Here is a 63,963-nt window from a genome sequence, read left to right as displayed (position 1 = left end):
TTCAATAAGTGGCTTGATATTTATTTTAGATACATTTTATTATATTTTTCAACATTAAAAACGATCTCATTAAAAATCAAGTTTTTTGATATTTGACGTTGTCGAAAGGAGTGAGCGATGTATGTGATTGTAATCCAGGATTCGGACCTCATATACAAATAAACGGGGTTCTGCTTAATAAAAAGCTTGCCTCGTCTCATCATAGATGTCTCTCGAGTTCAAGAACTATGTAGGTATCGAGATAATTCAATATATATAATTTCCAAGAATTTGAAAAGCGTGGTTGTCAATCATCGGTAGAATTGGTGAATGTTACACGCGTGTAAAGTGATCGTTTAAACCAGCTTATGACGGTCGTAAACCTTGTAAAAATGCCCAGACTTCCATATTCTTCTTCATCCATGTCATAAATAATGTAAAAAATAACTCCTAACTATAAATAATCCAGATTTGTGAACAAGTATCTTGACACACTCGAAATGTTAGTCAGTCTAGTAAGTCAGCTGGATCCGATTCCACCGACGTCGGGCGGTACACAGGCGCCTCCACAGACGCGACCAGCGCAGCAGATAGACACGGACCAGCGGTAATGGGTTCGAGTAATGGTCCACGTGCCGAGCCGCGGTCGGCCCTCGCCTAGCGAGCCGGCGCGGGGGCAAAAAATGATGTACCGCTCCTTCGGCCAGACGTCGCGCTCCGCCGGTCCCCATCAATAATACATGAGGCTCCGCCCTCCGCGCGCCCAATTAGCGCAGCCGGCGGACCTGCCCAACTGCACAGCTGGACTAATTCTTCTCTTCCTTTTTCCCAATCAATTTAAGATATAACACTCTCCTTATCGTTAGATTTAAGTTTTGCACTGACATTTCTTGGTGGAACTGCATTTTACAGAATAAAATAACAACTAGGTATGTATTTATTGTAACTGCAGACAGTTGGTAGAATTCCATATTGAATTGTTGGGTAATATATCCAAAATTAAACAAGGTTTATTGGATTGAATTCTACATTTATTTATGTATATAAATCAATATGTGACGTGTTTCGTCTTATTAAGACATTATCAAACACTACTAGCAGTGTTTGATAATGTCTTAATAAGACGAAAGGCGTCACATATTGACATATACATAAATAAATGTAGAATTCAATCCAATAAACCTTGTTTAATTTTGGATATATTACCCGACAACTAGGTATGTAATTTTATTCTACTCTCCTTATCATTCATCGTTCACTTTGTGTAAAAGTGGTATTACACAAAGTGAACGATAAATGATAAGGATAGTGTTAAAAACATTACTATTTTTAATATGAAATTATTTACTATCCGGTCTTCAGGAATCGAAAAAAAGGAAATAAATAGAAGAAAATATATGATCAAACTACTAAAAAACAATACTATAGGTTAGAACCTATTTTTTTAGCACGCAATAACCTTATACTTAGTTGATGTAAAGTCTAGCCATACGCAACGTGATATAAATCTTGAATCGATCAATAGAAAACCAAGTACCAAAATTTAAGTGTGTCCAAATACTTGTTCACAAAAGGATTATCGCCGATTACAGGAGTTATTTTCATATTATTTTTGACATCTCATCAAAGATGAAGAAGAATATACATACTAATAAAAGAGTTTCTGCTCAATAAAAAGCTTTTGATCTCACCAATAGATGTCTCTAGTGAAGTTCTAGTGATTCAAGAATAATGTTTCAAAATTGGTTCATATATATAGAACTTCCAAGAATTTGAGTAGTGTGGTTGTCAATAATGGGTAGAATTGGTGAATGTTACACGTGTGTAAAGTGATCACTTAAACCAGCCTATGACGGTCGCCAGCCCCGTAAATGCCCACACTTCCATATTCTTCTACATCTTTGATGAGATGTCAAAAAATTATATAAATTTTCGTTTAAAATCTCGGCGTCTGCGTTGGCTTCGAATATTTTGACACATTGCTCTAGAGCGGCAGTAATTTATTAGAGAATATTATTTTTATAACTGGATGTGGGATATGATACAGGGTGGTAGGAATCGCCCTAATATTTTTTGCAAGGATTTTTTATACCATGGTCAAATTTTAAAAGCAATCGTGAATACGCGCAATAGTATGATGTATTCTGTCATGACTAACACATTTTTTGTCGTACGAGAGACGCACGAGCCGCGCGTGTTAATTTCAAATCACAGGGCAGACGATATGCAGAAGAAGAAAAAAAAACTACCTCGCTTTAGGATGACAGTCATTTCCGGCGAGCACTCGAACGTACTATAGTGCACTCCCGATTTTCCGGGATGGACGGTGAAAAAAATCGAGTAAACAAAGAGTCGCAGAATTCTATAATGTTTGACTCAAGTGTCCCGGATAATCCGCTCTCCGTTTAACCCGACCCCGGAAAATTGAGAGCGTATTGCACTAGAACAATTACTAAATGCCCGCAAATTGGTAGACGCAGCCTGCGGCGGAGAAGACGGTTACTTGCGTACCTGTCTGGTGGAAGAGGTAAAAAGGCAACATCTGCCCCAGTCGAGACATAATGAACGATATCGATGAGCGGCTGTGCAAAGGTCGACGATCTGCGCGAGATATTGCGACTACTACATTAGAAATACACGTGGGTCGTTCCGGACCTTATGGGCGTTTGTGCACTACACGGAATTTCACCGTCCGGCACTTCAATCAGCGTTTTAAAACGATGATTGGCTTGTGCTTTTGTCCATCTTTCTTCGGATCGGAGCTCTTGATCGGTGCGTGAACACGTTGCGCGCTAAACTGTCGTAGTCGCTTTCATTTTTCAAAACCGGACTGCCGGACGGTGAAATTCTGATAAGTGGACAAGCGCCCTATGGGCGTTTGTGCACTACACGGAATTTTACCGTCCGGCACTTCAGTTAGCGTGATAAAACGATGATTCGTTTGGATTGACTTGTGCTTTTGTCCATATTTCTTCGGATCGGTGCTCTTGATCGATGCGTGAACACGCTGCGCTTAAATTCGATCACGCTAAACTGTCGTAGTCGCTTTCATTTTTCAAAACCGGACTGCCGGACGGTAAAATTCCGTGTAGTACACAAGCGCTCTATGACCGTTTCAAATGCATTGATCGAGTGACCGGATCCCAATTTCGAGTGGATCGCGTTCACTCACACCGTTCACTGATTGACTCGCTGATTAATCGATTCGCCGATTTACTCATTTTGGGCAACAACAAAAAAAATGGCACGGTTTCGATGAAATTCCTATTTCTTTTATTGTTCGTCGTTCATAGACCGTAGACATTAACAAATAGAGCCGCCAATAATTTACCAATGTTACCAATATTAAAATAAGTCCATCGTTTCAGTGACGTCATTCATTACCAACTTACGAAAACAACGTATTTACGAAGGCGAATTTTCCACAAGAAAATGATAAATGAAAATATTGATTATATCGGCTGTTATAAACACAAAACGAGTCTAATACAATCCTTTATAGGTTCTTTTTGTTCTTCCTCATCTTGTTGTAGGCCTTGTGGCTTTTTAAGAGGGATTAGCCTCCTGCTATGTCGATTCCCAGCTATCGACTCAAGTATCGACCTTTATAGGTTGAGTATGTAAAATTAGATATTCCTCCCGTCTGACAATAATCCATTACATATCTATGTGGAGTCCCCCCTTTGCTGATTTCCAGGTATGCGTTTGAAAAGACCACGTGTGCGAAATTCCTCAAAAGTGAACTCGGGGTGCTATTAATAGCGGCGATTCAATGCACGGCGCACGCATAAACTATTCAGGGTTATTCCGCTGAACAAATCATCGGCGTCATGGCGGTGGTAATATTGTAAAAGAAAAATACTTGGTTACCGTACTGGAGGTCCCGGGTTCGATTCCGAGGGGGGGTCAAATAAATATATATGATTTATTCACTCTATTTTTTTTCAATATTACCCTGAACTGGTATCTGAAGCGGAGGGCTGATCACCTTTCCTTCGTGTGTTAACGATCAAGATAACACTGCGTTTTTATGCTGCAGTGCCCTAAGCACCATCAGGGTGCTGATAAGGATTTGAAGAAGAAGAAGAATTTCTTTACTACTGTGTGTTAACATTTAGTTTTTACATCAAAATGTATAGCATGATAAACTGTTAAATTTTAATGTAATTTTTGTGTAACCATCGGGTGCGGATGAGGGTTTGAAGACGATGAAGACACTGATGCAAATCAATTGCATCAACAATAAGCACTACGAGAAGAAAAAATAAATTATTTGACATCTCTTTATATGAATTTATTTAGATATGTATTCATTAAACACTCAAATGGGGAGGGACGCTACAAGGGATGCAAATGTTTGGAAATCTCATTTGCATGAATTGTCTGGCTCAAATGATCGGCCTGGGGGTGGTGGTGGGGGATGGGGTGTGTGGTTGGAGGAGTGAGAAGGTTGATAGCTAGCTAAAAAGGGTATACATATATCTAGCCAATATAACTGGCTAAAATAACCAACTGTGTACCGTAGAACGGGGCTACTTGAACTTTGATGTGTTACTTGAGCCCAGTACAAAAAAAGATTTAAATCTGTAATTGGTCTACAATAATGAACGTATCGACATGATTAATTGTTTCTCCAACAAGTGACACTTATTGTCACATTATTTTGTAACATCTCATAAAGAATATGGAAGTCTGGGCATTTACGGGGCTGACGACCGTCATAGGCTGCTTTAAGTGATCACTTTACACACGTGTAACATTCACCAATTCTACCCATTATTGACAACCACACTACTCAAATTCTTGGAAGTTCTATATATATGAACCAATTTAGAAACCTTGTTCTTGAATCACTAGAACTTCACTAGAGACATCTATTGGTGAGATATAAAGAAGCTTTATTAACTTATTTATTTATTTATTTTATTTATTTACTTATTGTCACAATACTTCGATCGATACCGCAATCCAAATATTCTACGGTACAGGTTTTCGTTCTGAATATGATTAAAAGTTGTTGGTTTTTTTCCATTATAAATGCGTTCAACTTCATCACTAGCCCAGATAAAAGACGTTTCTCTTTTTCTTCATTGCATTGCATCTGGATGGGCAATGTTTGTGGTTGTAATTACTGATGATATGATTTTCGCCATTATTTATTAGAACTGAACAGCACTGTTAAAGTACACGAATTTTACTCACTGCCGATATCTAAACGCCATTCATCTGTTATTTTTTGACATCTCAAAATAGATGAAGAAGAATATGGAGGTCTGGGCATTTACGGGGCTTACGATTGTCATAGACTGGTTTAAGTGATCACTTTACACACGTGTAGCATTCACCAATTCTACTCATGATTGCCAACCACACTATTGACAACCACATATGACCCTAATGAGTATATTAATTAGTGTTGGAGTTGATGAAAAAACCATCCGACAACAATGTAACAAGAATATGATCAACGCCGAGGTTTTTTACTATGTTTATGAATGGTAAAACATTATGTTTACATTGTAACTTACAACATAACTAGTTGACGATCAAACATAAATAAACTGTGATACAGCAAACAGGTGTTTGTACTGTAATGATGCCAAACAGACTGCGCCATGAGACTGCATTTGAGTATCAAAGCAACAAAATCTAATGCAATTTCATAGAATCTCAATACTACTGCGTAATACAGAGACAGCACTTAGCGGGATCATATGCGCAAGCAGAAGCGTGCATTCTATATAGGCAGAAAAGCAGTGCCTACCCTGGATTACTCGCGTTCCATATAAACACGACCAGTGCCTACCCTGGATTACTCGCGTTCCATATAAACACGACCAGTGCCTACCCTGGATTACTCGCGTTCTATATAAACACGACCAGTGCCTACTATGCTTTACTAAGTATTGCCTACCTTATCTTACTACCCAACTCTACTGCCTACTCTGATTAAAAACTTTGTGCACGCTACTGTGCACAAGGGAGTATATACGGCGAAATCATGCATGCGTTAAGTTAAATATTTAATTTCAACATAGTTGACTTAGTAAAAATAACATTGCAATTTATAAATGTACGAATCATAATGATAAAAAGTAATGATGCTATTCAGTAAAAGTTATCTGCTTAGGAATCACTTACTGGAATAGGTACTAAATGCTTTTTTGTGTGAAATAAAAAGGAAACATGCTGTGATATAGAGATTGGAAAATAATGTTTTTCACTGTCAATACTATTGATTTACTTTACTTTTTCTAAATTGCTTAAGTCCAAATCATCAATTGTCATCTCAGACCCTAAAAAATTGAAAAATGAAATATTAGAGGTAAGAAATAGGATGCTTCTGACCTTGCTGAAGTAGCCGACCGTGTGACAGCCATCGGAGTCCGCCAGGGTCATGACGTAGAAGAGAAAGGGTTCTACATCGTAGTACAGGGTCTTGTGGTCGAGGAAGAACTTGGCGAGCAAACACAACTGTTGGCAGTACTGTTTGTGTCGTCTTCCATCCACCTGCCACACCCCTAAACTACCCTTCCTGTATACCTGTAAAAAAAATGTAATAAATAAATTTATCAAACATAATTTATATAAAAATTACGTAAGAGTTCAAAAAATTGTGAGCTATAAATTAGCCTTAGGTTTGTAAATATGGATTAGGTTCAATATAAAATGAGTGTTACAGTAATTTTTTAAAGTTTGAATAGAGGAAGCCTGATTTACTTTTAAAGAGACCACAAATTTTTACTGAAACCATGAGCCGAGTTATACTGATTTTATTTATTGATTTGGCGTTGAATTTGTAGAACTCCATTTTAATTTATGTATTAATTTTTTAATTAAACACAGATATTTGAGTGTACTAAGTTGTATTTTATTAAAAAACACATAAAAATCAATAAGTAGGGTGGTTAAGCAGAAACTCTTTCAATTGTATGTGAGGTCCGAATCCTGGATTATAATCACATACGTGAGGAGTGAAGTGTACTAACCTCGTCACCGGGTGGATGTCTCCAAACGCACTTGGCTTTGTGCCTCGCGATCCCGGCTCCCGTCTTGTGGTGGTTGAGGCAGAACTCGCACAGGTATATCTGGGGCAACCTCGCCGCGTCAGGGGGGTAGGGGGATTGGTACCACGCCTCCATGCAGTACTTGCCCATACACACGTATCTGAAAATATTCAATTATACGAAATGCTCTACAATTCTAATACAGTGAAACCTCTATCTATCGTTCCTCTATAATCGTTTTCCCGGATGTGTCGTTTATTTCTTCTACCCCAAATTAATTTCATACAAAAATAGATCGCATCGATCATTTCTATCCACCATTTTACCGCATTCATTGTTTAAATTACGCTGCATATTTGATGTAATTTGTCTGTTTTTTTTTTTTTTACATTTATTAAAAATTTTCTCAATTTTGTTACATTCGACGACAATATTCCTATGTATGGGATACAGACTATCGAAAGCTTGTGTGATGGATACAGCAGAAGAGGTCTGAAGATCTTTTGGTTCTGTTCAACATTGTAATTTTTTTTTAATAAATACATTATTTACATTCAAAATTTATATTCTTAAAATTTCAACCTAACAATGGTTATGCAGATTGGGAGGACGGTATCTTGACTCAATCGAATGTCCTTGTGTATTGACTTCTTTATCCCGCATTAATTGTTTTCCCGCATTCATAGTTTATTTCAATAGGTCCCTTTAAAAACGATAGATAGAGGTTTCACCGTATTTACTTGAAATCCCTTTTTGCAAATCCAGACTAGCGCAAAGACACTTATTTTTCATAGCTCCAAAACTGTTTAATTCATTCCGCAAAGACTGTATGTTAGACCAGTGTTCCGCAAACTTTTTTTATTCAAGGTACACCTACCAAATTAAGAAATTTCAGAGGTGCATTTTTACTATATGTATTATGGTAACATATTTAACATTATGTTTAATGCAAGCCTACTTAACTGAGCACAGGCAATCAAAATTCGGAACAATTGTATTATTTTCACAAAACTAGACTTTTTTCCGCGGCACACCAACTAATCACCACGGTACACCGGTGTGCCGCGGCATACACTTTGCGGAACAATGTGTTAGACATTAATTACCTGAGTTAGATTTCAATTTACAATGATACTTAAATTATTTATTGAAAAAACAGATCTAAATTCCTTTTTCTTTTAAACTTTTAACTCATATAGTATAAACATATTAGCTAACTTTTTTCATTTTCATCTTTTTGATTTTTTGTTTTCTATTGAAATCAAATATTTGTAGTTTATGTTGGCACTTTTAATCTCATTTTATTTCTGATAATATATACTGTATTCTTGCTTCCAGTGCCCTTTACTATAATCTAAAACATAATGTATACCCACACACAGGCCATGCCTTAGTGGGATCTTTTTTTTTGTATTATTGCTTTTTTTGTATTTTTAATTATATTATATTGTGAAATGCAAAATAATTTTTTTTTTAAATTCTAATATTATTTTTTCCATCGACCCTTCTCGCACCTTTGGGGCATAGGCCACTGTATCAAATTAATATGGTTTTAACATAGTCATTAACGCTATTAAGGCAATGTGCCAGTCCTACAGTATATATTAAATAAATATCACAGCGGAAATGAGTGTGGAACTAAAAAACAAAGATCTTTTCTCACTAAAACTGATATATTGTCTTTAATTTGAATATTTTTTGCAGATACTTTGAGGCAGATTTTATAAAACTTTATAAAATAAAACAAAAATTTAGTTTTTTACAATTTTTATTTTTTGTACTTTTCTCCCACCGGACGAGAACCTTCTCATCTTCATGGATGGATATGTACCTCAAGGATGGATATGTAGTGCATATCCATTCCTGAAGATGACAAGGTTTTTGTCGAAACCGGTTGGAGAAAAGAAACAAAAATATATGTGGTTAAAAACAATGCTTTGGTTTTATTTTATGAATAATAATAAAATAATAAAACCCTTATCCGCACCCAATGGTGCATAGGGCACTGCGTCATATAAACACAGTGTTATCTTGATCGTTTACACATGAAGGAAAGGTGATTAGCCCTCCGCTTCAGGTACCAGTCCAGGGTAATATTAAATAAATATTACAGTGAAAAAATCACTTATATTTATTTTACCCCCTTTGGGAATCGAACCCGGAACCTCCAGAACGGTAGCCGAGCGTGCTGACCATTACACTACGGAGGCGGACGAATATTTATGAATTTATGAATAATCCATAAAATTCTCTAACCTCACCGGATAGTAAAAAAACATTGTAATTTAACTATGAAAAGAAATTTATTTACTTACAATCCCAAAATTACACATTAGTTTATTCATACATAAACATATGTTTTATAGATATTATTTAAAGATATCTTATAATCCTTAATTTAAAAAATAATAATCGTAAAACTACATTACCTGGTTCCCTTGGAGGGGGGCATGTTTTCGAGTTCAGCCTCTATCCGATAAGCGGCGGTGGCCTGCGCCTCCCTAAAGAGGGCAAGGTCATAGTCAGGTACAAACCCCTCCAGAATAGGCTCCCTCTCCTCGTTGTGTTTCCTCTCGGGCGACGTGTGGGCGGGTGGTTTCCATTTGGATCGCATTTCCTGGACACATCATATTTCCATTTCAACGAGAGCTTTACTAATAATGATAACTCCAAAACTAATTGAACACTAGTAATAGTTATTTATTGATTTGGCATTTAGCTTGTACAACTCCATTTTAATTTATGTATTAAATGTTAAATCAAACACAGATTTTGAGTCTACTAAGTTATATTTTATTAAAAAAAAAAAAAAAAAACATAAAAATCAATATTGTGATACATAATTGTTTCGCCTAGTTATAGAATTTTCAAACGGATGTTTGCTTTCATTTGAAAATGCCGAACTAGGCGAAACAACTGTCACAATATTGATTTTCATGTGTTTTTTTTTCAAACAATTAAATACAACTTAGAATCAAAAATCTGTGTTCGATTTAACATTTAATACATAAACTAGTAGCAGTACTTCTGGTTATCTGGAGTCACATTGATGTCACCACCACTTTATATATTTTCACCCCTGGGAATCGAACCCGGGACCTCCAGCATGGCAGCTAAACACGCTAACCAATACGCCACGGAGGCGGACGTGTATACCATTTTAATGACACACAAATCACGAAGAGTTTAATGTCGCCCTATGAGAGTTTGGAATTAGGAATTGATATTATAGACCAATTCGGATGGGTAAATTCCGCAAAGATGAATAAAATGATTAAAATCGATGGGCAGTGACCAACCTTTAGTTTGAGCTGATACGCTTGGTGCTCGAGGTTAGGCTGGTGGGTGCGTCGCGCCGCCAGCGCGGTCTGCGCTCTCCGACGCGCATCCACCGCCTGCCGAGAGCGCACGCATCGCTCCATGCACTCCTCGGGGGTCGTGTTGTGGTACGTGGGACACGCCTCTATCGTGAAGTGTTTCGGCAGCTTCCCACCTAGCGAGGTTTCACAATAACGCATATAATAGACATAAGGACTCGAGACAAGCTTGTTATTTATTGTTTCGGCATTCACTTTATGGTAAGACACAATTAAATTAGATTTAAATTTCGTACTAATATTTCTTGGTGGAACTGCATTTTATAGAATAAAATAACTATGTAATTTTATTCTACATAATTAAATTATAAGTGAAACACTTGTTCACAACATTTTGAGTGTGTCCAAATGCTTGTTCACAAAATCAGGATTATCTCCAATTACAGGAGTTTATTTCATATTATTTTTTGACATCTCATCAATAGATGTCTCTAGTGAGGTTCTAGTGATTCAAGAATAATGTTTCAAAATTGGTTCATATATATAGAACTTTCAAGAATTTGAGTAGTGTGGTTGTCAATAATGGGTAGAATTGGTGAATGTTACACGTGTGTAAAGTAATCACTTAAACCAGCCTATGACGGTCGTCAGCCCCGTAAATTTCCAGACCTCCATATTCTTCTTCATCTTTGATGAGATGTCAAAAAATAATATGAAACACTCGTTTTTTACCACTTGAGTAATATATTACTAGTTTTTTGTTTCCAAATGTGTTATCCATTGGAAATGTTTCAAATTTAGCGTTTTAATGGAGAGATTTATGTTACAATGTGAACAAATATGATTCAAGTTACTTAGATGTCCTTTTGAGTCACAGCCCGGGAGTGGGCAGCGTAGCTCCTGTCCCTTCTCCAGGTCCTGTCGGGCGCTCCGCTCTCCCCCGGTGGCCACGGGGGCCCCAAACAGCCCCATGCCCCCCCGCCCCTTCACGGGACACAACAGCGCAGGGGGGCCCTTGGATGAAACTGTAGCTCTTTTGACAGGGCTCTTTGACGATGATCTGAAAAAGGAAGGAAATTATTTAAGGTGACAAATTTATTTATCTGGATAATTTTTGAACAAGTCGATTACTGAAATCATAATTTTGTTCGGAGTGATTTTTATTTTACATTAAAATATTTTACTTTTTGTCACAATATTAAAGGTTAATAAAAAATTGCAATAATTGAAAAAAGAACTTGATTATTTTTTCTTTAATGGTGACATCTTCTGAGGTTCGCCTCCCCTCATACCTGATTTAAGATTTCACCTACTGGCATGCTATAAATATTGCAATATGACAGTGATACTTAATATATAACTCAATAATGGCTATAACACTCCAGCAGGGTGAAAAGCCATAAAAAAGATACTCAATAATAAAAAATTACCCGAGGACTTAGGATTTACAAGCACATGTTCATTATTATTTAATGAATTCCCCAATCAAAACCTTTCACACAAATTTTGACTGTTTACTCCGAGAGTTGAAAAATATAAATACAGGTAACCCCTGTTTTCGAGTGCGGATTCCTTATAATACGCTATTTTAAACACTTGTCCGGCTTCGATACATTCCAGGAATCTTCCTTATGTGTGAGCTATCTTTCTATCTCGTTTCTTCAACTGTCCAATACCACTTCCATCTTACAGCCTATGGATTTAGGCACAATAGCAATATTCAAAGAAACTGATGAAAGCGATAGAGATGCCATGCGGGTTTGGTGGAAACAATTTGATATTATGAAAGCTTTTAGAAACATCAACGAAGCGTGGAATGAAGGCATCTTGGAGGTAATCTTGTATGCATGGCGTTTGGAAAAGGTTGTTCAGAGAAATTGATCGAATGAATTACGAAAATGATATTCAAAATATCTTCGAAGATATTAGTTTAATAGCTGATTCCGGAGCCATAGAAGATATTGATGTAGATGATATTCAGACTCTATTAAAATCACACAGCGAACCCTAACTAATGAAGTGGTTCTGAAAATGGATCTTCAGAAAATGGCGTTTCGACACCTGCTCCCGTGCGAAAATCAAGTGATAGAATAATCGAAAAGGCCCTTTGTCTTCACAATCAGTGCATGCAGTTGTTGGAAGAAAATGACGAAGGTTATGAGCGATGTGCTGTAAAGCGTGGTTGTAATGGATTTTTTACTGTTATAGACAAGTTTTACACAATAAACGTATGGAGGCTTAAAAATTAACTAACTAACCATCACTTCTCCGCAGGGGTAGGCAGAGAGAATAGAACGCCACACCACTCTGTCCTTGCAAACATTCTTCGCCTCTTCCACGTTCATGCATCTCCTCATACATACCCGCCGATTGTTTCGACTCCTAACCTGACCACTTTCAAGTATTTGGCATACTTGATCGTGCCTAGTTTTTTTCGGTCTTCCTCTGCTCCTTTTTCCAATTACATTCGACTCAAAAATTTGTTTTACCGTACTTTCCTCACTTATTCGTTCTACATGTCCAAACCATCTCAACACACCTTTCTTAATTTTATCGATAATGCTTGCTTCAGCTTTGCATTCCTTCCTTATTTCACTATTCGAACATCTATCATACATCGTTTTGTCTTTTGTTTCTTCTGAGAGATCGCATTTCGACTGCATTCAGTCTACTTTCATCCTTCTTTTGCCAATTCCATGTTTCACTTCCATACATTAGGGTATGGAGGCCAAACAATTATATTTTATATAACATTGTTAGTTCATATTTATTTTTTTAAAAATGTCTTTAGAATCTTCAAATGTTTTTTTGTAATCCTCTGTTGATTGCGGAATTTTGCTTATCACAGCCATTGGAACGCATCTCACGCAACCAACAGGGGTTTACTTGTATAAACAGTTTTACAAATACTACAAAATATTCAAATATGTGAAGTCAGCAGTTCAGCACATCCCGCAGGTAGTATAAAGGAGCAGCAGAAAGTAGCGAGACACTCCGTTTGTTAGTAATATTACACATACATATCCATGTGTATGTATGTGTGTGTAAATAAGCGGATATTTAGCAAGTCTACAATACAGAGTGAAATTCTTTCTAGAGGTATTCAAGTAAGTATTTGTTTTGTCACCCTTGAAGGTAAATAGACCGCCTCCATAGTGTAATGGTCAGCACGCTCGGCTACCATTCAAATAAAATAAAAGTTTTTTTCACTAACTAACTGACCATCACGCCGCTTCACTGCAGGGGTAGGCAGAGAGAATAGAACGCCACACCATTCTGTCTTTGCAAACATTCCTCGCCTCTTCCACATTCATGCATCTCCTCATACACACCCGTTGATTGTTTCGAATCCTAACCTGACCGCTTTCAAGTATTTGGCATACCTGATCAAGCCAAGTTTTTCTCAGTCTTCCTCTGCTCCTGTTTTCACTATAATGTTTATTCAATATTACTCTGGACTGGTAGCTGAAGCAGAGGGCTGATCACCTTTCCTTAATGTGTTTATATGATGCAGTGCCCTATGCACCATTGGGGTGCAGATAAGGGTTTGAAGATAAAGATGAAGGTAAATAATATTGTAGTTACAGTGCATAATATACCTTTTGGCAGGTCCAGTTTCAGTGTCTGAATCCGTGTCACTATTGGCCGCCCGACCCATAACATGCCGCGACTTTCTCGCACTCGCAGAGCGAGTCAGCTTCCGAGTTACATGGCCTCCAGACACGCTGTTTGCTGTTGAATTGTTAGTCACCGACTTATTTTCTGTGTCCGAATCCACGATTAATACAGAAGCCGGCTCTTTCGTGGGCGTATTCTGAAAAAAGTTAAAAACAAACATTATTGCATTCAATATTCATAATTCCTTGTCGTAATATGAAATATCTAGTCTCTTAAAGAAAAGAGCCGCCTTGTCTTGTCTGCCTCCGTAGCATAATGGTTAGCGCACTCGGCCACTGTTCTGGAGGTCCCGGGTTCGATTCCCAGAGGGGGGGTCTAATAAATATAAGTGATTTTTTCACTCTAATATTTATTGGATATTACCCTGGACTGGTACCTGAAGCGGAGGGCTGATCCCCTTTCCTTCGTGTGTTAACGATCAAGATAACACTGCGTTTATATGATGCAGTGCCCTATGCACCATTGGGGTGCGGATAAGGGTTCAAATGAATGAATGAAAATGAAATAAAGAGAAGATAATCATTGAAGGTGGTGGTGTGGTTCTTATGGCGACACTCCTAGCACAAGATACAAAATACATATATATATGAGTAGTCCACTTGGAAAAGTTTTTTAGCCAATCTTCTACCGATTTGAGCTTTTTTCATTCGATTTTATTCCTAACTTAATGAGTTTTGGCAGATTATGTTAATTTTCTCCCTACTAGGCGCCATTTGCAAAAAAAACTTAACTATTTTTTAACATAACGTGGTTTGCAAGTAGACTACTCTAGTAGTTCTAATGACATACATAAATATCTCAATTCAATACTATCTTAAGGTAAGCCTTAATGGCTGGTATTTGAAAATGTCAATCAAGTTGGACCCTAAGGGCGTTTGTCCACTACACGGGATTTCACCGTCCGGCATTCCGATTTTTAAAAATGAAAACGGCTATGACAGTTTAGCGTGATCGAATTTACGGGCAACGTGTTCAAGCGCGGATCAAGAGCTCCAATCTGAAGAAAGATGGGCAAAAGCACAAGCCAATTGTCGTTTTAAAATGCTAACTGATGTGCCGGACGGTAAAATTACACGGAATTACACTGAATTCCGGGTAGTGGACAAGCGCCCTAATTCCAATACTAATGACACAAAACTACATAATTTGGTGTTTTGGCATTGTAAGAATGAATTTAAATATCTACTCTTTATTGAACAAACTACCCAATCAGGTATTGATCTCTTTTCCCAGATTTTTCATTTTTCTCAAATCGTTTCAAGTGAACAAAAATGCACAGTAAATAAATATATTATATTAAAAATGATTGTTTTATCATGTTTTCCTTTATTCTCACATAATATGTGTAGCAAACACTTTATATTGATGCGGCGTTATCTCTTATGTTCACGCCCAGGGTTCCAGTTCAAGGTAATAAATTAATCTGCTAACTACATTTAATTGCAGCATATTCAGAAATGCTGCTACATATTATGCCAATAATTATTTATAAATACAATTAAATTGTCACCAAACATCACATGCAGTTGACGGATGATAATGCATATCTTCATTCCTTATACGGACAGTAGATAAGGGAGTGGTCAGGATAGGAGTGCAAAGGGAATACCTAGAATTCATAAATATAGAACTGATAAATTAATCAACAAATAAATAAATTTAAAAAAAAAAATATATACTCGTACAGAGCCCATTTATTTTAGTATTAATACAGCAAACCCCCGTATAACGTTGAGATAGGTACTGCGTTATCAAAGGGAAGGTTATAATGTTTTTAATTTTTTTCAGTCTTTTCCGTTGATAAACCTGTTAACCGGGCATTCCGCTGTCCAATTACGCAACTTGTAACGGGCGCGAATACTGATTCACTCCGTGTCTTAAATTCATGTCGAGACATGAATCGATGACTGATACCTTTATTGTCCAATAAATATACGTCCATATATATAATATAATAAACATATATTTCAAGAACGTATTCATGTCCTTCCTGTACCGGATATTGTTTGCGTTGGACGTATTTATGCATCCCGCCCGGTTAACAGGTTAAAATGTAGAAATGCAATTTTACAAATTAACCCCTTTTAACATTCCCTCTGATAATGCGGTACCTATCGCAACATTATAGGGGGGTTTACTGTAATTTATTACACAATATTATTATGTAACATTAGGGCAACAATACCCCTCGTAAGCATTAATAAAAAATAAAAATTAATTTTACTTTGTAAATACCGCTATTTCTTCAAATCTATTGTGATGCGTGTTTTGATGCATTCCGCACCATATTTAAACACCGTGAAATTCAAAATTTTTAAGAAACAATGGTATTTAAGCAAAGCAAGCAAGCAAAACTTCAATTAAAAACAAATAAATATTACCACAGAGTGACTGCCGAATCAATTAATGAAATTAATAATTAAGTAAAAATATAAGGTTTGGTTTGGGCGTTGGAACGAATGAGTGATGAAAGAACGGCAAAAAAAAATATGAAGCGAATATATTTGGAAAAAGAAGCAGAGGAAGACCGAGGAAAACAAGGCACGATCAGGTATGTCAAATATTTAAAAGTAGCCGGGTCAGGAGACGGAAAAATCAGTGGGTGTGTATAAGGAGATGCATAAATGTGGAGAGGCGAAGATTGTTTGCAAAATGTAGTGTGGCGTTGTATTCTCTCTACCTACCCCTGCGGGGAACCGGCGTAAAGGTTATTTAGTTATTTAGTAAACATATAAGATAAGTTACATTGCAATAGGGTACTATGGCTCGAAAAGAATATCAGATCTAACATATTCTACATTTTTTAAGATTTTCTTTTCTATTCACATAAATATATAAACAAAACGATAATTTCATCCATCATTTAAATTTTTTTATTAATAAAACAGCTTTAGCGTGAGTGACATATTGCATCATGTACGTGGATGTTTGGAAAATTATTACTAAAGCTGTTAACATAAACTGCCAACTACGAAATAACTCGTAGATTGCGTTCTTTGCTAGGACGTCGACTACGAGTTATCTCGTACTGTGTTTACTTGCAATATTCGTGCACCTACGATAAAATTTGTAATATATCAGTACTAGTATATAGATGGCTTCTAGTAAGAGAACAAAAAATCAATGCTGGCTTACGAGCACAGAAAAATTATTAACCGGATCCACGCGGCTCGCATAACCGTATGTGTTTTCATAAAACATTCCCAGTACGAGGCTGACATAACCGTTTGTGTTTTTACTTTACTCCAAGTTTCGAACCTCAGTTCAACATGGAGGGATTTTTTCATGGTAAAATAAAACGTCAATCCTTGGCCTTATGACATCTGTTGAAATATCTGACTAATAATTTGTAACATCACAAGGATAAATAAAATAACAGATCCCTGATTTTTCTTGTGGTCGGTAATTGGTCCTCGCCATAATTATGCCCTATATCTGTCTCACTCTCGCCGCTACGCATCGCCAGTGGGTAAGAGTGACACACGATGCGTGCTTTGATTTATTTATGTTATGATCTTATTTGTTTATATTACGATATATTTCAAGAATAATGTGACACGGAGTGTATTATAGAGTACCAAAAAGGCACAATGAATCCCATTGAACGTTTTTGTTTAGGAAAATAAATAGTTTCTTAACTAAATACATGATAAAAGTAATCATTTAAAAAACGGCGAAATACAGCTGCGCACGGGCGTCTGTTAGGAACAAAGTGAACGCGGTTAAAAGGTTAATAAATGAACAGAAAATATAATTGTGTACTATAATTAGAGTTTTTAATAAATAATATATAATATGATTAAATGAAATAAGTTTTTTAGACCCGAATTCTGAAAATCGCTGTGGCAGTCATGTTAAAAAGTTCAGCTCTTGCTTCAGTACTAAATGCTTAAAACTTCATAAAATAAAACCACTTTGATTTTAACCACTTTTTATTGGTACACTTTTTCCAACCGGTTTTGAAGTTGTTTTATTTTATAAAGTTTATAAAATGTGCCACAAAGTATCTGCGAAAAACATTTAAGAAAAAAATAAACTTAAAACTTCCCCTACCGCCCCTAAGTGCTGCACGGGGCACCACACCTGAATGACGCAGTGTTAATTTGGATTTTGTAAAAGCAGGGACATCAGTACTGCGCTTCAGATTTTTGGATCTAGTAGTGGATATACATGATGGGATACAGACAACGTAATGTTGAGGTACCGTAACCCGGGTAACATTCCCATTTATATTTGCGGTCAAAAAAGAATAAAGCCGGTATTTCAGCATTTAAAACTAATAAAAACACGAATACCGTGATACCTTAACGTATGAGTGTGCCCTAATTTATGAGTTTTGCGAGATATAATGCATCACTAGGTCAATTTTTTATTTGAGTTGCGAGCCAATATTATAGAATTACGAGAGAGCTGCGCGGTTCAGGTTCTCTTTATTCTAATAATTACATACGAGCCGCAGAGAATTTCTAATATCTTTAGTGTTCAAGGATCGAGTAGTAAAAATGTTTAGAACATGGGTGCAGTTTAATAACAAACTTCAAATTGAAAAACTTCAACATACCTTTTCAGTCTTCACAGGATCAACTTTGGTAGATTTATTTTTATTCAATTTGGCAGTTAAAATAGCCGCTCTCTTAGGCACTGGACTCTTTCTTAACACGGGGGGACTCTTGCGGGAGGAAGGCGGGCTTTTCCTGGATGTCGGAGGACTCTTTCTAGAAGCTAAAGGACTCTTTTTGGAAATCACGGGGCTGTTTCTCGAGGTCGCAGGACTCCTTCTAGATGAAGATGGGCTCTTTCTGGACGACGACGGGCTTTTCCTGGACGATGATGGACTTTTCCTGGAAGAGGAAGGGCTCTTTCTGGAAAACGACGGGCTCTTTCTAGAAGACGAGGGACTGTTTGGAGAAAGGTCACTCTTATACGAAGCGACACTCTTCCTGGATACAGAACTACTCTCACTGTCCGAGCTGGAAGTGGAAGCGGTGGACTCGCTGTTTGTGGAACTGCACGAGGATACGAAGGCCTTGGAAGGATACTTGCAATTTTTATCCTTGTCCGGTTTTTTCTTAACTGTCGGAGGGGCCTTAGAAATACTTCCGCGTTTCTGGCGAGGAGGCGGCTCACTCTCCTTGGGCTTCTCCGCCGGAGATGGGTTCTTTCCCTTCTCCGCTGCGGGTTCTGAACCTTTAGTTGAACGTCCTTTGGCTCTTCCCTGTGATGAAGGAATACTTTTGCCAGGTGGCTTTGGCTGACTGGCTTCCTCGGGTTCAGATTCCGAACTGTTATCTGGTGAAAATATACTTTTCTTCTTAAGAGGTTTTTTGACTTCCGGTTTACTAACAGGCGGAGCTTGTTTGGGGGGAGGAGCGCGGGGCGGGGGGCGCGGTGGCGCAGGCGGGCGGGTGGGTGGGCGCGAGTTCCGCTGAGTGACTGTAGAATTAGCCTTAGGCTTTGAAGGAGCCGAAGTACGTCTCTTCGGAGGAGAGGATTTGTTTTCTGTTTTAATTTGCACATCTTCTTCACTCGATGAAATGGATGGCTTTTTAGAGGGGGTTTTTACCGGTGTTTTATCTACTTTGGCTTTTGGCGCGGGTGTTTTTTCTTGAACTTTGTTGTTGGATATGGAAGGTTTAACGGGAGCTGTTTCGGTGCTGCGCCGTGGCGTGGGGCGCTTAGCGGGGGGCTCAGGGACAGCGATGGCAGGCAAAGCGGCCGGAGGGGGCGCGCCGTTCTGCGGTCGCGGAGACTCCTCGCTGCTGCTGGTGTCAGTATCGCTAGTGCTGCTGGCCGAACCGGAGCTGCTAGAAGAGCCCGAACTACTACTCGAGTCCGAGCTGGAGGCTGAGCTTGACTCCGTGCTGCTATTTCCCTGTCGAATTGTACATTCGCAGTTATAATAAACAATGACTACTTAACCTAGTATTTGACATGTCCGAAGGACGTGAAATGGCACATAATTTTAAGATAACTCAATACTATCCCATTACCTGCTTTTTAAGTGTCATGTTATTAAAAGGACTTCGAGAAATCAGCGTTTAACTTGACAAGTTTCTAAAAAAACGTAAACAGACACAGAGAGGACGCCATTAATTCTTTGACATTTTCATTAGTGTAGCCATACTCAGGGTAAAAGCTTGTTCATAAAAGTATTGTATTTTTTCTTCTAGTAACATTTTGCAATCCAAACAACCAAACATTATCCAAAAAAACAACTCGTGCCTACGTGTTTATTTTATTACATTTTTCATCCACTAGTGCAAAACAATATGAAAATTGGATATTTAACTTAACGTTTTTGCAAAAACTCAATGTTATTTTTATAATTGATAAATTTCTTATACAATGCGTATCCAATCGAATATTGTATTCTAATTTTATAAGCCGACGTCTTTTTATTACTCCCTTGGACTACTTCGGTGACAAAAGTATACATGTATTTGTACATTTTTAAATCTTCTTCTTCTAACCCAAATCCGGTGCATAACGTACTGTATCGCATTGTGTGTCTATGTGTCTGTGTGTGTATCGTATGCATTAATAATTTAATTCTACATAAACACTGTAACATATTTAACTTACTAACTAACTAGTTTGTGTAGAACGCTACGTTTTTTTTGATAAAAGAGAATTTTTTTATGTACCAAAATACTTCAATTTCATACTTTTTTGTGAGCCTAAGCAGCTCATTTTTAGAAAAAGATTTTAAATTGTGGTAGAGTGGATTCGATATGATAAACTCTGATTCAACAGTCCGCGACATTAACCACGGGATTTCAACTCGACACGATCAATCTGTCTTTCCAAACGCTCTTTGCCTTTTTTACATTCATGCATTTCTTCTTACATACCCGCCGATTATTGCAACTCATGACCAATAACTAATGCATTCTAATAGAGGAATAATATTTTATAAAGAATAACATTGATGTACGCGACGTATGTAGTCAATATTTAGGTGTTTTTAAAAAAAAGTATCTACTTATTCAAAAATAAGAAAATTAAATCTAATAATTCGTACAATAAATGAACACCCACCAAATCACTGAGTACGAGGACATGTTATCCAACTAAATAAATAAATATAATTTTGTGATTGTGAAAATGTCAAAAAGATACGGCCAATGTGTTGTGATGTATTTTAAATATCCTCATGACATATATTTCGAGGGTCCTAAAAGCTAATGAGGTAAGTATTATTATTATTTATTAATATAACTTATATTATAGGTGATTCCCGAATTATTACCGTTCATTATACTATGAGCGATAACAATAATCAGTGATATGACAAAGAATGAAAGAACGTCATTATCTTTCCGACTTTGATTATGTCTGGCAAAAAAATTGAGCAATTATACTTCCATTAATAGCAGTTGGTTTTTACACACCTGTATTATAAATTCTTTTATTTTTAGTTTGCACAAATTTGCAACAATGTAATCGGTTTACTATCATGTCCAGCGAAACGCGACACAAATTATAACTATTTATTGTATACGGATCAATCTTCTAGTGGTGCATTATTATTATTATTTTATATATGTATATATTTTTTTCTTATTTACGTTTTTTTATTGGTGCATAGACCACTAAAATTCAATCAATCATACATTTTATTGCAAAAGAATTTGTTAGAATCAGTAAATATATTAATTATAAATTATATAAGATTTTTTTCTTCTGATTATCAGTTAAATTCTAAAATCTTCTGCCTAGTCAACACCCAAATATATTCATTTGCAAATATTTACATGCTAACGGAGAATGAGCAAAGAAATATGTTTACTAGAAAACCCATTCCCCGAAAATAAGGATCAATGGAATTTTTGAGATTAGTAGGAAATTTCTCATGACTTTATTTAATACTTCAAATCAAGGTCTTATTATCTTATTATATATTATCGTATCCATAAACCAGCGGATAATCATTTAAAAAAAATGGGATCCAAAACTAGTTCTGTAAGGCCATCTAATATGGATATAACGCTTTCATCAACAATTGTTTTATACCCAAGCGAATTAAGTTTTCTTCACATAGTTTCATCTAGTATTATTTTGGTCCCAACACCATATACTTACACATCACACGAATGGCTCGCCATACCATAACACATGGGGAATGTTTTACAATCCGCTATATTCACCATACCTTTTTTAGTCCAGTGTCATCCCATCCGGTCCAATGAGATTAAATTTGAATTTGTGGGAAAAGGTGACTCTCCCAGTTTTCAATGCACCACTTTTTTTTCTTAGGAGAATAGTTTTAATGCTGGCCGTCTTGTAAAGAATCCTTGTTCATTCAATATTGGACTGTTTGAAGGCTGATATTCTTTCCAATATCTTCATTAAGCTCTGTTTTGATTTGTTACGCTGTTTGCAATCGGTTTGTAAGGTTTTATTTTTGATCTAACAAAAAAATGGTTTATCTTCAATGATTAAGTTTTCACTTATTTGGTAAAGTATTATGATGCCTTTTGCGTGCCGTCCATACTAATCTTGCTGTAAAATGTAAACATAAGTATGTCATCTATTGATCCATTATCCATTAGTCTCTGATTAGGTATCGATAGCTCCCTTATCAAATTTCACCCTAAAAGCAGGGAAGCTTCTTCAGGTGACAAAGGAAATGTGAGGAGGGTTCTTTAATAATGTTTTTCTTAGTAACGCCTATTATTCTTGCATGTCACTCAAAATGATTAGTATCAACTTTTAGTGATACGCAATACGTGTGCTGCGCAGGTTTGGCATTAATGTGTACGGTAAGAAAGGTATCAGATAGACAGTGAAGGTAAATAATGGGTTTGGGAGATGGTGTTAAGTAGAAGACTGATTAAAAGAGGAGGTTTTGTAAACTAGTTTTTAACCGATCCAATAGTTAATCTTTTCCAAGCGAATTTTGTCTTAATGGTGAGTTTTCATTTTAAATAATTTTGAAACGCTGGAAAGCGAGAATATTATTTTGTATACTTATGATTTATATTTTAACTAATGAGAACATAGAACTTGACAAAAATCATTTATTTTGAGTTCTACATAATGAACATAAAATTCTTTGAAACAGGTTTTTTTTGTTTACAAGAAGCAATTTTAGGATTCTTTAAAAAAAATAGTCCCCAATATGACGTAGCAATATCCATTGAAAGATTTTTACCCTTTTTACAAATTTACAAGCAGCTGTGTACTTTAATTTTAATTCCTAAATTTTAGATGCGTAATGGTAAACCGTTTAAACATACTTTACCTGCCCTTTTATTCCATGAAATTATAAAAATCAAAGAATTTAAGCTAAATCCAGAACATTCGAATGTAATAGTTGTTCTAGAACATTTTACCAACATTTACTTTATACATACCCATCTCTTTAAAGATTAACTTTGTTGTGCTCCATATGTATGTGTGAATACACTTAAGTGTATTTTTGGAATTGATATATTCCATTTGATGGTTAAATTATAATGTTTCCATTTTCTAATGTACACCAACTCTAGATGGAATTGACAGTTTAAGATAAAGCTGATGATATGTATGCGAATAAATTTAACAATAAAATATATACATTATTCCTAATGAATAATTTTCTTCATTGTAATGTATGGACATTCGGCTGTATTCAAAATCCAGTGTGTTTTTGTCAGTGATATATGTACTGATTGAGTTGAATAGCCAGTACTTTCATGTTGGTAAATAATTTTCAACATGCAGTAAAACCTCGATATAACGGACCTCTATTTAACGAACTTCGGATATAATGGACAAAAAATCCGGTGAAATGTAAAAGATTAAAAACGCCCTGTTAATATTAAACATGCTCAAATTCAAGTGTCGCCGCATGTAAACATTTTTTAGCACCCATGATAATCAAATATTATGTCTCAAAACTTCAAAAGTACAAACAAAACTTGATTCCTTTTTGAAAGCGAGATTACCGAAAGCAAGCGTGTCGATATCAAACAGCAACATCATTTCACGACGAGTCTCCGAAGACAACAAATAGAATTTTGTTTGTGTTTTGTATTTTTTATTTATATCTAAATGCAGTGATCATATTTGATTAAAAATATGTATTTTGATTTATTAAAACCTATTTTTATATAACGGACTTTCGGCTTTAACGGACGCATACAACATAGCTACTGCAGTCTAAAGGTACTATGTTTGTACTGTATTACAAATTTCTCGGACAATCTGAACTTTTCCGAATTCGACCAGGCCACAGCCCCAATTAGTTTGGATTACCTGGGTTCTACTGTACAGTATTAATCTCACCATTTCTATCAAGGATTTTTATTAATTTCTGATGCCAGGCTTACGTTCCATAGCTATTTCTGAACCCAATAGTGTTTTTTTTGTATCTTTTAATTCTCTAATATATTTTTTTTGTCTTATAACAACTGAGCTATGATCAGAATCAATGTCAGCCCCAGAATATGTTTTTACTGATTTTAAATAACTTCCAAATCATTGATTGATTAAAAAAATTATATATCATATTTCATAGAATAAAATAACAACTATGTATTTTTTTCCACGTGAATTTTATTTGACCAGCAACCAGGTTTCGTCGTTACCGACATCATCAGTCCGAATAATTATGGAAAAAATTACATAGTTGTTTTTTTATTCTATAAAATGTAGTTCCACCAAAAAATGTCAGTACAAAACTTATACATATCATTCTTTGTCCATAGCTATGGGTTGTGTCCAGAGTCGTAAGGACATCAACGACGTCCACCCGAATGTGTTCCGGGTCATACTGACCGACGAGGTTGGGGACGATTTGTGGGGAGGACAGCTGGAGGTAGGAGAGAATGAGATCGTACTCTACCCGCCTGGAAAGGATCCCATTCGCTGGCCACTGCGCACTCTCCGGCGCTACGGCTTCGACAGAGATATCTTCAGCTTCGAATCTGGTAAGTCTTTTTTTTATTACGCGTTAGCTTTGTTCCTGAGAGACGCCCGTGCGCGGCGGTATTTTCCCAAATGATTACTTTTATCATGTATTTAGTTAACCGGATCCACGCGGCTCGCATAACCGTATGTGTTTTAACAAAACATGCCCCATACGCGGCTGACATAAGCGTTTGTGTTTTTACATTGCTCCAAGTTTCGAACCTCAGATCAACTTAGTGGGATTTTTTCATGGTGTGGAACTTTGGATAAAATAATACGTCAATCCTTGGCCTTATGACATCTGTTGAAATATCTGACTAATAATTTGTAACATCACAAGGATAAATAAAAGAACAGATCCCTGATTTTTCTTGCGGTCGGTAATTAGTCCCCGCCATGATCATGCCCTATATCTGTCTCACTCTCGACGCTACGCATCGCCAGTGGGTAAGAGTGACACACGATGCGTGCTCTGATTTATTTATGTTACAATCTTATTTGTTTATATTATGATATATTTCAAGAATAATGTGACACAAGTGTTTTATAGAGTACCAAAAAAGCACAATGAATCCCATTGAACGTTTTTGTTTAGGAAAATAAATTATTTCTTAACTAAATACATTATGAAAGTAATCATTTAAAAAACAGCGAAATATCGCCGCGCACGGTTGTCTCTCAGGAACAAAGTTAACGCGGTTAAAAGGTTAAGAAACAATTTATATTCCTAAAAAAAATCGTTCAATGGGATTCATTGTGCCTTTTTGGTACTCTATAATACACTTGTGTCACATTATTCTTGAAATATAAATCGTAATATAAACAAATAAGATCATAACATAAATAAATCAAAGCACGCATCGTGTGTCACTCTTACCCACTGGCGATGCGTAGCGTCGAGAGTGAGACAGATATAGGGCATGATTATGGCAGGGACTAATTACTGACCTCAAGAAAAATCAGGAATCTGTTCTTTTATTTATCCTTGTGATGTTACAAACAGATGTTATAAGGCCAAGGATTGACGTATTATTTTATCCAAAGTTCCACACCATGAAAAAATCCCTCCATGTTGAACTGAGGTTCGAAACTTGGAGCAAAGTAAAAACACATACGCTTATGTCAGCCGCGTATGGGGCATGTTTTGTGAAAACACATACGGTTATGCGAGCCGCGTGGATCCGGTTAAACAGTTGAATTCACCTAGCCCAGGGGTCAGCAGATTTTCTAGTAAAAAGAATCAAATACAAGTGACAAAAAGACCTCCCGCATTTAGAGAGGATGCTGTGTGAGTTGTGATGGGTATACACCGGTGCAAGGGGGTATTGACTTTAAGTAGGCACGTTGGCACGGCGAGGTGAGCTTCTTGTGTTTGTATTGTAAGAGTACAGTAAGTTCTCTACTTACGTGATTGATTTGTTCCAAAGGTTTTATTGTATGTCGAAAAATCGTTAGTCGAAAAAAAAAAGAAGGGATTATTTTGATATATGGTAGGTAATACTATGCTCTTTTTTTAAAGGATATAGTACATATATGAAAACAAAATAGATCTACATGCCTATATTTAACAATTCTTTTTTTTTATTTTTAGAAGCTGATATATGATCAAAATAAATTAATCAAAGACTTATTATCAATTGGTCTGGATGTTTGTGATGTGTTTTTCACATTAACCTTCCTTAGTATTCTATTTGCAAACAAGCCATACAAAACAAGCACTCTGTGGGTTAATCCCTTAAAAAAAAATTTTTTTAACAAATAAAAAAGAGCCACAGACCCTAAAGTCTGCCAGCTAAAGTAGTTTCGTTGCGGTGATATTATAAAATGTTCAATTAACTTTCAGGTCGACGTAGTTCCACCGGTCAGGGTATATACTCCTTCAGATGCCGAAGGGCGGAGCAACTGTTCCACACGCTGCAGCAGAGTATCCAGGGGAGAAACAATACCCCCGACGGAAGCAGCTTAGAGGGAACGCGTGCCCCGAGCACCCTTCCGCGCCCCCCACTCTACTCCCCTGACTATCTGGAGCCCGCCCCCTCCTCGCACTTTCCCGCCGCCATCCGCCTCGACTCTATCAGCAGCGGCCCGCTCAGCCCCGAGGCGCACTCGCCGGGATCTCCCTCCAGCGCCAACATCCTGGAGGTCATGCCCCTCGGGCCCCTTCCCTCCGCTGGCACTCACGTGACCAACGTCTACCAGGTCCGAGATTTCTCCCCTTTGAGGGAGCACAACAACAATAGAAGATTTAAAAGCGAGCTACCCGGCCACTCCTACTCCAACACGGGAGATGTAAATGGAGATTTGGCCCATTTGAGAAAAACTTTACAGAACCAGAGGTATGCGCAGAGCGACGAAGACAGCCTGATAGGGTTGGAGGACCTGATGGCGCAGACGCAGCAGAATGCTCCGCTGTCTCCGACGCACAGCACGGCGAGCGAGCACTACGCCACTCTGGCCATGGCGCGAGAGCTGGACGACCGCCACTACATGAACCTAGTCCCGGGCAGGATTCCCGAGGCGGCCGCGCTCACCCATCCACTGCCCCAAACTCCCACCAGTGCACCCGCCCTCTCCGGAAACTATCAATTCCCCGATGTGTTCGAAGACGGTGCGAGACATAACTACGCCAATTTAGGACTGACCGAAGTGAATTATGTACCGAGATTACTAACCAGTCAGCGTAGCAAATCTAGGGGCGCTCATTCCCAAGAAATTTCTCATATCCCTAATGAGACCAACATCAGATTTAAGTATGCCATTCTGGATCTGCAAAGTTCGGCGGACACTGACGGGGATAAAATAGCTCTCTTGCCGCCGTCCAGCCCCAGAAAGTCAGCCATCGGCTATACGATGATAGATATCAACAAGACGGAGGCTCTGAAGTCAGTGGCTCAGGGTACGCAGGTGGAAACGGAGGGCTCGCGCCGGACGCGCCACAACTCCTCGGCCATTCCCGCTTGCTCGACCACATAGCGGTGGTGGAAGGGGCTCAAGCGTTAGGCTCTGCCCTCTTCCCCCGCTCCCCCGCACCTCCTCTCCAAACAACGAAAGCTTCGTGTTGTCCGAGCCGAGCGACAGCCCCGACGAAGATGACTTCTGACTTTTATTTTTACATGTGACAAAATTTAGTTTCGTAAGTGAAATTGTGCTATTGTGATTAGTTATGTTTTTAATTATCAGTTATACCAAATATTGGTACTCGTTTTTATTACGAATTTACCAGTTACAGATAATATGTACATACTTAGGATAAAATATTTTTATACATATATCTCATATAGACTCGTGATAGATCAATCGATGTACTGTTATATTAATGTATGTTTTACTAAATATTGCGAAGGAATTGCCGAGTGAGTAAGAAAGTATTTAAAATATTTAATGAAGAAAGATGGTTGTTATATGTTACATTTCTGTACAAGTAGTTTACATGTGAAATACATGTTGAGCTTTATATTATAGGCCAGTCACATTGTTCTATTCCCAATTGGTGAGATGTTACATGCTTTATATATTGTATGTATCTATTTTAAAAAGCCGTTTGGACTCAACATGATATGACATGTTACATGACCCTTTAGTACTACATCCATTGCCTTAACCAAAATGAATAGGTAAGGCTGTAAGCTTTTTTTAGCAGTTTTTAAGTTCTTTTGTCGTTGTTTTTTATTCCTGTTTACCATCTACCAAGTTAATTACTGCTCTCATTATATACATTAAAAATAATCTACTAACTTCTGTTGAATACATTTTTAGCAGCTTCTACCCTGACCACTATATTACACTTGGACACCTTAGGGCCAAAGAAATTACGAATATTAATCATTAAGATACATTTCTTTAACTCTAGGCATTGAATTACACCAAAGAATTTGAGTAGTAACGTGTTCATATATTATGTGTCATTATTTAGTGATTAAGAGTACAGCAGCTTTAGAAGTCTGGGAGAACCAATGCGGCGCTTACAGAACAATGAATGTAATTACTATTTTATATATTACATATATAACTTAGTCAGTGATATTTCAATGTATGCAAGCAAATTATATAGTGCCATTTTTATGTGTACATATTATAATGTTACCTCGGTGGTGTATTTTTAGTAAATTTTGTAATTAAAATATCTATGATATTTTTGTACTAATTGAGCTTTTATTTTCTGTTGACAAAATAAAATTCCACCCTGTTTTAACACCTTTGTGTGTTAAATAATAAAATCAATGAATATTAGATGCTGTTTCATCACTTTTTTTGTTGACTCTTTGAACGCGTTAAGCAAAAAATAAAAATTGATTTGAAAAATGCAAATTTTCCATTAAAAATAAAGTATTCTTTAAAATTCCTTTCCAAAGGGTAAATATAATTTTCAATAAATAATAACCTCTTGGTGAGGTCTCCAATCAAGTTGTATGTAAATATTGAAATTATTATTTAAATTGATGTTATTATAAAATATAGAATATATTAACATTGTTATTGTATAAGAAATGAATAAACCCTAGAAATTAAAGAAAAAATATTTACGTACAATTACATGACAATAGGATATCAAATACCATTGTTGGCACAATTTATTTCAGTGTGGTACAATACTGTTTAGTAATAACAGAAAAAAATATATATATAATCACTGGAATTTATGAAATAGGTTTTATTTTTGCACAGTGAAACACAGTGAGTGTGTATTATTCGTCATACCAGTAACTAACATTTTTGTTATTTATAAAATAAAAGTGTTTTTGGTTATCCTCACCTCTATCCCAATATTTCTCACTTACATTTAATATCCCGAAAGAGTTTATGACTGTTTGGTTACTGAGAGCTTTTACCGGGACTTTGCACATGACAGAGTGACTATATTGATTCACCAAAAATTCACTTAATAGTATTGTAAATAAAAATGTAATTTTTATCAAATGTGATCAAACTGAGGGCGTGCTCTACATCCGGAGCGTATCAACCATGCGGAGAAGTCCGCATATATCACTGCAATTTATATCAACGGCACCTCTATTACAAACGCGAATGAAACATTTCATTCATACTCCTTTGGAACTAATTTTGTTGGGACAATTTGGTTGTTCCATACTCTCCGACAGTTGAATAAGAATTCCATTCCTGTTACTCATCATCGGATTGTATTAGTATTAGTATTATTATTTGCTTTGGTAACAAATACATTATATTCTTGACTTATCTCCCACCTTTTCTTCCTGAATCTCGTGTGATACCTTGAGGGATGAAACAATGTTTTATAGGGCCTACTGTAATTGACCTGTTCTCACAGTGGACATTTACTAATCCTTTCTATAGTCCTCACATATAATATGAGATTTGCCGATATATCTTTTCCTAGTAATGTTTTATATGTGCCATGACAATGTTTCCTCTAAATGCTTGTAAAAATAGTTATTTCCTTAAATCTTAAACACCGCACAGTGTATTTGACAGAGTCTTTACAATTTTATTTATATGTTATTATTTTTACATTTATCCCAAATTAATTTTCAATATTACTTTTATAAAGTAATGTGTTAAACTATAGCACTCAATTTTTATACAAAATTTGATTTTGTCAGGAAACCCGAGTAACCTTATTTTATTAAATGCCTATTTATTATACTCCTTTACATTAATAATAAATGTAGATATAGGTCATAACTCCATTAAAAACTTGCATAAATACTTTTATAGTGTAAACTATAGATTGAGCCATAGTGAAGTGAAAGATCAATAAAGGTGCCACCATTTTCATTTCTTAACATTCTTCAGTACAATTTGATTCCTTGTAAAGACATTTACAATTTGTAATGGGTCAATATGCACCAAAAAGTGAGTAGATATCGTTATCAATTGTTTTATGGCCATTTAGCCATTCCATGCCAACAAACTATCTGAAAAGCGAGCACAGTCTCTTGCTGATCTAAAAGCCAATATTCCAATTTACATTACAAGAACACTGCACCGCATCCTTATTAAGTTATAATTTTTAGAAACCGTAGATACCGGTAGAGGTAGACATTATTAAGTTATAATTTTTCATAACCAAGGAAAAACAAATTGTGCTATGCCAATAAAAAAAAATTTAATTATTGAGTTATTCAACATCCTATACATTGCCACTTTAAAATTCCAGCCACGCATAATATTTTCCTGCAAATACAATTTTCTTTTTTCCTCTCATTAAGTAAGAAATTTCAGTTAAACGCATAAATCACTGAGTAAACAAGAATTTTTCTCTTGAACGCATGCAGAAATCATAGTTATTCTTAAATATATTGATAAATTTTCAAACCTTTTGTTGTGGTGCAAATATGAAATTTAAAATTGTAATTCCTATATCCTGTAATCAGGCAACTGATAGTTGTATTGTATTGCTTCCAAATATTCATCATATGAGTTTTTTTTTACAATTCTTTTGCAGGTTTCGAGCTTGGTTTTAACATGTCATATTTAAATAACAATCATGGTGAAATTTCTTATTTAAAAATACAGAAGTTATCTCTTAGCAATTTTATTTGTGTATGATGTTAGTATGTATTATATATACGAGAATGAATGATGTGTTGAAACTAAACTTATATTTGTTAACAATCTAGACCCATTCCCTTACTTATTGTATTTTGTAATAAAGATTGGAATTAAGATTGATTATAGGACTACTAGTTTTTTTTAAATCTTGCTGTACATGTTTATAGACCTGTAAATGGATAATTTCATATTTGATCAATGTTGTATTTTTTTTAGTAACTCAAAATTCTGATTGAATTCAACAGATTTCGGCTTTAATGCGCACATCACTAAGGTATCAAAGTGTTACTAGTCCCGTGTAAAGCTTTCATAAACCCACAGCTCAAATTGATATTTTTTGTTTGTAAGTTTAGGATTTTCTAAAAATTTAGACTTAACTTAAATGTTAAGGGACAACCCCGCGGAAAAGCACTAAGTGTACCTTTCGTTTGTCGCTATGGAACGTGATGTTGCTTTTGGTGTTTACAGTGTCCTAGATATACATATATGTTCATAGACTTTATGGAAATGTGCATTAGATAAGTCATTTTTATACATGTATATATAAAATTACACTGTACATTTGTCATGTTTTGACTGCCACCGCTTGTCAATTTTTTTTCATTGGCATTTTGAGACAATAATTTTTTTTACATTAGTTTAAAGATAATTGAAATTTTTTCTGCACCAAATTTCGGGACAGGAGAAAAAACATTGATATATTTGCCTGACAAAATCATGAACTTTTTTGTGCATATTTTCAAATTGCACCAACTGCTGCATCTCATACGTAATATTATTTATATTTAGTGCAAAGTTTTTAGAGCTTTAATAAGATCTCTCTTCACTTACTAATACATATGGGGTTATCAAACTGTAATATTTCATTTGCGAACTCCTTCCAAAGATTTTAATTTTAAATGGGAAGAAAATTACCATTTTAGAAATTATGTATCCGTATATAAATAGTTTTTTTTACCAAAAAATTGTGATTGCAAAATTATTTCATACTGGCCATGTTCAACCTCGATGCTCACTCATATGTCAGCATCTTACACTGGATAAATAAATCTCGTTTTTAGCCAAAAGCTATTACGATCTGAATACTCTGTCTCAAGATTTTTTGTTTTGAATCTTGGGTACCGGCAGCTCATGAATGGGATATGCACTGCGCACTGTTGTGGCCTTAGGGGCTCACAGACATGTGAGTACTGCGGTAATTGTGTTATGGGTGTTTAATTCGCCCGGCTAGTCTTCCCAATATGCACTTGGAATCAAACTTATCTTATAATATTTACCAAAAAAATACTTAGTTATACATACAAGCCAAAAATTGATTTTATATGCAGAAAAATAAAAGACAGCTATTTTTTTTTGTTTTATTTTTTATTATTATTTTTTTATACTGATTTTGTGTACAAATCATTTTAATGAATCAATTATAACATAAGTGATGTATTGAGCCAAACATATAAAATATATTATCTAAAAATTGTTTCTTTTTATTATTTATTTACTCTTTTATATATTTACCTTCTTCTAAATAGAGCACCGACCAGATATACGTGGTGTTGACTCGGTCATTAACTATATGAAGGCAAGATGTTTAGTCTAACGTTTTGGATTCTCGGATGTATAGGTGGAATATATTTGAAGGAACACAGGTGACATAAGCTCTGAATGAAGTACATTAATAATATATGAAATGGAGATAAAATAGTAGGAAAAGGGGGATAGCTAGGGCATTTGGGATTGTAGATCTGTACTCGCATAAAATTGTGTAGTTTGGATACAGTATTGTGTACGAAATACATTGTTGGTGTAAGTTTTTTTTGCAAATTTGCATTTAAAATACCGTCGTGTGTAAAATCCTGTCTTATTCAAACAATTTTTAAAAGTTAGGTTGTGATAGCCTCCAATGGTTTATCGTAACCAAAGGGTTTATCCAAGGACATATTACCCTTCTTTATAAAAAGAAAACAGTTTAGACTGGGATAACTAAGCTCAAGGTTAAGTGTAGTTATAAATATTAGGAGCATATTGGATGCGGTCTCAGAATTATCCACTTAAAAAAGTTACTAACGCCAAAATAAAATTAACTTAAAAAGCTACATTACAAATTTATCTCAAAATAATAAAAAAATGGAGTGATTTTAAAGAACATTAAATACTGTGGATATCTGTTTAAAACTATTCATACTGGATATAGTTTTTCGTGAACAAAAAAAAAGTTATTCAATCAAGTACTGGAAAATCTGATTTTGCAAAACTTTCATTTGGATGAATTGTACTAATTATATTCGAATTTTTTAAGAATTAAAATGAAAAAAACCTTTTTAGACGAACTTCAAATGATGATTATTAAGCTTACAGCAATGTGGGCGGGCTGACACGAGTCAATGGTTTTAAAAAAATGTATCAGAACAACAAATGTTTGAAATTCCACTATAACTTAGAATTGATGGTTTTATTTACAAAATTACCTATTTCAATTATTTAAATATTGCATATGAAAATTAAAACTATTAAGTTTGCCGTCTAGAAAAAATCTCCCTTCGTTTTATCTCAAGCATGTAGTCTTATTTCGTTCTTCATTCGTTTCGGGTTGCATTGCGATATTCATCATACGAAAAAGGGTAAATATTCTTCTCTACAATAGTGCAGGGTTATAATATTTTATAAGCGGTTTTCAGTATTGCCGTCTGACCTTGTAAACATTTATGAAAAAATATTAGGCCTCCCTTCACTTTTTGTATCCTACCCTCATTCAGTAAGACAAACATATTTTTTCTAGTTTGTCATCGTCATTTTGTATCACACGTGTCTAAAATGAATATAAATGCAATTCGTTGCATCATGCTTGGAGAAATTTCCAAAAAAAATAATAACAAAATTGGCAATATAATTTCTTTTATGTTATCAAGTTCATATATCGGTATTAGACATGGATCTAAAAAGTTAATACTAAGAATATGATGATTTTTCTGTATAAGGTGGTGAGGAACGACCTTACATATTTTTGTGAATTCGCGGACATATCTGATAAAAAAAGTTCTAAAATTGTATTTAAGCACTTTGCTCTAAATGCCCCGAAAAAAAATTGTTCTGCGTTTTGTCGCACATAAAATCAACATGGTGACGATTCGCCAATAAAAAATTATATCCTTTTTTATGATTGGTAGATATCTAGCCATCTTTAATGAATTTGAAAAAAACGTGTGATGAATAAATCGGATAGTGTTGAAAATTGTCTGCTTACGTCATTTTATTGTCTATGATTCAAGCGTAGGTATTTTCATCTACATCTTGATTATGCCTGTATTTGCTGAAGTTTAGGAAAACAACGGTTGCCTTGTATGTATGATAGTTCAAGTGACTGCGCCGCAGATGAAAAATACTAAAGTAAGCGTTAATATATTGTTTTGATTATGTTTTTCATAACCGTAATGCTTTTAAGTTTTTAAACTTTTTGTTTGACTCCTTAATTATTTCTTTGGTATCCGAAGTAGTAACAAAAACGTTGTTTTGTCTTCACTGCAGTACTCGGGGTGTGGATATTGCGTTTGACATGTTTTTCTATAAAATTCAACCTCTTTCCTATTACAATAGTATCAAACAATATTCGGGTATGTATTCAATCTCTAGCCGTTCAAAAATATTTTCCGCATCTGCGATATTTGTCGCTGATCGCTAATTGTAGGTTAGGTCGTCCATTGCGACAAACGCTTTTGTTGCGACTCGGAATAATTCGGTGGCTTTTTGTAAGATATTTCATTAATCAACAATATGCAAAGCGCCAGTCCGCTGTATTAATAACTTTTTTCGTCTGTTTCAGTGTTGCATTAGGAGAGGAATGATTGCGTTTAGAACGAAAGAGCTGTGTTGTGTACCCATAGCAAATTTGATTATACCGTAAAACGAATCACATCGGATCTTGAATATGGCGACTATGCTGGATCAGGCATCCAAGTTACTGGACTTCAACCAGAAACTCGACATCGGGCTGTTAGACAATATTGTGGGATGTCTATACACTACGGTGGGCGAACAGCAGAGGGTGGCCCAGGACATCCTTACCACCCTCAAAGAGCACCCGGACGCCTGGACGCGCGTGGACACCATTCTGGAGTTCTCCCAGAACCAAGAAACCAAGTATTACGCCCTACAGATCCTGGAGCAAGTCATCCAGACGCGGTGGAAGGTCCTGCCTCGCAACCAGTGCGAGGGAATCAAGAAGTACATCGTCGGACTCATCATCAAAACCTCTTCGGACCCCGAGACCATGGAGAATAACAAAGTTTACCTCAAGAAGTTAAACATGATACTCGTCCAAGTATTGAAGAGAGAGTGGCCCAAAAACTGGGAGTCTTTCATCAGCGACATCGTGGGCGCCTCCAAGACCAACGAAAGTCTCTGCCAAAACAACATGGTGATCCTCAAGCTGCTCAGCGAGGAAGTGTTTGTATTCAGTGCGGGGCAGGTGACGCAGACCAAGGCCAAGCACCTCAAGGACACCATGTGCGCGCAGTTCAGCGAGATCTACACCTTGTGCCAGTTTGTGTTGGAGAACTCGCAGAACGCCCCCCTCGTGGAGGCCACGCTCAGCACCCTTCTGCGCTTCCTCAACTGGGTGCCGCTCGGATACATCTTTGAAACCAAATTAATCAGTACTCTAATATTCAAATTCCTCAATGTTCCCATGTTTAGAAATGTCACCTTAAATTGCCTGATGGAGATAGCGGGAGTGGAAGTGAGCAACTACGACGATATGTTTGTGGCGCTGCTGGTCCAGAGCATGGAGCAGCTGGAGGTCATGTTGCCGCTGTCCACCAACATCCGAGATGCGTACGCGGCCGGTCGCGACCAGGAGCAGCAGTTCATCCAGAACCTCGCCATGTTTTTGTGCACCTACCTCAAGGCGCACGGCGCTCTCATCGAGCGCAAGGGCCTCAACAACACGCTGCTCAACGCCCTCAACTACCTGGTGCTCATCTCCAAGGTGGAGGAGGTGGAGGTGTTCAAGATCTGCCTCGAGTACTGGAACATTCTGGCCATCAACTTGTACAAGGAGGGCTCCTACAGCGTCACCACGCCGCTGCACAACGCCAAGGGAGGCATGGCGCGCCGCGCGCTGTACGCCGACGTGCTTAGCAAGGTGCGCTACATCATGATCTCTCGCATGGCTAAACCCGAAGAGGTTCTCGTTGTGGAAAATGAAAACGGAGAAGTTGTCAGAGAATTCATGAAAGACACGGATTCTATCAATTTGTATAAAAATATGCGCGAGACTCTGGTCTACTTGACACATTTGGATTACACCGACACCGAAAGAATAATGACTGAAAAGTTACAAAATCAAGTAAACGGAACCGAATGGTCGTGGAAAAATCTAAACACCTTATGTTGGGCCATCGGATCTATATCCGGAGCCATGATGGAGGAAGATGAGAAGAGATTTCTTGTGACCGTTATCAAGGATCTGCTGGGACTCTGCGAACAGAAAAAGGGAAAGGATAACAAAGCCATCATCGCCAGTGACATCATGTACGTAGTGGGACAGTACCCTCGTTTCCTTCGTTGCCATTGGAGGTTTCTTAAAACTGTGGTAAACAAGCTATTCGAGTTCATGCACGAAACACACGACGGTGTGCAAGATATGGCCTGCGACACTTTTATTAAAATATCGCTTAAGTGTCGAAGATTTTTTGTCACCTTGCAGCCTGCGGAAGTGTGTCCTTTTATTGAAGAAATTCTATCTACTATTAGTTCTATTATTTGCGATCTGCAGACGCAGCAAGTGCACACATTCTACGAGGCGGTCGGTTACATGATCAGCGCTCAGATGGATCAAGTGGCGCAAGAGCGCCTGATAGAAAAGTACATGATGCTTCCCAACCAGGTTTGGGATGACATCATATCGCAAGCCTCCAGAAATGTCCACATTCTCATGGATCCGGATGCCGTCAAGCAGCTCGTGAGTATCTTGAAGACCAACGTGCGCGCCTGCAACGCCCTGGGTCACCCGTACATGGTGCAGCTGGGACGCATCTACCTAGATATGCTCAACGTGTACAAAGTAATGTCGGAGAACATCAGCCACGCCATCGCCCTCAACGGGGAGGTGGTCGCCAAGCAGCCTCTGATCAAGAACATGCGAATAGTAAAGAAAGAAACGCTGAAGCTCATTTCGGGCTGGGTCTCGCGATCTAATGACAACGCCATGGTCATGGAGAGCTTCATTCCCCCGCTGCTGGATGCCGTGCTCCTGGATTACCAGCGCACGGCGGTGCCGGTGGCGCGCGAGCCCGAGGTGCTGGCAGCAATGACCACCATCGTGGACAAGCTGGAGGGTGACATCACCTCGGAGATTCCCAAAATATTCGACGCGGTGTTCGAATGCACCCTGGAGATGATCAACAAAGACTTCGAAGAGTATCCCGAGCACAGGACCAACTTCTACCTGTTGCTGCAGGCGGTGACTACGCACTGCTTCGAGGCCTTCCTGAGCATCCCGCCTGCGCAGTTCAAGCTGGTGCTAGACTCCATCATCTGGGCCTTCAAGCACACGATGCGGAACGTGGCGGACACGGGGCTGGACATCCTGTACCGCCTGCTGCAGAACGTGGAGCACCACCCGATGGCCGCGCAGAGCTTCTACCAGACCTACCTGTGCGACATCCTGCAGCACATCTTTAGCGTGGTGACGGACACCTCGCACTCGGCGGGCATCACCATGCACGCCACCATCCTGGCCTACCTCTTCTCCCTGGTGGAGGCGGGCCGCATCACTGTGCCGCTCGGTCCCCACCATGCTAACAACACCCTCTATATACAGGTACCTTTCTTTTACTATACATATTGTCATAACTGTAGCCCCATCTAGCATTACTCGCATTCGTGACTAGGCCGAAGCCCACTCTACCCCTACTTATTTTCTAATTTCAAGTTGTAAATAATTCAAATAAAAATATGTTTCAAATTTTCGAAATACCTATATTCTACTCAGTTTTGTTTCTAAGCTTAACTAATACAATGAATCGGTGAATTTTATTTTGACAATCCATTATTTGTAGCGTCAATAGTGACCTTGAAAGGGTACGATTACCCTGGTTTTAGACATGTACTAAAATAATATTCTAAAATATTTTTTTACTAGCCATGTACTAAAATAATTGTTTAAAGTATTTTTTTAATCTTATAAATTTTTTTAATCTTTAAAATCTATTTGACAAATATTATAATTTTTTTGAATCTGGGCTGCCGTTATTTATGGGTAATGAAAGTATGACGAATTACTCTTTAGACCAAAATACACCCTTCAAGCAACTCATCAACTGACATTCTATAAGGATAGCTATGGTGACCTTTATTACTCGCTATATATTGTGAAATTCCTCAGTTAATACTTTAATCCACTTATTTTTTTGACTTATGACCAATAACAAAACTGAATGTATTGTAGCATCAAGCTGTTTTTCTATTTAATATTATTTTTACTTTAGATTTTATTTCTAATTGAAAATGATCAATATTATTGGATTTTTTTATTTATTTATCTCTCCTGTTTTGCTATTTTGAATTATGAACTAAGAAAAGTCACCGCCGCATTTACGAAATAAGTATTAATACATATTTTTTTTTACTGATATTTAGGTACAAAAATTATTAGTTTTGTATGTTTAAAAGTCTTAGTGTTTTCAATAACTATACCTGTCACAAATATACCCTGTTTTATTAAAAAATAGGAAACAAGGCAAACCAATACTGGCTCCACATCACTTGCTTCATTTTGGGGTATCAAACTATAAATTAGTACGATTTGCTAGCGTTATTTCTGGTTTTTGGATTTAATATGAAATAGAACAAAAAAGTGACTGTCACTCGCTCTATCATTTTGCGAGCAAATGGACTCTTGTCGAGTTTATGATATATACAAACTGGAAATGAATGCTTTATTTTTTGTAAAATGTGCTTTCTAGTTTTATTTGTAATTTGAGTTTTATTTGGTAAATACCACTGTTAACTTTAATTAAAAATGGATAGATTTTACTACAAAGTGACTGCCCAATCAATTAATGAAATTTCTACTTGTAAATGGACAGCCGCTCATCATGAGTATCGAGTATTTGATATGAATGCAGCTGACCTCGTTTTTTTCATGAATATGTTCATTTTTCAATTCTGAATTTTGGTGTGATTTTTTTTTATGTTTGAAATTTATTTTGATAATTTCCTCAATGCTCGGGAGATTGATTTTTTTCCCTTTTAATAATTGATTATTTTCTTACGTAATGACCATTTATTTAAACACCATTTTCTAGTTAGGATGAGGGAAAAAAAACATTCTTATAATGCAATATGCTAAACGGTGGTGGTTAGGTTTTTGTCATTTTATGCATTTTTGCAATTATATTCGAATCTGGCATCTGATCGTTAACATAAATATTGAGCGGTATAGAGTGCGAAGGGAAGTACAAATAGATGAACCTCATTTATTAAATGAACAGTATGGTCACCCTCCAGTGAGTTATTTATAATTTTTAATGGGATTAATTCTACACTTAGAAAACACGTGGTTTGTGTGATTTTTAGATGGCTTTTGACATTTTAGTTATATACTATAAATATATATGTACAAAATATGTCTACAATTTAAATGATGATTGAGCTTAAACCATATACATTTTTTTTTCAACTCTTACAATTTCTCCTTTACAAAATTAGCCTTGCGGTAAGGATATTTGTTTTATTAAAGTTGATTACTTTAAGAATCATGATTGTTTTTTTAATGAATGTTTTTGGGAAAATAAGGCATCATGACATAGGTATATGACACAGGTACACAAATCAAACACTTAGGGTGTTTGTGCACTACACGGAATTTAACCATCCAGCACTTCAGTTAGCGTGATAAAACGATGATCGGCTTGGATTGGCTTGTGGTTTTTTCCATCTTTCTTCGGATCGGTGCGTGATCACGCTAATATGTAACAGATAAGTAGATTGGACTAAGTAGAGTCTACTTAGTCCAAAAATGCAATAAAAATGTACTACAAAAAAAATGTCCCTTACTGTGTTTTAAATTTGGACAGCCGTGTTGTAGTCGCTTTAATTTTTCACACCGGACTGCCGGACGGTAAAATTCTGGGTAGTGCACAAGCCCCCTTAAATTTAAATTGAATTGGATTCCTGAATACTGATTGAAGTTTTAGTTTTTTTTCAATTAGCTAAAACATTTTTTATGTGCATATTTCTTAAAATATAGACATTTTAATTTGTAGTAAATCCATAGTAAGTGGCAATTTTGCAGTTTGTTGAAATACATTTATCTAATTTACTTAATTACATTTTGAAAAATGGAGCCAAACTAAATAAATGTTTTTTCTATGGTTTATTTATTTATCACCCTTGACTGGTACCTGAAGTGCAGGACTGATCACCTTGCCATCATATTATATTGTTAACCATCAACATTGATTCAATCTGGTATCCTCTGCACAATTGGGTAAGGATCATAACGATGGACCGATCAAGTTAAGGTAGCAGCATGCAACTCGGCGGTTGGAGCACTACGTACGTCAAGGGATAACCGGAGATGAGTCATTGCTTGGCAAGGGTCACAACCCTCAGTAATGAGGACTAAGACGAAGAAGAAGGATCATAAAAAGATGTAGCCGGATTTTCGTGAAACTTTTTAGCCCACCAGTGAAAGTGTGTCTAGTTGATTGATATAGTATGTAACCGAGCCACGTTAGCGGATTGTGCATCCAGCTCTGTAACTCATTCCTGAACTGTTTACAATTGACCGAGGCTGTTAACCTTTCTGAATGTTTCCAGGAATACGTAGCGACCTTACTGAAGAATGCCTTCCCTCATCTCAGTGAAGGACAGATAAAGATCACAGTTCAGGGACTATTTAACCTCAACCAGGACATCACATCCTTCAAAGATCACCTCAGAGACTTCCTTGTACAAATCAGAGTGAGTATTCATGCTTTTATCTTAAACTTGTAGGAATAAAAAAATATTATTATTATAATAAAAGAAGATAATAATTTATATTTGAAGCACTAACTTTGTGATTTTCCATTTTATAATTAAAATGTAACTTTGTTTTAAAATCACTATAAATATTTAATTATAACTTAATTATAATGTCTACCGGTTTCGAAGCTAACCGCTTCTTTATCAAGACTGATTAATACTCTTGACTGATTAATCAGTCTTGATAAAGAAGCGGTTAGCTTCGAAACCGGTAGACATTATAATTAAGGTATAATTAAATATTTATAGTGATTTGAAAACAAAGTTACATTTTAATTGTGATAATAGAAGATTTGTACTGAAAATGATGATTGAACATTGTATCGTAAAACTTTAATATTTTTTTAGAATTGCAATGAAACTTTTTATTTTATGGGCAACTGTCTATTTGATCTTTTCTCTAAAGATCACAATACTGCGCATCATTTATGTTTTGTCTCTTTAATTAAGAACAAAAGATGTAAAAGAATCAGTGTGTAGAATTATTATGGAACAGACTGGAAAAAATGACTAACCGGATTGGAGTCGGGACGCACTGTCAAACCAGATCGATCCTGACTAAGTTGGGTGTGGAAAAACTAATTTCTTTCTCAAATTTAAAAAAAAAATACTTCATTTCACGTTACGATTCCCTCACTTATTAATCTAGATTTTTTCCTTTTTCATTTTTAATTGATGACAAGCTCTGTGGTGTAGTTGGATAGCCACTCAATTGAAAAATGGCATGTGGGTTCGATTCCTTTATTTGTAATGTAGGTAATGTTGAGAATTCTCGTTTTCTATTCTAGTTGTAGTGATATAGTTTTCATTATTTCCTTCCCGACAATTCAGTTCATATCCGTAGACAAGCATCTAAAAAAGGTATTTTCGGTATCAGTTGATGCTAAGTTTGTGTAAAACCATAATTATTATTCTGTTTAAATTTACAAATGTCTTTACTTCCGCAGGAGTACACGGGTTCGGACGACAGTGACTTGTTCCTGGAGGAGCGGGAAGCGGCGTTACGGAAGGCCCAGGAGGAGAAGCGGCGAGTCCAGCTGTCGGTGCCCGGAGTCCTCAACCCTCACGAGTTACCCGAGGATATGCAGGACTAAGGCAGCTCCCCGTATCGCACGGCCGCACCACCCTTCGCCACCAATCTGTCATACTCTACAACTCATAATCATCGACTAAATCACATAACCATGGTGATTCTGTACGCCACGAGCCAAAACGTCTTAACTGCATGTTTTTCTAAAGATTAACATTATTTTTTTTCTGTCACATGTTTTTGTGTGATTGTTAAAAATCACAAATATGTTCTAGTGTTATGCATACAATACAAACACTGGAATATGTTTATTCTATTTTTGTTACGCAGGTAATACATAAATAATATGAGAAATTTAAAAAAATCTGCATTCTGAATGACCCATTCTGAGACATTGAGGTTTAAATCTTGGGGCCTGCCTAATCACACGTATGTGATATTGCATACCAGACACATTTGTGCCATGTCACAGATAGGCGTCAGCTACGGTTGACAATTTTGACAGATAGTTATAGCCTGCGTTTCATTTGAGAGGCAAATACCCTGTTTACCAGAGACATTGTTACTCTACAGTTTCAAACTATGATTTTACTAATGCATTTAAAATATTACTTTGAAATCATTGTTTGTTTGTAACAAAGTCTTTGGTTTGGTTTTCACTACATATTCAGAGCAGTTCTCCTGGTGACGGCCTACCCTTTTGAAACTTGCGGTGAAAATTGTAATTGATATAGTAATACCCCAAACATAAGTACACTATTGTCATATTAGTTAATCCCTTGAAAGGTCAATACTTCGGAGCTATATGAAAGAATAAAATGTATTATAAATAACATGCAACCGATGCTTTTTGCTCTGATGTACAGAATTATGTCCAAATACACGCTCATATTTTTTTAAACTATCAACAAACAAAAGAATTGTCGGTTACTGGGCTCATAACAATTCTTGGTTTTCCAAATTGTAATCTATTTTTTTTTTGCATTTATGTCCCTTGTTTAAAATGCTGTATTTACAATACTTTGACATTTTTATTTGTTGAAGTTTTAAAATGAAATTATGTTTAGAAAATGATTTTAAAATCTATATGCATAATTGAGGACTATTTTAAAATTTATGATGATGACTAATCTGTATTATGTAATGCACTGACTTTGAATAAGGTATTAGTATTTCGAGTCCAATTAAGTTTGTCCTGCATGTGTATATTAAATAACACATTGATCACTGCGAGGGCCACCTATGTCCTATTCGGTGTCAGCGAGCACACTCTTTGTATATTCGACTGCTAAGGGTGCGTAGGGGGCATCAATTTCTAAAATAACTTTAACACGGCCTTAGAAGATTCCTTCAATGCAACATACTCCTACCATGACGTACACTCGTGACTTATTTAAAAAAATATTTATCTACATATAGCACATAAACTAATTACATTTTCCAGGAGAAAAATGTTAAAGTTTAAAAAGAAAACTAAAACTATGTAGTTGACATGTTTTTTCATTGATCATTAAATATATTACTTGTTTAAGTAATAACTAATAATAAGAAAAATGCATGTTTCTCACATGAGAACTGAAAATGTCGCATATAAAAAATATCACTCACCATCACTATAGTTACGTAATACGGTGGCGCGTTAAGGAATCTAACCAACCCAACCCACAACTCCCGTTTTATTTGAAATAGGTTGGCGATCAATGTGTTAATTACAGAATGTGACGAATCTAAAATTCTATCTTTTTGTAAATATAATTTTAAAACAACCCTCTGAAGGCTTCTGTTTGTAATATTCAAAATTCTTCCTCATAGAAAAAATTCAGTGCCCATTATGATTCTATACAAATTAAACCGGGTTCAATTTGTGTGTGTTACGTCAATAAGCTATTATTTTGGAATACAGAACTCATCTGGTTTTGCTTCGGAAACTTTATTGAGAACTGTGTACATAATGCTTATCATATTTCATAAGGGTATTTGTATCGAAGTTATTATACCTGTAAACAAATTGATTATAATAGTTTTGCTTCATTAATTTTACGTGATTTCTCTTTTGTCAACAACTACTTTTTTTGATGTATGTATTTGAATGTCATCTAGAACGAGATATTTTTTAAATGTAGCATTTAACACTTTGTACTTCCTTCAGAATGTAATATACCCACGTAATTAAATTCGATATACATTTACAACCATTTCTTTGAACCTTATTTTGCCACTTGGAATAATATGTAATAATATAGATTTTGCCTTTGTTGAAAATCAACCCATTTTTTTTTAATTTGATGAAATAGATGAGTTGGTTAGGTTTTTAAAGATTTTACAATTTTATATGGAAATTATAAAACACGCCTTTATAATGTTGGTATCCTCCAATTAGTTTTTTATTGCTAAGGATTTATTATTCCCTTCTATTTGTATCCAAAAGGACTAGAGTGAATAAATTCTAAGTGAAAAAGGAAAAACGCTCTTTCAATTAGAATCGTGTCTGCAAGGGATGTTGGATTGGATGATTTGATGGCTGAAAGGGCGAATACGCAGAATTGTTTTGGTTTCCAACCATTTAACTATCCTGGGACCAATATGTATCGCTCACTGATCTCTTATACCCGCATCGTTTCTGTAAAATACCTCACCCGATAACAAGTTCCCTTGATTGTCTGTTCCGTGTACATTTGTGTAGTATTGGGTGGTCGGAGAGGAGCGGTAACTCGCGGCAAGCGTAGTTAGGTATAGAAGTCGTGCGGCGTGCGGCGTGTTGTCGAGGAAGGTTTCCAGTGATTATTTAGTTTTGCGTAGTTTAGTTATTCTACTGCTCCGTGGCTGTTAAAGTGACTTCCGGAAACCATCGTGGTGGTCGGAAGATAATACCATTTATTTATGTGAAGCTTTATCCGTGAATAATTTTGTATCTTTACATGATAAATAATTAACGTGAATATGTTGTTTGTTATTTGTACATTTTATATTAATTATAATGTCGAGTGTTGTACTTATTTGCTTAGAGCTGCAGGAGAGGGAGAGCTTTCTATTACGCTAATGACCGAGGTGTATTAATTAACATAATTTCACTATTGCGCTTATTATTTAGTATCGACTATGGAATCATTACATTATCCCGATTACACACGGTGTCCCGTGCAGCTATGTACTCTGGGGATAGTCCCTATGTGTGTTAGGAGGAAGCTAGCGTTGTATATAATACAAGTGGGCGAGTTTGAGTGTTCGGTTTAGTGTGTCGCTGCGCCGACCGCCGAGCCTCAGGTGTCGGGCGCGTGTGCGCGAGATCTGCCCAGTTTACAGAGTAAAGTTGCATTTAACACGATGACAGATTAGGTTAGGGGGAGTAGCAACCCGCGCTCGGGAGATGGATGATTAAGACGACGGAGAGAGGTTATTATATTAATAATATTATGAAATAGTTTAATTAGGCGATGTCCGATTGCGCGTGTATGGCTGGGAAAAGGAATGGCTAGCAGTGTGTGCGAAGGATGATTGTACGCACTGTGAATGATTTGTCTGGAAAAATAGAGATTTTTACAAAGTGAATATTTTTTTTTACTAGCCTCTACAATATTATTGTGGAAGTAAATAATAATTGGCCTTTTTTACGCGGGAACCGATCCTGAGGTACTTCTGTTTCCGGAAGGAATTGCTGGGGATTTTGTGTTTTTATTTACTAAACTTGTATAAAAGTATCCATTATCTTTATTTGTACAATGTAGTATTTCGGTTATGTAAGTTCAACAAGTGATTCTTTGAGAGAGTTTGGGCACTCGCCGCTCCTATTCCTGTCCTCCTTCCTGCGCCGTTATCATTGGGCCACTATCTCTCTACTTTACAAATGTTACGATATTCGGGCGGGGTGACCCGGGACCGTCTGGATAGGAATATGGAGTATCGAGTGCCATTGTATTCATTTTTCTTCCTAAATTATGAAATTCCAAGAAAAGCCTCTCATTCAAAAGTAAACATGGGATGGTCCCCATATAACTGTTTTCCTCCACACTTATTTTAGGAATAAAACTTTTTAAAACCGCTGCCGTGCTTTTATTTCAACCTCTAAATAACTAACACACCTCAGTATGCATCATGAAACTTCCATAATTGTGAATCATCATATTTATCAATAATTGGAGATTCCTCGGAGCTATATTGAGTATTCAATATTTGGTTGTTTTACCATCAAATTGCAGTTATTGAGTTATTATGCTGTTGGTTTGATTTTTGATGTATGATGTTTGTTACATCCGGTAATTATTTGACATATCGACTGAAAAATTGGTAAAAAGGCGTTTTGATACAACGGCGACCAAGTAAAAAATTATAAATATAGCATATTTTTCACTAATTATTAGCCTCCAGTATTATTAGAAATACTTTTAACTTGTTTTAAAGCAAGAATTTTAGGTTTAAAATGGTAAAAAATATTCAGAATAAACTTTTGCATGCTTTTCTGAATGGTATATAGCAGTGGTCCCCAACCTTTTTATCGCCATGTACCAATTTTACTGTGGCCCGCTGAGAGAAGACGTTGATTGTTTATATTTTAGATTGTGTCGATTAAATCATTTGAATTTTATTTTATTTAAATGCACCTTCAAAATAAAATATGGTACACAAAAAATTTATGTAAAGTGTTATAACATTTTTTTCGCTTGTTTCTTTGGAATGAAACAGTTCCATCTGGGGGTAATAGGAGAAAATGGCACCCGAAGTGTGTTGCTTGTGTCCAGTTTATTCCGTTGTTTTGTTTTAGTTGCTGTCGCTGTAGAAAAGAAATGGTAATAGAGATTTAAGTGCTGTGGTGGGCATCTCAAGATAATCCGCCATGACTTAAATCCAGAACACCGGCAGAGTTGAACATGGTTTTAAGGCCACCGTCATTTACAATCTCCAGCAGTTGATCTTCTTGTAGACATGCTAGATTTGCCAGGTTTGTCATTGAATGGGCCACGGATCCATTACTTCCGTTGGGGCCACTGGTATATAGGACAAAACAAGCAATAAAATTTGGTTTACATCATTTAATAGGGCTTAATGAGGAGAATTAAAAAAATATATTTACACGTTAAAAGTTCCTTTTTTAACTATTCAATGAAGTGAATTTATGAAAAATGATAATGGTTTTGATTAAAAGAAAAATGAAGGCTGCGGGTGTGGAATTGATGACATCGAAACATAAAAAAATGATGATGGCGAAGAATCATCTGTTGTGATACAAAAAAATCCTTTTAACTTTATTCATATAATTTATATACACATTGTCAGGCAGTTTTTTCCATCAATCCCGACCCTAATTAGTATACTAATAAGGGTCATATAACAAGTAACCGCAAACCCAATTCCGATTTGTACAATGTTTTTGGCATCTCTCGCGCTCTACCAATAGTAAGCAAATAGAACGCTTATAAGCGTCTCCTGTTCTCTACCAACAGTATGTGAAAGATGCTTTTAAGCGTTTCCGGCAAACAATGAGTAACAACACCAAGATGAAGCTTGGTCCACTCCATTTTTCTCTATGCTGCTGAAACATGGACCATAAAAGCAGCAGAAAGGAGAAAAATTGATGCCTTCGAGATGCGGTGTTGGAGGCGCATGCTCCGAATTCCATGGACAGCTAGACGCACCAATGAGTCCATTAGCCAGGAACTACCAAGTATCGGTAGCCGACCGTAGATAGATGGACCGATCAAATTAAGGCAGCAGCAGGCACCTCAGTGGTTGGAGCGCTACGTGCAGCGCAGTCAAGGGATAACTGGAGAAGAGTCATTGCTTCTGCAAGGGTCCACAACCCTCAGCAATGAGGAATAAGACGGAGAAGAAGCAAACAATGTGTTAATATTGAAAAATAAATAAAGTAAATACATATACATATTTATAAAATCATTAATACTTTAATTTCACAGTCGTGTTGTGCTTGCATATTGGAAAATGTCTGGTATGTGTGTGGAATAAAAGACATGTGTTTACAAATTACTTATTTATTGTACATGATTATAAAATTAAATTGTATATTGTAAAAGAATGATTGCGTAAGTAACGAGGGGTTAAGTCTAGAACCTAATGCTAAAGCTTCTGTGTTCCTGTTTCGCAAGCTGCTCCCAGTTGTGCAGCTCACAGCGCTCTATCTTACAGCCCGGGGATCCTGTGTTCGTCAGCCAACCAATCCTGGAAACAAATATTTCTTTCATTAATTTATTCGGCAGTGACTTTGTAGTAAAATCCATCCATTTTTAATTTAAGTTTTACACAGTAAATACCACTTTTTCTCTTACAGTCTTTGAAAATGTTGCAGAACACATCGAAACGCGTCGCTCACTCCTTTCAACAACATCATAAATCAAAAAACTTGATTTTTCAGGAGATCGTTTTTAAAGTTTAAAAATATAATAGAATGTATTAAAAATAAATATCAAGCCACTTATTTTTATTTTCAATTGAGCATGTTTTCGGAATACCTAGAAAATGTACTATGTACTTCCCACCAAAAGCGGCATATTTTTAACATAATATTTACCCGCTATAGGGCAGAAAGCATTTTGAAGAAAAGGTATTGTTTAATTATTTTTTTTCAATATACTTAATATTTTTCAAATGGAGGAAAAACCTTCAGGTTTTACCTAAAAAGATCTGTTGCACGGTAAAAAGTTTAATAAGTGGCTTGATATTAATTTTTAATATATTTTATTATCTTTTTAAACTTTAAAAACGATCTCCTGAAAAATCAAGTTTTTTGATATACCATATGAGGTTCTTGAAAGGAGTGAGCGAAATGATAACCAAACTTTCAAACCATAGGGAAGTAAACCAAACTTATATATTTTTTTATTGTACGAGTAAGTAAATAAATCATTGAATTTGGTTTTCTGTTTGTGTTTGGCGTATTGCCGTTCTAGATTTCTTTGGTCAAGTATTCTTTCAAAGTTGGCAAGTGAATTTTGTACCTTGGCCATGATGTGGTCATAAGTCAAGGCATGTATATCATTGTAATAATTTAATATCGATGACTTTCATAAGACGCGTCGCCATCTTTTGGAAACGGTCCAAATTAAAATAAAAGATGATATTTTCACACTAATATTACGCCGAGGTATTTTGCCGCCAGCAGAGATCGTAAACATTCTAGTTACGCAAAATAACAACATTCTAAAGTATTTTTATAATTTCAACTTCTCGCAAGACAAATGTTTTATAGTGTATTTTTAACAACTTTTCATTCAATTTCTTCGTTATGTTTTAAGTTATTCGATTATTATTCACAAAAGTGAAAGTTCACCCTTACTGATCCAATGTCGAATCTCATTCGACATCGATTTTTTCTTTTAGGTCCCATGTCGGATGTTATTCGACAATTTTTCATCATTAGTATTATTTATTTAAATTCCAAGCTTACATTTTTGTCACTCGGATCTATTACAACAGTATGTGAAGCAGAGGACAAAAGATTTTTTCCGATTGGAATGTAACTGTCTACCTAGATTATTGTTTTTTTAATTTTGGGGGACCGGAAAGGGTAAACTGTCATCAAAGCCCAATATACAATGAATCGCAACTTGATCTTCTTTAAACCCAGGTAACATTTGACATAATTGAATTTTTGCTTAAAAAACTGTTTTTCCATTATCCCGGAACATGTTCGTATAACTTAATGCATTCTGGTAGTATGCCCTTCATATACTACTTTTGGAATTTGAGTAGTATGGTTTTTAATCATGGGTATAATCGTATTTAAAAAATGATGAATGTTACACAGTGTATAAAGTGGTCACTTAAACCACCCAATGACAGGCGATATGCCTCAAACATTCCCAAACTTCAATATTTCCATTTCAATTAATAATTTATTTAACATAATATTTATGTTAGATCAAATATCGTTTTATTAACTATTTGTAACCGCACTCGTACAAATTCGAAAAAAACATCTGAAAAAACTCTGTCCGACAATGTTTTATATTGCGTATGTTGTTACGTTCAACAGATGGCACTGCCATTGTGGTTAAAAAGGTATTTGAAAAAATATAATTTTATCTTTGAGTGAAAAAAACACCTGTCAGGTATTATAAAAACACGCGGCGATTGCAACGCAGTTTCAAAATTTTAAAGCAATTAGTGAATAGTTTCAGCAGGTTTGAGATTTCGAACAAACGAATATTTACACTATTATTAATGTAGATAGTATACTGCATAGTATTCTATATAACATACCAGTTTTAATATTATATAAAGTATGTTAAAACATCATATTGTAACTACATATTTCAGATATGTTATCATAACTCCGAGATTTTTTTTTTACCGAGCGTCCAAGTGACTCTGAAATCTTCTACCTACGTCTTATGCAACTCCGCTTATCATGGCCCTACTTGGACTTCAACTTTATGAGTTTTATAGCCTACTCGTGAGTGGATTTCCTATTTATGTTTAAAGTTACTTTAACTTCTTGAGTGAAAATTCTAGGCAAAAACACTCGCTCCAAGATAGGACCGAAGCGGTTTATATTTGGAATGCATTATATTTCGGACCGGTTCATTAAAATTTCCTTTCGAGTTCTGCCTCGCCCTGTTTGCTTAAATTATCCTCGCATAGTGTTATGATACGTATAAAATATCATTTTAACACTTTTTTTACATTTGATTTTATTAAAAGAATTTCCTCGAATACCATGCAAATTTTTACTCTTAGCAAAAAATGCACATGTTAACAAAAACATTTATAATTTCTGTACGAATCGATAGATTATTATGATTTTTTCAATGAATACTCACGACGTTAAATAATATTTATGATTTAATAAGTGGCCGTTTAAATTATGAGTAAAAAGTGTCGCATTGCGATTCATTCTGGAAACATTTCGTATTTATTAAAACTATTCTCTTCAAAATGTAACATTTTCACAAATAATAGTCTCTCTTCTTCTTCTACTTGGTGTAGGCCATGTGGCCTGTTTTTAAGAGGGATTAGCCTCCTCGATGTCCACAATTAATAGTGCTTTTTTGTTGTATTTTATTTTCAGTTCGTAGTAAATATAATTTTTAAATGAATAATTCAAATTTGAAATCGATATAGTTATTTGCGTAATTGTGAGAATTATTTCCAGTACGTAGTTTTTCTAAACCGACTAATCGGTGTTTGGTCGTTGACAAATGGCAGCAAAAAGCCGACTTTTGGTAGTTAATGTGTTAAATATATTTAATCTCCAGGATGACAAACTTCAAGACACGTGCAACACAAACGAAAGCCAAGAAAGAAATTCGCTGAAAATTCGTACAGTGAGAGTGTACATACATAACGTACGTTAAACAAATTATTTCCTGGATCAACCTTGCGCTTACCCTTGTGCCAATTTCACATGTGGCTAATTTAATTTCCTGTTTTCAATTCCTAGAAACGGACAATTACTCGCTGCCTTTGCCTGCCCACGAATGTAAATCTTCGCTATCTTTCCGACGTCAATCGATAAGCCGATTAACGATTGACATAAATATCACCAACAACGTAAAAACTGATTAGCAAATTACGTAGCTAATGAGATAAAATAAACTCGTTTATCTTCATAATTGTTGTTCCGCATCGATTTATGTACATGTCTATCGAAAGAAAGTAGTATTTGAATGACATTTTTGTTAAATTGTATAGTATTATGTAATGTTATAGTACGTACATCCAGTGCTGGAAAATGCCGAAAACTAATTTTTTTATGTATAACTTTTTTATTATTAAATAATGAATATTAAATTTCATTTGTAAATGTTTATTTCTTAATAAAAGGTTATTTTTTATATTGACTAATTTACATTGCGAATTAAAAATATTTGGTTTATGGGAGGTTATCTGCCATTGGCCTGGTCGATGAGCCATCAAAATTGAATTGTGAGAATATACTAAAAAGCCTAAACAACAAAAACTGTAGAAAAAGTTTTCTGGGTAGTGGGGAAAACTGAACATATTTTTTGTAACCCGACGTCTTTTTTTACACGTGTAGCGGCATATATATATATATATATATATATATATATATATATATATATATATATATATATATATATATATATATATATATATATATATATATATATATATATATATATATATATATATATATATATATATATATATACATATATATACATATATATACATATATATATATATATATATATATATATATATATATATATATATATATATATATATATATATATATATTTATATATATATATATATATATATATATATTTTCTGACATATATCTTTATTTTTCATTAATTGTTTGTTTTTTCATAAATCATTGTTTTGTAATATCGGGCCAAATATTACAAAAATACTATTTTTTTGTTAACAAATATGGCTAAGTACATCACCCACCGCTAAGTGAAGTCGAAATTAACAATAAATTTTATTATAAGCGTTATTTTTCTAAGCTAAGAAAAAAGTTAATAAATACTGTTTTTCAAAAATAAAAGTATTGGATACATGATATGTTTTACAAATACAAAATACAAATATAAACAGTTTCAATAAAACACTTACAAAAAAGGCCATTCTGCATTAACAGACCAAAATGAAATTCTCGAATATATGTTTATATTTTTGTCGTGTATAAAATACGATTTATTTTGGTATAAATTTTGTAGTCTTCTATATGTACATAATAATATGTATATATAAATATATATATATATATATATATATATATATATATATATATATATATATATATATATATATATATATATATATATATATATATATATATATATATATATATATATATATATATATATATATATATATATATATATATATATATATATATATATATATATATATATATATATATATATATATATATATATATATATATATATATATATATATATATATATATATATATATATATATATATATACACATATATATATATATATATATATAAATATATATATATATATAATATTAATAATGGCTATTTCTTTTTGATGAAATAATCGAAATGATTAATTTATGTATACTATACGCGTGAACGCGTTTTTGATACCGCCCCAGATAAATAATGTAGCACAAAAATATTTTAATGGATGTGGAAGCGCTATAAATATTCCAGTGAAAGTTAATGTGAAAATATCTTCAAATCTTTTGTAGGAATATGGATATTTCCGGACGATATTATACATTGGGGTCACGATTTCGCGTTTGATAAAAGTTGATTCGAAATAGTCAGGAAGCTATTTGAAATTTGATACAACTTACTCATATTATTCTACTTACGAAATATATATTTATATTTAAGGAATTTTTCCACCTTTTTCCCGATATCAATTTCATTCCTAAGTTTAATTTACCGTGTTAAAATATTTTATCTTTCCCTTAGTTTCACTTGGGTCATCTATATTTCATGAAATATATTCTACTCAATCTTAGATGCAAAAATTTGGAGCGCAAGTCTTGATTAGACAATTAATCTGATTGATTATCTGAATTCATAGAACCAACGAACGAGTCGTTAGTCATTAGTCTATTAGTCGTTAGTCGTTTGTCTATTAGGACCAAAGTGGTGCTACTCGTATTAGGGGCGGCTGCAGAACCTCTGAATGCTCCGTAGCTGATAAAACTTGTATTAGTTTACGTTTTTATGTTTTTGTTAAACATTTTATGTTTTTATTATATTTATTCATCGTATATGCTATATGTAGGTACCTTAGAGGTTTACACACTTCACCTGAAGGTTTCAAATAAATTAATATAACAATACGCTTTAGCGTATTGTTATATTCATTTAATATATAATCTTTTATTGTACATAAAAGTTGATGGTCTGGTTATGCATTTTTAAGCATCATAGTTTTTTGATAGAAATATATTTATTTTTTAAACTTACAAAATGACTTCGTTTAAAATTACAGTACATTTTATGACATTATAACATAATTAAAATGTCCATAAGTTCCGAATCAAACTACTTCTTCCTTAGAACAAATCAATACTGGAGAATATATAATACTTTACATTATATATAATTAATACATTGATTAATATATATACATAATATATATATATATATATATACATATATATATATATATATATATATATATATATATATATATATATATATATATATATATATATATATATATATATATATATATATATATATATATATATATATATATATATATATATATATATATATATATATATATATATATATATATATATATATATATATATATATATATATATATATATATATATATAGATATTTCAATTGAATATCATATTTAGGCAAGCTTAAACTGTTAAAAAACAGAAGAAATATGTTCGCAGTTCGGAGTAATGAGTAACTTTAGCATGTTATTAGAAAGATCACGTGAAGTTCACAACTTACATTACGTCTACTCTGTCCTTGTGTCCTTGCAGTTTCCCTAGGATGGTGCCCTTCTTAGAGTTCTTCACCCATCCTCCAATTTGGAGCTGATCAGCTAACTCTCTGCAGTACTTCGTAAAGTACAGTCCTGAAATCAAACATTTTTATTGATTGACAACCACACTACTCAAATGTTTGTAACTTCTATATATTTTGTTCAAATCATAGTGCTCGAATCTCTAGAATTTTACTAGAGACATCTATGGTGAGATGTCAAAAAAATAATTTAAAAAATAACTCCTATAATCGGAGATGATCCAGATTTGTGAAGTACTGTAGAACGGGGCTACTTGAACTTTGATGTGTTACTTGAGCCTTGAGCCCAGTACAAAAATATTTAGATCTGTATTTGGTATACAATAATGAACGTATCGACATGATTCATTGTTTCCCTGACAGGTGACACTTATACGTTCGTTATTGTATACATTATTATTATTGTATACATATACAGACCAAATACAGATTTAATTTTTTTTTGTACTGGGCTCAAGTAACACATCAAAGTTCAAGTAGCCCCATTCTACGGTATTTGGACACACTCAAAATGTTGTAAATACAAAATTAATCACTTCGAATAATTTATTGCTTTTATATACATAAAAATAAAATAAAGTTCTTGAAATATAATTAAAGGAAATAACCTATGTTAAATTATAAGGTTTTTATTTAATGACGGTCTCTTATACATTTTATATTTGTATTTGGCTAAGGTTCTACATTTTATATTTCTGTTCTGATTTTTAACACATTAACTACCAAAAGCCGACTGGTCAGCTTTTTGCTGCCAACTGTAAACGATCAAACACCGATTAATCGGTTTTTCTACCCTACGTACTGGAAATTATTCTCAAAATTAAGTCAATCACTACATCGATTTCAAATTTGAACTTTTCATTTGAAAAAGATATTAGTACAAACTAAAATATTTATATATTTTTTTAAAGTAAAATCTTTGAAAAACTTTTATACTTTACTATCCCTCATCACAACTTTGCATAATATTATGCTCATATCTTATACATTCTTATTAAATAACAACTAAGAAAAATTGATTTTTAATAACATTTATTATTATCTAAATTTTATGAAATCTTTATTGTGTTGGTTATCCAATTTTTTTATTATTTTTTATCAATGAGAAATACAATACGTTTTCACAAGTTAACTATTTTCGCACGATTTTTTTTTCTCCACTTTTTGTATTTTAATTTAGTTAAAAAAAGCTACGTATCCATTTACTTATTACGACTTGTAACATTCGCGTACTCTTTTAAAGTTTGATTTTAGCGATATAAACACTAACACGATTGACCTATAAACACTTTAAGCGAAGATTTTCATAACATAACGCCACTGATTAGTCGTTTCGGTCCTCGGGAGTTCCGGAAGTGGGCGTGTCCGGCGCCTCGAGGCAGGTGAGTTACCTTGGACATTGCCGAACACCTCGTACTCCACGGAGACTATAGGGACGTGATCCTCGACCCCCATGTTATCAACTGACACTCTCTGCGACTCGCCGCTCGACGCTCGTCTCCCAATATAAATAGTCTAGCCCGCGGCTATTTTCAACTCTCATCCCACCAATCGAGCGTCTTAAGCCGTTTCATAATGACAGGCGAGGACACTCACTTCCGATCGATCAATTAGCGATCACCACGGAATATGCCAATGTAAATTACCACGGATTTCAAACTGATTCCATCGGCATGTGAAGGATGCTTTAAATGACAAAGATTCACTCTCAATATCCGGATTGGAACGAGAAAGGAACCTCTCACGCATTTATTTATTTAAACTTCATGTACAGAAAAGAAGTAAGTAGGTAAATTGGCGGGCTTTTTGCTAAAAAGCAATATTTTCCAGCCAACCAAAAACAGACTAGTGATATTGATACCATATATAAAACGTTTGACACCATACATAGCTGTTTGCAGTCATTTTTTAAATGTAAATTCACAGTTAAATCGAGATACAATTTTATGTTGTTTCACATTTTCAATAAATTTCGCAACTTAGTTAATTAAAATTGCTTTCGCAAGAGAAGGTCTGACAGGAAGTCTAGATGCTTCTGTATCAGATCTGGGAATGCGGTGGGACAGCTTTCAATGTTTGCAGTCAGAGGGTAGATGGCACTTGAAAACTGTATTCGCTTACTAAACTCGTAGCTGGATGCTGGATCAATAATATTATATCATTTTTATTAATTTGTTCGGTTGTTACTTTAAAGTAATCAAAAATTTTAAACGCAAACAATCAAATATTCAAATGAAAAATGATACCAGAGACCCGAAACGATAACTTATGTAAGTCAGAAGGGCTTTCTTATGTTAGGTCAATCTTTTTGGGGCCTAAAACATTGACTCAAGACCAACAAAACCTGTATTGTTGTTCCCATTGTTTTTCTTTTTGTACTCTTTGTACTTGTTCCAAATACTAAATACAATATTTTCACAATTAACATAGCTTATAACATTTGTTCGTAATTCAAATCAAACTTGATGTCAGACTTTTTCTACAAAATAAAACAATTTATCTATAAGAATTAAACTTATATTACGTTGGTGATTTAATATGTTTGTTAACAGTTGTAATAAATGTGACTTCTTATTTGCTAAGCATAATGCACTCATTTCAAACGAAAAAATTGTTATCTTGGCAATAAGTAGTGGAGCGTTGTTCAAAGATAATTTTCCGACTTTAAACAAACGTATTGTGTCAGATTCTTTATCTCTACATTAAATTTTCCAATACTCCAATGTACTGTTGTTAGTTGTTACTTCATCCTTTCAAGTGGATTGTTTACTGAGGATTTATAATGATTGCATGAAGCACTCGTTATTTCAGGAAAGCGCAGGAAAATGCGCGGTCTATTGGGAATACGTTTATATGCCTAATTAATTACTTATTCAATATTCAATGCATTAATCTAAGTGTAGAAATGCTCAAGGATTGTTTCAATGTAGAAATATTGTGAAACGCGTAGTTATTGTGTTGTATTTTTCATAACTTCTATTTTATTCATTCATTTCTAAAATGAACTTAGCGATTGCGAAATAATGTCAACATGTGACAATAACATTCTGCCGATCTTTTTAGACGAATATTTTTTCGCAAATCAATGTCATTGCCAAGTGAAATGTAATCCAACGAATGTAAAAGAAAGAGAGTAAGGTGAGGATCTATAAAACCTGCGTAAGACCGATCTTGACATACGGCACGGAAACAAGAGCCGACACCGCGAGAACAAAAAGCCTTTAGGATATCGGAAATGAAGACCCTACGACCCATTGTAGGCCTAACACTTCGCGATAGAGTCAGAAACTAAGAAATAATAAAAATCTACGATGTTGAAGATGTTGTGCGATGGGGAAGAGAAAGAAGACGGTTCTGGAGAGATCATGTGGGAAGTGCGAGTTCGGATCGAGTGGTGAGGGTGGCAGCGGACAGCAGCATAGGCGGGATCAGACCCCGAGGAAGACCACCTAAACGATGGAAGGATAGCTGGTCTTCCACCTCCCAGGAGCGACCCGAGAATGACAGTACCTAGTCCTGAAAAGAAGAAGAAGAAGAATAAGAAGAAGAAGAATGTAATTACCGAATGAAATCTAGATTCTCTAAGTTATGTCTAATCAATGTAATTGCCGAATGAAATCTAGATTCTCTAAGTTATGTCTAATCAATGTAATTGCCGAATGAAATCTAGATTCTCTAAGTTATGTCCCACGTGACATTTGGCACTCCTCCAACGACAATCCGTCAATGGGTCAATACCTAAAGCTCGATTTACTGATTCCGTTTGTGTCCAATGACCAATGACAAATTAATGTTTGAGAATTTGCATACCGATTGGATCCAATTATGGCTAGTTTTATTCCTCAGCGGGGACTCACTTGCGTGGAATTAGGAAGCAGCGCAATTAGTTTATTAGTGCAGGAAGGGCGACTGCCAAATGAGATAATTGCGATCAGCGGGGATTCCCTCATCCTGTCCCTGATTTACCTCCGCCGCTGGGATCTGCGACTCTCCCGATGTCGGGCGCAGGACGCCGGATCATCTGGCCTAGATTTCATAAGAGGACTATCCTCTTATATCTTATAGGGTCATGTTGTTATTTATGAGGTTTTTCGTTTGAACGAGAGGTCAATTTTTTGTGTTTCGTCATATTGAACACAAAAATATATTTTAAAGTTACAAAGCTCATAATGAGAATATTGAGTTAAAAGGACATACTGGTTAAAAGGGCTAATATGAATCAGGTTGAGCTTATTCTATCTGGATTTTTGCCGCACGTGTGTATAATTTTCAACTTGTTATTTTTAACTTATTATTTTCATTGTTAGCTTTGTAAATTTTAAATGTATTTTTCTCATCAATATAAAAAATCACAAAAATGGACTTAATTTACGATATTTCAATCTGAAGTCTTCAAATAACCCGTAAAAATGTGTTTTACTCATTACATATTCTCCTTTAACAATACTCATGGCGAATTATCCATATAAAAATAATTTCCTTTGTTGAAACATTTTCCGTTGAAGTGGCTAAATAAAAAAATCGTGACGGCAAAGACCGCTTTCTTTTTCTTTTTTGCTTTGGTAGTCAAATCGACATCTAAGGTATCCTAACACATAGTTTTTCTTAGGTACGTTGTAGTAATTATAATTCGTCGCGAAGTTAATGTAAAGTATTTCAAAGCAAATTTTACATCTATTTATTTAGGTCGTCATGTACAAAATTGGTTTTAAATTTACAATAATGTATCCTCCTGGGTTTTCCCGAACCGAGAGCACATTTTACAAACATTGTTGAATTAGTATTTACCTATTTTGAAAATTAAAAGCACTATTAAGTCTGTGATATAACACTCTCGTTATCATTCATCGCTCACTTTATGTAATACCACTTTAAAAAAAAATACTAGTTCATGCCTACCGGTACTTCGTTTAAAGTAGTATTACACAAAGTGAACGATGAATGATAAGGAGGGTGTTTGAATATTTGCCAGTTATTGGTTTTTCATGAGTCGTTCCCATATGAATGATACGTATCTACCCATTTTCATTATCCAATTATTAAGGCCAAGTATTCGTTAAGTCGCAACTTTATTTCTCTAAATCCAGGTAACATTTTACGGAAATATATTTTTTTATTTAAACGTCGTTTTTGCTTTGAAAAAATAAGTTTTTCTTCGAAATAATTATTAAAGGAATTAAAAAAAAAACAAATAAACATAGTTTTCCAATATTCATTCCAAAAAATATCCAATATTCGTTTTTTTAATCGAGCGTAAGAACACGTCTAGCCCTGAGGCTAGAGCGGCTCTGCGCATTCTGATTTGAACAATTAAGACCGGGCCTTAAAAGCGCTTATTAGTATGAAGAAAAAGATTACATGTAAAGCGTTTATTTCCAAAGACATGTATTTATTTTAAAAGTCCTGCTAACTCTAATTTAAAATTTTGACTGAAATTAAAAATATTCGTAAAATTGTTTTTCTAAATTATTTTATCCAATTATTTATTACTTTATACAATAATTATTTAAAATTACTCTGGACTGGTCCCTGAAGCACAGGAGTGATCACCTTACCTTCATTTAAGTAACGATCAAGATGACACTGCGTCAATACGGTGCAGTGCCCTATGCACCATTGGGTGCGGATAAGGGTTACAAGAAGAATAACGTATTCGACTGCTACCAACGATTGAGGTCTATCAAAACAAAGCTTGCAATTTTAGCAAAAAAAGACCATTACTAGGTATATCCTGATCAAGGGAGGTAGATTATGACTCAGTCTGATTAAATGGAAAGGAAAGTAAAGAGAAAACATACATATCTAACGTGGTTAATTTCACAATGCTTGTGGGTATATAAAATTTTTTCAGATGTCAAGAAGCACTCTGCCATGATAAATATTTAGTATTATGTTTTATTATTAATTAACTTTGAAAACCATCATTTGAATTTTTTTACCCTTTATGTTTCATAAAATATTTCTTTGAATTATTTTGTTTATTGCCTACGAATTTTACTTTTTATTTTTAATAACCTGTTTTCAAAATAAAATCCATTGTTTCCAACAAAAATTTATACGCGGTCTCTATTAACATAATGAATAATTGTCATTGTGTATCTATTTTTATTTATAAATGCATGAATATACATATATATATATATATATATATATATATATATATATATATATATATATATATATATATATATATATATATATATATATATATATATATATATATATATATATATATATATATATAAACATATATATATATATATATATATATATATAAGATTTCTAAACTCACACACATATATATACATATATATATATATATATATATATATATATATATATATATATATATATATATATATATATATATATATATATATATATATATATATATATATATATATATATATATATATATATATATATATATATATATATATATATATATATATATATATGTATATATATGTGTGTGAGTTTAGAAATCTTAGGGAGAAGAACCTAACTGTAATTGTATAATGACGTGTAACATTAAAATTATTTATAATTTGTAATGTGTTGTTCTTTTCTTATTGATCATAAAGAAAAAAATATACCATAATGTTTTAGCAAAAGCGAGGTTAGATATCGCTCACTCCTTTCAAGAACGTCATAAATCAAAAATCGACAATTTTCAGTTGTGCATGTTTTCGGAATGCCCAGAAAATGTTCTATATCCCAGGAAAAGAGGCATATTTTTAACTTAATATTTACCTGCTACAGGGCAGAAAGTATTGTTTTTACATTTCGAACAAAAGGTATTGTTAAATTATTTTTTTTAAATTTACTAAATATTTTTCAAATAGAGAAAGAACGTTTAGGTTTTACCGAAAGGGATCTGTTGCACAGTAAAAAGTTCAATAAGTGGCTTGATATTTATTTTTAATACATTGTATTATATTTTTAAACTTTAAAAATGTTCTCTGAAAAATCAAGTTTTTTTGATTTATGACGTTTTTGAAAGGAGTGAGCGATATATGAACTTTTGCAAGTAAAATCTTTTTACTAGTAATTTTCTGTGTGGTAATTGTGATTTTTTCAAAATGATTTTCATATTTTAAGAACCAAAAACATTTTCTAACGATAAAGGGGAGATTTTTTACACGACTAAAATGCATAAAATCGTATGTAATTAAAATAGTAATAAAAAAGGCCCCCTAGATGTCGTTTTCTGTGCGGCAGAATCTGTACAGGGATGGGACTTTATAAGGGAAGATTATATAAATGTGTAAACGAAATCAATTATACTTTCTCATTTTATTTTATTAACATTTATTTATACATAGGTCTTACCTGCACTACATTACGTTTTTACGACAGTATTAACTAGTATTTTAATAAATTTAAAAACTATTTACATTTCTTTTACATATAAATAATAGAATTTAAATAAAGGTACATATAATTATTTTATTAAAAATAGTTTTTTACAACAAGTTAATTATTTCGTTTTATTCCAACTGAACATATGTACATATATGTGTGGATATATATGTATATTTGTAGGTATTACGTATATGCCAAAAACGTAATTTAATTCGGGTTTTTATTAAAAAATATATGCTTTATATACTACATAAATAGATTTGATTTAAAAATTCAATTAATTAAAATTTATCAATGAATTTAATTTTATTTTACATAAATTTTAATAAATCACAATTAAAAGAGAGTAGATTTTAATACATGTACAACTTATTTAATTAAAGCCTTTTTTAATACAAGAAAATTAAATTAATGGGCTTTTATTGGAATATCAAATCGTATTTCTAATTTACATAAAATATTACAATATTAACGGGTGTCGCAAAGTAGTATTTCAATCGATATTTATTTCACCATTAACCTTTATTTACGAGTGATATGTTTTGAAAACAAGAACCAAAACGTTTTTTTTACCGTGAATCAAGTTTCATTAACGTACTGCTATTTTAAACCAATCTTTGTCTTTATAAATTGTTCAATTTATGTAGTATAAATAAGTCTGAAAATGAATAAAATATTGTAATAGATTGTGGACATGCAACTTTTGTTTAATGTAATCTATATTTTTGAAGATTTTTTTTGGATACAATTTTATAAATATGGAATTAGATAGTAAAGAGAGTTTATATTTAGTGAAATAAATATCACCTAAAGTATTACGTTAAGATGCTCCTTGGGAGGAATGTCTGTAAAAATCGTATTGTAAAAAAAACGTATTATTAATAATAACATTTTACGATAACTCGAGTATTCTCAACGCCATTAGAGTCGACACAACAAACATATACTCAGGCAAGTATGAAGCTAGATTTTCTAGACATTTCATTAGATTTTAGAGTTCATTTTGCGCTAAGCCGTGTACTTTATATCCTTTTACAGACGTTTCGACCACCATTATAGGGGCCACCTTCAGTACAACTTCAGTGCAAGATAGCTCTTGTAAATGTGATCAACGATAGGAGGTTAAATCTTTAACATACTCAGGTGTTTGTATGAGTATAGGCGTAAAGGGACGTCGTTAGTTTTTAACATTACGCAGTCAAGCGATCTATGTAAGTATGTATAAGTCATCTATAATGGGGTTTATAAAAATGTTTCAATAAGACCATTTCACAATAAAATTAAGAGGGTATATATTTAAAAAATCTGGTATAATATTGAAAAGGTCAATAAATGAAAAAAAAAGTTTTTATTAAATATAATATATATCGAATACTATACCATATTATATATATATATATATATATATATATATATATATATATATATATATATATATATATATATATGTATATATATATATATATATATATATATATATATATATATATATATATATATATATATATATATATAAACATATATATATAAATATATATATATATATATATATATATATATATATATATATATATATATATATATATATATATATATATTTATATATATATATATATATATATATATATATATATATATATATATATATATATATATATATATATACATTTA

At 34.5% G+C, this 63,963-nt stretch overlaps 4 protein-coding genes across 4 annotated transcripts; 2 read left to right on the top strand and 2 right to left on the bottom strand.

Annotated features, from left to right (window-relative positions):
- Nucleotides 1-6,139: 6,139 nt before the first annotated feature.
- On the bottom strand, nucleotides 6,140-20,097 carry LOC148298918 (uncharacterized). The gene is made up of 8 exons (XM_088276533.1): nucleotides 19,972-20,097; nucleotides 18,543-19,853; nucleotides 13,903-14,117; nucleotides 11,158-11,363; nucleotides 10,286-10,479; nucleotides 9,416-9,603; nucleotides 6,969-7,146; nucleotides 6,140-6,522 (listed from the first exon to the last, which is right to left on the bottom strand). The coding sequence occupies exons 1-8, from the start codon at nucleotides 19,987-19,989 to the stop codon at nucleotides 6,220-6,222; spliced, it is 2,613 nt and encodes an 870-aa protein (XP_088132659.1). The 5' UTR covers nucleotides 19,990-20,097; the 3' UTR covers nucleotides 6,140-6,219.
- A 937-nt stretch (nucleotides 20,098-21,034) lies between these two features.
- Nucleotides 21,035-32,359, top strand: LOC148298917 (fibroblast growth factor receptor substrate 3-like). The gene is made up of 3 exons (XM_088276535.1): nucleotides 21,035-21,170; nucleotides 24,673-24,894; nucleotides 26,718-32,359. Exons 2-3 carry the CDS (start codon nucleotides 24,675-24,677, stop codon nucleotides 27,845-27,847), a joined length of 1,350 nt encoding a protein of 449 aa, XP_088132661.1. The 5' UTR covers nucleotides 21,035-21,170; nucleotides 24,673-24,674; the 3' UTR covers nucleotides 27,848-32,359.
- Nucleotides 32,360-34,676: 2,317 nt separating this feature from the next.
- On the top strand, nucleotides 34,677-43,264 carry LOC148298916 (exportin-1-like). The gene is made up of 4 exons (XM_088276530.1): nucleotides 34,677-34,786; nucleotides 35,220-38,219; nucleotides 41,222-41,365; nucleotides 42,376-43,264. Exons 2-4 carry the CDS (start codon nucleotides 35,325-35,327, stop codon nucleotides 42,520-42,522), a joined length of 3,186 nt encoding a protein of 1,061 aa, XP_088132656.1. The 5' UTR covers nucleotides 34,677-34,786; nucleotides 35,220-35,324; the 3' UTR covers nucleotides 42,523-43,264.
- Nucleotides 43,265-48,426: 5,162 nt separating this feature from the next.
- Nucleotides 48,427-56,409, bottom strand: LOC148298915 (acylphosphatase-2-like). Its single transcript, XM_088276532.1, has 3 exons — nucleotides 56,319-56,409; nucleotides 54,853-54,979; nucleotides 48,427-48,629 (listed from the first exon to the last, which is right to left on the bottom strand). Exons 1-3 carry the CDS (start codon nucleotides 56,380-56,382, stop codon nucleotides 48,515-48,517), a joined length of 306 nt encoding a protein of 101 aa, XP_088132658.1. The 5' UTR covers nucleotides 56,383-56,409; the 3' UTR covers nucleotides 48,427-48,514.
- Between the last annotated feature and the right edge of the window lie 7,554 nt (nucleotides 56,410-63,963).

Source organism: Brachycentrus maculatus, unplaced genomic scaffold, assembly GCF_059751285.1.
Source record: "Brachycentrus maculatus isolate JH-2025_06_01 unplaced genomic scaffold, ASM5975128v1 h1tg001503l, whole genome shotgun sequence".
NCBI classification, from domain to species: domain Eukaryota; kingdom Metazoa; phylum Arthropoda; class Insecta; order Trichoptera; family Brachycentridae; genus Brachycentrus; species Brachycentrus maculatus.
The sequence above is the reverse complement of the archived record's forward strand: the minus strand, read 5'-3'. Positions and strand labels throughout refer to the sequence as shown.

Bases quoted from the DNA above. Each gene is read 5' to 3' on its own strand.
- LOC148298918 (XM_088276533.1), bottom strand. The intron at 10,480-11,157 runs GTAACTTGAATC...AAACCTCGCTAG, and splicing joins TGACTCAAAAGGACATCTAA to GTGGGAAGCTGCCGAAACAC. The intron at 9,604-10,285 runs GTTGGTCACTGC...TGATGTGTCCAG, and splicing joins CGTATCAGCTCAAACTAAAG to GAAATGCGATCCAAATGGAA.
- LOC148298917 (XM_088276535.1), top strand. From the start codon at position 24,675: ATGGGTTGTGTCCAGAGTCGTAAGGACATCAACGACGTCCACCCGAAT. The intron at 24,895-26,717 runs GTAAGTCTTTTT...ATTAACTTTCAG, and splicing joins TATCTTCAGCTTCGAATCTG to GTCGACGTAGTTCCACCGGT.
- LOC148298916 (XM_088276530.1), top strand. From the start codon at position 35,325: ATGGCGACTATGCTGGATCAGGCATCCAAGTTACTGGACTTCAACCAG. The intron at 38,220-41,221 runs GTACCTTTCTTT...GAATGTTTCCAG, and splicing joins ACAACACCCTCTATATACAG to GAATACGTAGCGACCTTACT. The intron at 41,366-42,375 runs GTGAGTATTCAT...TTACTTCCGCAG, and splicing joins ACTTCCTTGTACAAATCAGA to GAGTACACGGGTTCGGACGA.
- LOC148298915 (XM_088276532.1), bottom strand. From the start codon at position 56,382: ATGGGGGTCGAGGATCACGTCCCTATAGTCTCCGTGGAGTACGAGGTG. The intron at 54,980-56,318 runs GTAACTCACCTG...GTTTGATTTCAG, and splicing joins GGTGTTCGGCAATGTCCAAG to GACTGTACTTTACGAAGTAC. The intron at 48,630-54,852 runs GTAAGTTGTGAA...ATTTGTTTCCAG, and splicing joins AAGGACAGAGTAGACGTAAT to GATTGGTTGGCTGACGAACA.